At 26.0% G+C, this 72,089-nt stretch overlaps 2 protein-coding genes across 3 annotated transcripts in view; one reads left to right on the top strand and one right to left on the bottom strand.

Annotated features, from left to right (window-relative positions):
- Nucleotides 1–1,485, top strand: part of LOC119601336 (mitochondrial pyruvate carrier 1) — a 4,339-nt gene extending 2,854 nt beyond the window's left edge. For both annotated transcript variants that reach the window (XM_037952189.1, XM_037952188.1), the window contains exon 5: nt 1,132–1,485. In XM_037952189.1, the coding sequence (XP_037808117.1) occupies nt 1,132–1,304 (173 nt within the window). In that variant the 3' untranslated portion in view covers nt 1,305–1,485. The remainder of the gene's footprint in view (nt 1–1,131) is intronic.
- Nucleotides 1,486–20,897: 19,412 nt separating this feature from the next.
- LOC119601339 (heterogeneous nuclear ribonucleoprotein Q) lies at nt 20,898–62,049 on the bottom strand. Its single transcript, XM_037952191.1, has 12 exons — nt 62,026–62,049; nt 61,033–61,354; nt 60,692–60,933; nt 51,694–51,829; nt 47,897–48,030; nt 47,668–47,796; nt 47,450–47,590; nt 45,889–45,998; nt 44,902–45,005; nt 40,586–40,785; nt 34,669–34,900; nt 20,898–21,168 (listed from the first exon to the last, which is right to left on the bottom strand). Exons 1-12 carry the CDS (start codon nt 62,047–62,049, stop codon nt 20,990–20,992), a joined length of 1,953 nt encoding a protein of 650 aa, XP_037808119.1. The 3' UTR covers nt 20,898–20,989.
- Nucleotides 62,050–72,089: the final 10,040 nt, after the last annotated feature.

The following is a 72,089-nucleotide window of genomic DNA, read 5'->3' as shown; positions in this document are numbered from 1 at the left end:
TAAAAAAGTCGGAGAGCTAAATCTTCATAAATTGCAAAAAAACGACTCTTTGTTTCAACCATAGAATAGTGATCTATAACTTTCGAACAGAAAAAAGTTAACATGTAAAGAAAGTCAATATTAGAAAACGGTCAAAAAGTCGACAAATTAAAATTGAAAAGTCGAAATACCAACTTTTCTAAAATTAAAAACTGCCGAAAAGTCGACTTTTTATAAATTGCATAAAGTCAAAGTTCAACTGTAAAATTGTGTTTTATGACTTTCATAAATTGACTTTTTGTCAAAAAAAGTGGAGTGTTTTTTCAAAAAAGGACAGTTTCTTAGAAAAGAGAAAAGTCGACTTTTTTGTCCTAACATCTATGTATCTTTTAAGAATCATTTTGGCAAATAAAAGTGGAAAACATCGAAAAAATCGATATGAAAAATCGACTTTTTGTTAAAAAAAAAAAAGTCGAGTGTTTTGTTAAAAAAGGTCAAAGTCGGAAAGAAAAGTCGACTTTTTTGTCCTAACATATATTTTTTAAAAATCATTTTGGCAAATAAATGTTGAAAAAAGTCGAAAAAAGCTGGAATTCTGGTAAGATTGAAAATTTCGATATTAAAAAAAAGATCGGAAAGTCGACTTTTCATAAAGGACAAAAGTCGACTTGTTGGCTTTTCATAAAACGCAAAAAGATGAAAAATCAACATTTCAAAATTACAAAAAGTCGACTTTTTTTAAACTGAAAAAAGTCGACTTTTTGTAAACTGAAAAAAGTAGGATTTTTTAAATTGCAAAAAGTCGACATTTCAACTTTTTAAATTGCCTTTTGAATAATAGATTTTTTGTCTAAGTCTTCTATTTGTAAAGTCGAAAAAAGAAGTCCAATAATTAATTGATGACGCAAAAATCGATTTTTTATAGATTGCAAATAGTCGACTACATGACATTCTTAATTTAATTAAAAAAATACTTAAAGAAACCATAAAGTGTCGTAGAAAAATGTTTTATCATGCTCAATATTTGTCTAAAGCCTAAAAACTAACTCATCCATCCTCAAACCAGTCATTAGAATCGCCATTTATTTTAAGTTGTAATAAAAAAAATCATTCGAAATTTCTTAAAACTAATGTATTTATTCTCTCTTCCAGCTCTTACCCTATACTCCTTTGTGTTTATGCGTTTCGCCTGGAAGGTACAACCTAGAAATATGCTGCTATTCGCCTGCCATTTAACTAATTCAACAGCACAATCCATACAGGGTGTGCGTTTTATTAACTACAACTATTTATCCGATAATAAGGATAAAAAACAAGCTGCCTAAATTATAAAGAAAGACACAAATTTAAATATCTTAACAATATAAAACCCAACCGTAGCATAAATAAAGCAAAAAACCACAAGAACACAAAAAGGATGTTTTTTAAAAAAAATATATCCTTAAAAACTCTAGTTTAATTTTGTTGAACAAATTTAAACTCTATTGAAATCTCCCTTGAAAACAATACACGATTTTTAGATTAGTTGTTGTTCGTTTGTTTTATTATTTTTTTAACAAACAACAAAACACCTGTTAATAATATTTACAAAAAACATAAACAAATGTACAATATATTAAATGTAGTTAAATATACTAAATAAATATTAGTGCAAAACTAAAAAAAACTTAATTGGCCTAATTGTAGTCAAATTTAAAATAGTTATTTAGAAATATCATTAACTACACGCAATTGATTGGCAATCACTCATAAATTGTTAAAAAATAAAAACAATGACTTTTAAAATCTTTTGATTGTCTTCGATAAAAATACAAAACTAGTCTAATGGGTGCAACAAATTTTAGTTAAAAATTTACATTTTAAATCGTTGAGAAAAACTTGTACAATATGTATAAAGAAAATATGTACGCCAGTACTACTTTAAGTGCCATTTTTTCAGATAAGTTCGAAATAATTGAAAAATAAGAAGAAAATGTTTAAATAAAAGTATATCATTAAAAACATGTTGGTTTTAATTAGTATATTTAAGTAGTATTTAAAATATTTATGATAAACCGATCGTAAACATACTTGTGAATAGATTTAAAGTATTTTTGAAAGCTGACCCTACATGAAGTTTACATTTTATATGTAATATACCAAAAATATGGACCAAAAGCCAACAGTCTTTGTTGTTGTTGTAACAGCTAAAACTATATAATAATCTAGTTGGTGGCATAAAAAGTGTGCTACTTCGACTGGATGTGTCCGTAAATCCGTAGGACAAAGTCAACTGAGGGCCGTAGTGAACTGCTCTGTTAAGTTCTATTTTTCACACGGTACAGAACTTGGAAGTCTTAAAAGTATTCCAAATCAAATGGCTAAAAAATAGGTACCTATAGCTCTTGCTAGCACTTCATGAAGCGAAAGTGGACCATCCGTATGATGAGACCAGGTTACTTAGTTAGTTAGTTAGTTAGATAGTTAGTTAGTTAGTTAGTTAGTTAGTTAGTTAGTTAGTTAGTTAGTTAGTTAGTTAGTTAGTTAGTTAGTTAGTTAGTTAGTTAGTTAGTTAGTTAGTTAGTTAGTTAGTTAGTTAGTTAGTTAGTTAGTTAGTTAGTTAGTTAGTTAGTTAGTTAGTTAGTTAGTTAGTTAGTTAGTTAGTTAGTTAGTTAGTTAGTTAGTTAGTTAGTTAGTTAGTTAGTTAGTTAGTTAGTTAGTTAGTTAGTAAGAATTAAACTGCTATAATAGGTCTACCGTCAGTGTCCCATTTAGTCGTACTTTAAAACAGATGGCCTATTCTAGATCTAGCACATTTTTAAGATTGATAATTTCCAAGGATCGGCAAAAAAAATTGTGACATCGTCAATATTTACCACATACATTTTATAGAAAAAAGTAATCACTTACGTTTAGAAAAACATCAGGAATAATGTAATTTCAACTTCTGCCTTCCATTAGAAATTTTGGTTCCACAACAATTTCGATTAATTTGGTGGTTTAAGCTTTTATCTTTTATATACACACTAAATTTCACACAACCGACCGATATTCAGACGAATAAATCAAGTTATTATTAGAGTTCTGTATAGTTAAAACAGAAAGTCAACTTTTCTGTTTCTGTGAAAGTCGTTTTTGAGAATTTTATAAAAAGTGGACTTTTAGAATATTTATTAATGTCGATTTTTTTGTTCTTTCAATGTAGTCGACTTTATCAGTACAAAATAGTCGCTTCGACCTTTTGCATATTTGTATGACCATTTAATAATATCCTTTATTTTATAATTATGTCTTAATTTAACACTCCCTTACATATGCAATTGAAAAAACAGTATTTTTATTTACATCAGGAAATACAACAAACACACTTATTTTATTAACTAATGACCGAATCTAATGTCAAACGGAAATGTTTACATATTTTTAAACGTTTGGCAACACCATTCTGGTAGAAAAGGAAATTACTAAACTTATAAGCTAAAGTAGTTTAAATACATTTACAACGAAGGTTATAAATTTAAAGCTTTTTTATTTTGTACTCTTAAGCTTTTCCAAAAGTTTTAAACACTGGAAAGTTTTTTATGACACTTGTTGTTATTATTATTGTTCATTGAACGAATAATAGTTACTCAATAGCACGACAAACACGACTAAAAAGAAAACGCAAATTTTGTAACGAAGTCAATTGAGTTGATGTTGTTACTGTTGTTGTTAAGAAAAAAAGAACAAAAGATGCAGCAATAACAATTATAACGGGATGCTTTATTATTATTTGTTTAATTTTTGTAATATTATTAGTTTTTCTTTTAAATATGCAAGGATTGCCGTAGTTTTTTTATGTATTAAATAAATAAGTTTAATCCATATTTACATAATTTGCTGTTTGTTGTTGGATTGTTTACCGGCACTACATACATACATAGCTATGTACATTGTATATACATAGTATGTACATATTTACAATAGATGCACACAAAATTTAGTTTTGATAAATGGCGTTATTCTTATGTATTTGGCAAAATAATTGTAGAAAGAACTTCAGCTTTGTAATAATAACTTTTTATTACGCGATCGACACGTTTTAATTAAAATATTATTTTTGTTATTGCACTAATTAGGATATTATATTCGATTATACACAAATCATTTCTAATCAATAAATTATTTATTCACTTACTACGCCACCGACATGACACGTACTCAAGGAAAAACGAAACTGAACTAAAGTCAAAGGAGTTGATGAAATGCATAATGAGCAAAAATAGCAAAATGAATGGACAAGTGTTCACTAGTAGTGAGTGCATAAAGTTAACATAAAGCAACAAGTTGTTATTGGAAGCTGCTTATTGTTGTTGTTATTTTTTAAGTAATTGATGAGTGGGTATATAATGGAGAGGGGTACATTTTTTTGATAATGTTATTGTGATTCTGATAAGGGAATGTGGATGGGAATAACGGTACTTTTATGGCAATTAAGAAAATGAATAAGTTTTTACGCATACAGTATGAGATAAAATAATCCATGAATTTATAAATATTAAATATAAATAAGACGTGAAAATGTCGATATTTATCTGTATATGGAGGCTAGGGTCTAATGAATACCGATCATTACGAAACTTTGACGCAGTCATGAACAGAGTAACTAACTAACTAACTAACTAACTAACTACTAACTAACTAACTAACTAACTACTACTAACTAACTAACTAACTAACTAACTAACTACTAACACTAACTAACTAACTAACTAACTACAACTACTAACTAACTAACTAACTAACTACTAACTAACTAACTAACTACTAACTAACTAACTAACTAACTAACTACTAACTAACTAACTAACTAACTAACTAACTAACTAACTACTAACTACTAACTAACTAACTAACTAACTAACTAACTAACTAACTAACTACTAACTAACTAACTAACTAACTAACTACTAACTAACTAACTAACTAACTAACTAACTAACTAACTAACTACTAACTAACTAACTAACTAACTAACTAACTAACTAACTAACTAACTAACTAACTAACTAACTAACTAACTACTAACTAACTAACTAACTAACTAACTACCTAACTACCTAACTAACTAACTAACTAACTAACTAACTAACTAACTAACTAACTAACTAACTAACTAACTAACTAACTACCTAACTAACTAACTAACTAACTAACTAACTAACTAACTAACTAACTAACTAACTTCCACACTTCTTACAATTGCGCATCGATTATTACAAATAACAACAACCTGCCATTTCCAATAATACATACATGTTGTTGTTTTATGAAAATGGTATGCTCTCACTGATGAACATTAGTCCTGCCAGTTTTCTATTACTGCTTTTTAAGCACTTCATCAACTCCTTCGACTTTAGTTTAATTTCGTTTTTCCTTCAGTGCGTGTTGTGTTCGTTTGTGCGGTGAGTGAGTAAATAATTTAAGGGCAATTGTGATTTTTTTATAATCGAATATAATACATTACTTAGTGCAATAATATAAAAAAGGTATTCAATAAGTCGATCGCGCAAAATAGTGGTGTAATAATAAATAAGTTGTTATTAAAAAGATAAAGTTCTTTTTAAAAATATTTTGTCAATTAGTACATGAGAATAATAACATTAATGTTAATTAAATAAGTGTATTTCCATTGTAAATACACTCTTACATATGTAAGTATGCATGTATGTATATATAGCCGTTAAACAACAACTAAGACTATTATATATTCAATAAACAGCAATAACAAGTGTCATAATTAAAAAAAACTTTCCAGTGTTGAAAGCTTTTCAAAAAGGGAAACTTTAAAGTGTGTAAATAAATGAACATAAACTACTACTATTGCATATGTAAAGGAGTGTTAAATTAAGAAAAAAATATTTTATGAAACAAACGATATTATTAAATGGACAAATATGTCGATTTATTTTAAATATGTCTTTTCTTAAAAATATTGGTTGGTTGTGTAAAAAATGGTGTGTATGTAATAGAAAAAACTTAAACCTTAAACTTAATCGAAATAGCTGTGTTATCAATAAATCATCCATTAAGTAATGAATGGCGGAGGAGATGAAATTTCTTTATTCCTAATGTTTGTCGAAAGGTGAGTGATTAAATTTTATTTAAAATTTTAGTGGTAAATACTTATGATGATCCAAAAATTGTTGTCGATTGTTATAAGTGATGAATCTCAATAAATGTTGCATCAGCTCTAGAATATATCTAAAATATATCATCTTACATATGTATGTATGTTGTTAGGAAGTTAGTCGTTTCAACTACCTGCACAAAATAGAGTTCCATGGAATATAAGAATATTTGCTCAAATATTATTTAAGCAGTAACCTTACGGAGACACTAAATTTGTCTTTCGGAGGGCTCAATCAAGGTTGCTCATGTCAACCCAACTAAAACCGATATTTGTATTTTTATAACAAAATCATAACGATGTTTTGCGCTGTATAGAATGCTCGAAATGGGATCCTAGTTTATCTATAACGCCTCTATATAAAAACCTATTCCAACAGAACAGCGATGGTTAGAGATTAGATAGTTGAGTTAAGTTCATGCCACATGCGTGTTGTAGCGAATATGATTGCTATAAAAGGAAGGGAGCTGGAGGAAGTTAATCCAACGAATGCAAAACCGTTCAACGCCACTTGAAACGAACCAAACGAGTGTTATCATCCCATTCCGCATGAAATATTTTTTCCTATAAAAGTTGCTTATGTAGGATCCAACATTGATTGTTAAAGTAATTTTCTGAAGGGGGACTTATACGGAGGGTAGGGTCATTTATAAACCGATAGTAATAAAATTTTGTAGAACGATATGTCAAATTTCATGACTATACTTGTAATTTTAAGACAGTAATGAGCGTTAAAGTCATTGACTAGATCTAGATCTTAGAATTTAATAAGGACCTAGAATAGATATACTTTTGTAGGTCTATGACCAATATTTCGATGTGTTACAAACGGGATGACAAAATCAATATACCCCCATAGCAGATGTTAAATCTTTATTTTAAAGTCAACTTTCGGATAACATTAGCGTATTAGAAACAAGGATGTCTTGGCGATATTAAAAGGTTTTAAAAATTTAGGACTCGATATCTGGAAAACCTGATGTGAGGGAGAAATTTCGTGATTAGAGTTTAGCGCAGCAGAATTGTTTAGAAAAGTATACATTGGTATCTGGGTTAAAAATGTATTGCCCTGTGTTATTTAAGGACCTATTTCAAATCGATCGATATTGCTCATAGTTAATCTTCATATTGTTGAAGAATTTGACAAAATATGTAATAGGGATCTATTCAGATTCAGGGAGGTACTTACCTGCTATAATTTAAATCCATAAAAAATAACACAATTCTGTTTTTTTTCATCATATAAAAACTTTTTTTATTTTTTTATAATAATTTTTCAAAGATTTTTAACAATAAAAAAAATGTAGGGGCTTTTTGTTTTTGTTGTTGTTTTTTTGTTTTTGCAATTATTATATAAAAAAATGTGTATGTGAGTGTGTTCGAATTTCAAAATAAAATACAAAATTAATGATTTTTTTCTATTTTTTTGTTTGTTTTTTTCTCTTTTATAACATTTCATTCTTTTAAGATGCTGTTGTTGTTGATGATGTTAAAATAGTAGTTGGATGTTTGTTTGATGTTGTTGATTGATTGGTGTTGTTGCTGGTTGTTTGTTGTTGTTATTCTTTTAAATTTGATGTTGTTGTAGTAAGATTTTTAGGCGACGTTACTTTAAAGCGGTTTATTGAACAGTTTTGTTTTTTTTTATCGGTTCGTAACACATTTTTCTTTTCAGATTTTGTTAAAATCATTTTATTGTTTTCTTCTATACTATTGCAAAAGTTTAAACATTTTGTTAATTAAACAAAGAAAAAGTAAGTAAAACAGTTAAATAATAATTGCTTAATAAAAATTAAGTTTATAAAAATAAAATAAAAAAATTGTTTTTAAAGTAATAAAAATTATTTGTAAAAAAAAAAATTATATATAAAAAATTATATATATATTTTTTATGCTTAAAAAAGTCGTGTAGAAAAACAATAATAAAAAACAAGAAAAATTAAAAAAAAAACACATTTAAGTCATTAAAAAATTATTTATAATATGTATCTAAAAAAATAATAAAAATGTACTATTTTTTATTATTATTATTTTAAGGTTATAGTTTAGGAAATTTGTTTTTGAAAAAAAAAAGAAACTAGGGAAGTTTAGAAAGTTTTTGGAGGAAAAGGTTTTTAGCTAAAGATTTATGAAATATTCGGAAGAGTGGATGACAAATAGGTTCAGATTTGACCTGATTGAAAACACCTTCTTTACAAGGCAACGAGAGCAATAATAATAATTGACACCCCCAAATGTGTCAATCGAAGTCTTATTAAGGAATGAATATCACACTTTAGCTACTTAGTCCATTGAGTGGGATATAGAACCAAGAAAGAAAGGCCTTGTACATACTTCACAGCCATGGAATAACCAAATCCACGTTGTTCTAGAGATCTGGTGAAATAATACCAACCGGACCGGGTGATTTATAAGAGTCGAAACTCTTAATTGCTCTAGGGATGATATGATTGTCGGACGGAAAATGAACTTCCGCATATGCAAAGTATGGATAAGGAAAATGTGTATTTAGGAGAACTATAGTTGACACTATTGTGCATACTATGGCCTACACTATAGTTCAGACTATAGCCTACACTATAGTCCAGATTGTAGTCGACACTTTGAAAAAAAACTATAGTTATCAAACTCTTCTGACTTTCAAAGATTTCAATATACATACACATCTCGGTACAGATTTTGTTGATTTTAAATAGATGATTTCTCGAAAGCAAGACTAATATAATTATACCACGTTTGGATCTCGAAAATATCTAGGGCCTTCAGACAAATGATTTCAGTATACATACAAATCTTGAAGTTTTTACAATTTGGGGGAAAAGACGTATCTCTAGTCTACCGGGACTTTAAACTTTGACTCGCTAGCTGTGGTCCTCTGGCCAGAGTTTCAGACTTTATCTTGGTGCACGTGATGGTTGTGGTTAAACCCAAAATCGTGACAAGAGAATATTGATTTAAAGACTGATCAATATTGGTGCTGTTGCCGTAAAGATAACTGATACCCTCTTGAAAAAGGGTAATTTTGGGTCTAAGATTCCTTTTGATTGTGTCGAATGAAAGAGTTGTCTATTAGTTTGAAAGATGATCTGGTTCATGTATTATCCAACCTTCATGTTCAAAATCATTCAGAAATAGAGAGAAATTTGGAATTTAAAATAATATGCGTTGAAATTTAGATTTTTTTTTTTGTTTTTAATTCAGAAATGTTATTTCCCAACTTCTAAGATTTGTTTCCCCAGTTTCCTTCTTTTATATATAACTAAACAAATTTACATAATATTTTTTTTTAAATTATAAGATTAATAGAAATTTTTTATTAAAAAAAACCAAAATTAATTTGTATGAGTGTGTGTGTGTTTGTGTAGGTGTTTGTAAGGAAAAATTTGAAAAAAATTATTATTGTTAACAGGAAAAGAAATTATTATAAAAATAAACTATAATTTATTTAAATAAACAGTTAAAGGAATTAATTGGGAAAGAAAAAAATTGTTAAAACAAATTTCTCTTTTACTTAAAATTATAGCAAAATCGATAAAAAATATAAACAAAATTTGTATTACTTTTTTTTAGAAATTTTGTCAGTGATGATTTTTTTACTTTTATATGGGTTTTTGTTAATGCAAAATATTGTCCTTTTTCTCTTTTTTGTTTTTGTTTTACAGCAAAACTTATATTTTGAAATATACGCTTTCTTTTTTATTGGGGGGGAGTTTGAAGAAGAATTTTGTGTTTTAGTTATTGTGCCAAACAGTTTGTGTGAGCCAAATTATTATATAGAAAACCTGGAAAATATTAAAATTTTGTTAAAAAAATATAATTTGGAAAATTGTTTGAAAAAAAAATTAATTTTGAAAAAAACGTCCAAAATTGTTTGTTTTAGTTTTATTTTTTATTTTATTTTTTCAATCATTGTGTATATTTCAATTTTTTTTATTTACTTTATTTAATTTTAGGCCAATTACTATTAATAATATTAATTAATTAATTAATATAGTTTTATATATATATATATATAATCATAATAATATTATAGTACATTTACAATAAAAATTTTTTATTTAGTTTTGTAATTAATTAATAATTATACAATTTTTTTTTGTTTGTTTAAATATTATACTTTTACACATACGCAGTCTAAGAGATGAGTTTTTTTAATTAATTATTTTTTTGTTAAGTTTATTTTGTTTTTAATTTAGTTAAAAAGAAAATAATAATTATTTTAAATTTATTTTATTTAAATTAAAAACTTAAAAAATAATTACACTTTTCTTTCTGGTTGTTTTGCTTTTTTGTTAATAATAATAATAATTCAATATTCAAAATTTACATTTTTGTTGTTTTATTAATTTAATTTATTTTTTCTTTATTTAATTTAAAAATATAAAAAATATTAGGTTAAAATATTTTGCTAAATTTAAACTTAAACAAAAACAAAATATATATATATTAAAAAAAATTATTATTTAACATTAAAATATAAAAAAATTAAACTTAATTTATAAAATTTGCCAAACGTTTTCTTTTCCCAAAATAAAAATTGTATGTATAAAAATAATTCTAAAAAAAACTTGCTAATTTTATTATATAAATTGTTGCTGGTTATTTAAACTTATTTATTATTTTAAAAACATGTTATTTTACAAAAATTTACGAAAAAGAAAATTATCAAAAAATAAGAATTTTAACAATTTTATTTTTTTTAAGACTGCGTTTTTAAAAATTCCCTTTTCTTGTTGTTGTTTATTTTATTAATAAATTTAAAAAAGTAATAAACTTAAAATAAAAAACAATTACAATTAAAAAAAAAATATAATAAATTTAACAAATAATAAAAAAAACTTATAATAGCAAGCCAATTATTTAATTAATTAATAAAAAAAGATCAGTACAATTTGTTATTAAAATTACGTTAAAAAAATATAAACTTACAATAAAACGCACAAAACTCTATTAGCAATTACAATTAAATATTTATCATTTTTTTTTTAAAAAGTCACCAAAATTTTAGAAAAACTATTAAGTTTAACTTTAGAAAAAAAATAAAACATACGATTTTATAAAAAAGAAAACAAACAGACAGAGAATAAGTCGGGAAAATTGAAATACCGATCCCAGTTAGAATATATACCATAAGAATCCATTGCTAAACGGATGCCTCTAAACTGGTAGACAAAAATGGGTACTTTTTGTCCTATAATTATAAAATCGTATGTTGTAATGGTTTTACACTACAATTTTATAAAAACATTTGAATTTTTGTGAAAAAAATAATAGAGAAAAAACAAAAATAATAATAAAAAATTTCGAAAAAGAAATACAACAAAAAAATGTAACAAAAGAGAAAAAGAACAAATTTTTTTTTTTAAGAAATTTCAATTATTTTAACAATTTCAAATAAAAGCATAATTATAATAAAATTATTATTTAAATAAAAGAAAAAATTGTATTAAAAATATAACGGTTAAATAGAAAATGGCTTAATTTGCATTAAAGAAAAAGGGGGCGTGGCAAACTATTTTAAGAGTTACAAAGTTGTAGAGAGTAGTAGCAGTAGTAGAAGAAAAGAGTATAGTATGTTTGTGTGTGTGTGCGCCAGGCATGGAAAATTTTGTACTTTAGTACATTTTTTCAGGCATTTTCGCTACTTTTTCTAACTTATAAACATTTACCAAATAGTCAACATCGTAGAAAATATACCAGTTTGTGGTCTATTCTAGTCTATAGTATAGTCATCTAGTCTATTCTATAATCTACTCTATGCTGTATAGTCTAGCCTTGTCTATAGTCAAGTTTATAATCCGGTCTATAGTCAATAGTCTATTCTACACAGTAGTCAATAGATCATTTTATAGTCTATTCTAGTCTATAGTCTATTTTCTATTCTATAGTCTACTCTATAGTGTAGTCTATAGCCCAGACTATGTTCTAGTCTATTGTATAGTTTATATATAGCCTAATCTATATAATATATCCTATAGTCTACTCTACAGTCTAGTCAATAGTCTAGTCTATAATGTAGTTTATAATCTAGTCTATAGTCTAGTCTATAGGCTAGACTATAGTCTAGTCTATAGTCTATACTCTAGTCTATAGTCTAGTCCATAGTCTAGTCCATAGTCTAGTCTATAGTCTAGTCCATAGTCTAGTCTATAGTCTAGTCCATAGTCTAGTCCATAGTCTAGTCTATTGTTTAGTCCATAGTCTAGTCTATAGTCTAGTCCATAGTCTAGTCCATAGTCTAGTCTATAGTCTAGTCTATAGTCTAGTCTATAGTCTAGTCTATAGTCTAGTCTATAGTCTAGTCTATAGTCTAGTGTGTAGTCTAGTCTATAGTCTAGTCTATAGTCTAGTCTATAGTCTAGTCTATAGTCTAGTCTATAGTCTAGTCTTTAGTCTAGTCTATAGTCTAGTCTATAGTCTAGTCTATAGTCTAGTCTATAGTCTAGTCTATAGTCTAGTCTATAGTCTAGTCTATAGTCTAGTCTATAGTCTAGTCTATAGTCTAGTCTATAGTCTAGTCTATAGTCTAGTCTATAGTCTAGTCTATAGTCTAGTCTATAGTCTAGTCTATAGTCTAGTCTATAGTCTAGTCTATAGTCTAGTCTATAGTCTAGTCTATAGTCTAGTCTATAGTCTAGTCTATAGTCTAGTCTATAGTCTAGTCTATAGTCTAGTCTATAGTCTAGTCTATAGTCTAGTCTATAGTCTAGTCTATAGTCTAGTCTAGTCTATAGTCTAGTCTAGTCTATAGTCTAGTTCTATAGTATAGTCTATAGTATAGTCTATAGTCTAGTCTATAGTCTAGTCTATAGTCTAGTCTATAGTCTAGTCTATAGTCTAGTCTATAGTCTAGTCTATAGTCTAGTCTATAGTCTAGTCTATAGTCTAGTCTATAGTCTAGTCTATAGTCTAGTGCTAGTAGTCTAGTGTTAGTCTAGTCTATAGTCTAGTCTATAGTCTAGTCTATAGTCTAGTCTATAGTCTAGTCTATAGTCTAGTCTATAGTCTAGTCTATAGTCTAGTCTATAGTCTAGTCTATAGTCTAGTCTATAGTCTAGTCCTATAGTCTAGTACCTATAGTCTAGTCTATAGTCTAGTCTATAGTCTAGTCTATAGTCTAGTCTATAGTCTAGTCTATAGTCTAGTCTATAGTCTAGTCTATAGTCTAGTCTATAGTCTAGTCTATAGTCTAGTCTATAGTCTAGTCTATAGGTCTAGTCTATAGTCCCTAGTCTATAGTCTAGTCTAGTCTATAGTCTAGTCTATAGTCTAGTCTATAGTCTAGTCTATAGTCTAGTCTATAGTCTAGTCTATAGTCTAGTCTAGTCTATAGTCTAGTCTATAGTCTAGTTTATAGTCTAGTCTATAGTCTAGTCTATAGTCTAGTCTAAAGTCTAGTCTATAGTCTAGTCTATAGTCTAGTCTATAGAGTAGTCTATAGTCCAGTCTATAGTCTAGTCTATAGTCTAGTCTATAGTCTAGTCAATACTCTAGTTTATAGTCTAGTCTATAGTCTATACACTAGTCTATACTCTAGTCTAGTCTATAGTCTAGTATAAAGTCTAGGCTATAGTTACAGTTTAGTCTATAATCTAGTCTATTGTCTGTAGTCTATTCTATAGTCGAGTCTATAGTTTAGTCTATAGTTAAGTCTAGAGTTTAGTCTGTAGTCTAGCCTATAGTCTAGTCTGTAGTTTAGTCTATAGTCTAGTCTATATTGTAGTCTATAGCCTAGTCAGTAGTATAGTCTATAGTTTAGTCTACAGGCTAGTTTATAGTCTAGTCTATAATGTTGTTTATAATCTAGTCTATACCCTAGTCTGCAGTCTAATCTATATTCTAGCTTATATTCTAGTCTTTAGTCCAGTCTCTAGTGTAATATTTATTCTAGTCTTTAGTGTAGTCTTTAGTCTAGACTATAGTCTAGCGGAAGATGAGTTTAGTACTATAAAACCTGAAAAAGTACTCTTGTTATTATAAGTTAGTAATATTTCAATTTTCCATGCCTGGTGTGTGTGTTGTTGTTGTTTTAAGTGTTCTTTAAGATCAAGAGTTAAGACAGTTTACTAGAAAAAAAATGTTTTGGTTTTTTAAACTTTAGGGGATTAAATTTAATTTGTTTATGCTTGATTACATTCATTATGTTTTTGTTTCTTTTTTGCTTTTCAATTCTATGTTTCTTATTTTGTTAATTATTTTAATTATTATTTTTATAATTATTACTTTTTTTGTTATTTACTTTGTATGGTAATTTGTATGTATAAATGTGTGTAAAGGGGGAGAAGGTTTGTTTATAATATGATTTCTTATTTATATATAAAAATTATTATGTATATAATATATATATTTTTGAATTTTATTTTTTCAATTTTCAAAAAAAAACTTTTGAGTTTTTTGTGTTATTTTAATATTAATTTTCTATTTCATCTTAAAAACCAGTTTAATTTTGTAGTAATTTGTGTTTTGTTGTGGTTGTTGTTTAAAAAGAAAAATAATAATTAAAATGGAAAAAATAATAAAGCATTTGTTTTTTGTTTTGTTATTTTATTTAAATTTTTTAAATCGCTTTTTTGTGGTTTTGGTTGTAGGCATTTAATTCTCACTGTTAAGTTTCCATATTTTCTTTAGATTTTTTAGGTTTTTCTTAAATATTTCCATATAGAATTGTATTTATTTTCCTTTTTATTTTATATGTTTTTTTTTTTGTTTTGTTTAAAATGTGTAATTTTTGTTTGTTTTTTTAAAAACTTATGCTGTTTATGGTTTTTTAAAATTAATATTAAGGGTTTTTTTTTTTAATTTCTGTTATAATTTTTGTTTTTATTGTTAATATTGTTAAATTTTGTTAAATGGCTTTAAACAATGGTATTACGTTATTTTGTTTTTATTTTTTTTTAAACTTGTTGTTGTTTAAATAGGATACGTTTTTTTAAGGAGTTAAAAATTGTCTTATTTTATATAAGTTTTTTTGTTTTTGTTTTGCTGTGTTTAAATATATTTGTTTTCCTTATTGTTGTAATAATTAATAATATTATCAAATTGAGCTTAATAGATTTGCGTAGTTATTTCTTATACGTTTTGTTGTTTTTTTGGGGGTAAAATCTTAAAATTATATATCTGGGTTTTAAATCATTATTATTATTATTTTCTTTTACTTAGTTAAGGCTATAGATTAATTGGAAATTTCTTTTTTTTTTTGTAATTTTTTCATATTATTTTTATTTGTCTTATAAAGAGTTTTTTATTTAAAAAAAAATTAAATTATGTTTTGTTAAAAAAAAGAATAAACATTATTTTAGTATTATTAGTTTTTTTTTGTTTAAATATTTGTTTTCCTTATTGTGATGTGTATTTTAATTCGTTGCAAATGAGTACGGTTTTGTTTTTTGTTTTAATTATAAAAAGTATTTTCTTTAGTAAGTTTTTCTTTTCAATTACAAAATCCAACCAAAAATATTTAATTAAAAATTATATAGCACAATAATAAAACAAACAATTTTTATCTAAATATGTATTACAAAATATGTTAAAAAGGGTTTTCAAAATTATTTAAATAAACAAAATGTTTTTTTTTTTTTAATTTCTTAAAGGAAATTTTTTAGAAAGTGTTTTTCTTTTAAAAAATTTTTTTTAAATTCCAAACATTTTTGTTGCAAAACTCTAAAAACAATAACAAATTTCTTAAAACTGCTTCGAAAATTAATGTTTTGTTAGAATTTTAATAGGAAATATAAAAACTCATAATCAAAAAGTATTTTTCTTAAAAAACTATAGAAAATGTTAAAGAAAACTGAACATTTTTATATTAAATGAATATTTTTCAGGCTCGAGTTCGAGTCCCACAAATTTTTTTATTAAATTTCTTTTAAAATGTTAAATATTTTTGTTTAAAACTAGACAACACGAACAAATTTATTCAAAGTCTTCAAGTTAAAGTTAAATTTTTAGAAAATTCAAAATTAACAGTTCGAAAACAATTTTGATTTCTGAAATTATGAAAATCAGACTATGTTTAACACAAATTTCATTTTTATAAAACAAATTTTGAAATATATGATGAAAAGATTAGGTTCCGATAAAAATGTTAATAAGTCTTTATTGAATGGTTTCTAAAAAGAAAATTAAAAAAAAACTTTAGATTTTTGAAATTATTTAAAAAATTTTGCTTTCAATTGCTTTAGTTTGTATGAAGTTTCATTACATTTTCAATTACATTACTTTAACAATTACTTGTAATTTAAGATTTAACAATTACAATTACTAGTTATTAAAGTTTTAACTATAACAATTACTTGTAATTAAAATTTAAACAATTACAATTACTTGTTTTTTAACTATAACAATTACCTGTGATTAAAGTTTCAACAATTACAATTACTTGTAGTTGTAATTATTTATCAATGACAATTACTTGTAATTACAATTGATGAAGAAATAACTTTGAAAGAATTGCTATTACTTGTTATTAAAGTTTCAACAATTACAATTACTTGCAGCTGAAATTTTTTTATTAATTACTACTTATTGTAATTAATCAAAAGGTAATCATAGCATTTTTTACATTCATTAATATTACTTATTCTGAATGATAATATTGCAATTGAACTAGTATTCATTGCAATTACAAGTAACGGTAATTCATTATAATTCCATTACAATTATTGATAATTGTATTACTATTATTATGGACAATACTTCTTTTACAAATGAATTCAATAGCTAATACTTCAATAATAACAACATAAACTTGTAATTGATTAATGCTCAACTACACATTACAAGTAATTGATCATCAAATGAAATACTTAATGTAATCATAACCCATCCAAGGCTATTTAGGTTTCGAAATACAATATTAAGACTTAAACTTAAGCCTTTTGACAAGTGTTTATGGAAATGAATTTTGCAACAGATATTTTGTTCTTTAATGACTGACTAAAGAGTGGTTTATAATTTCTTTAAAAGTTTGTATTTCTAAACTGATTTGCAATAAGTAGTTTGATTTTTTGAATTGGAAATTTTAAGTTTTTCAATTACTTTAGTATACGAACTGCAAAAGACTTTGGTGATATTTTGCTTTTTAATAACTGCCTAAGTAAAGATTGTGTTACACTTTTGCCTTGTTTTCGGATTGTTAAAGGGACTTATGTTTCGAAATATTTTTTTTGGGTTTTAACATAAATATTGGAAATTTTTAAATGAATTACTTTACAATTCGATTAGTAGAAACATTTGCTGATTTTTTGCTCTTTAAGAACTGTCACTTTTGCCTTGTTTTTGGTAAAGGTTGTTAAAAGAACTTATTTTTTCGAAATATATGGGTTTTAAGTTAAATTTTGGAAATTTTTGTAATTTAAAATAAAAAAGTACTTTTATTTGTATAAAATTATTCTATTTTGTCATAAAATGTAGACTTTTCAGAAATATAAGAAATTTGTTTGAAAACAACTGCAAAAAGTTTTAAAAATACTTAAAATTTTATAAATTTTGAAAATAATATTATTGAATATTTTTGAATATTAAAGAAAACTGTTTTATTTTGCCATAAAAAGTAGAATTTTTTCAAAAAAATTTATTTTATCTTTGAAACGTTTAAAAAAAACTTAGAATTTTGTAAAAGAAAAGAATTTTTTTTTAAATTTTTAATTTATTTAATCTTGTGAAATTTGCTAGAAGTTTTAATTGAAATCTACGCAAAAGGTAACATTTTTAATTTTATAAAAAACTGAAATGTTTTTATTGTAAAAAATTTCAAAATTTTGTAAACGATTTTCAGAATTTTGTTAAAATTTTTAGCTTTATAAAAAAGTGTTTTTGTTATAAGTATTTCAAAATTTTGAAAAGTTAAAAAAAAATTGTTTTATCTTAAGGAAATTTTGTTAAAAATCTTTACATTAAACAAAACTGTTCTATTTTGTCAAAAATACAAAATTTTGAGAAATAAAATAAATTTGTTTGAAAAAATTCCAAAATTTTTTTAAAAATGAGAATTTTGGATTTCTTGTAAATAATTTTGTTAAAAATTTGGACTTTTTTACAAATTCAAGCTAAAATCATCAATCTTCATTTTCATATCCTGCAAAAAGAAATTTGCTATCGTGGTATTCCAATTCATTCACAATAGTTGATTTTGATCGAGACAGTTATTTCATTGGAATTCATTCAGAAATTTAGCAACTGGAAATCATTTTGACCTGAACTAACTTGTCCATTGTATGATAGAAAAAGAAATTTTCATTACCCGCGCCGAGAAATTTGCTATCGTGATATTACAATTCATTCACAATAGTTGATTTTGTCCGAAACAGCTGTTTCATTGGAATTCATACAGAAATTTAGCAACTGGAAATCATTTTGACCTGAACTAACTTGTCCATCGTATGATAGAAATAGGAAACATATTTCATGTGAAATTTTGATTGGTGATAGATTAAAAATGTACTGAATTGTTGTTGTAACTGGAAAAAATATTTTAGAAAATAATTTTTTAATAATTTGCTTTTAAAATTTTCTAAACTCATTATTTCCTTTTCCAATAAATTTAGTTTTTCTGAGTTTTTGTATAATTTTCCTATAAAACTTGACAATCTAACCAAAATTTTTTGTAAACTTTTCTAGAAAATGTAAATTAGTTAACAAAACTTTTTAAATAATATCTTTCTATAACAAACTTGTTTCTTTTATAATTGTATTTATATTAAGTTAACTTTTAATTTAAACAAATTATTAAAGCAAGACAAATATTTTCCAGCAGTTAAGAAAGTTTTTAATAAATTTATTGATTTTCAAAAAAAAAATGTCTAGACAATTTCAATTTATAATTACAATTACAGCAGAGTTTTGGGTTAAAACAAACATAAACTTGAAATTTCAAAAATAAAAGAGTTTAACAAAATTTAGATAATATTAAATAAAAAGGTTAGTAGGCTTAGGGGCTAATGATTACATATGAAATAATTGTAATTGAATTACAATTACTTATAATTGTAATTGAAGTTTGGCCAATTACTATAACTTGTAATTGTAATTGAAGTTTTGCTAATTGAACAGTTTTTAATTATTGATGATTTCATTTGAAATAATTGTAACTGAAGTTATACCAATTACAATTACTTATCATTGTAATTGTATTATGGTCAATTACAATAACTTGTAATTGTAATTTATGTTTTGCCAATTAACTGAACAGTTTGCAATTACTAATGATTACATATGAAATAATTGTAATTGAAGTTATAACAGTTACAATTACTTTGTAATTGAATTTTGGTCAATTACAATAACTTGTAATTGTACTGGAAGTTTTGCCAATCAATTGAAGAGTTTGCAATTACAATTACATGTTATTGTGATTGAAGAATTTCTAATTACAATTACTTGTAATTAAGACTTTTTCTCTTATAAATGAGTTATTTAACTCATTACAATTACAAGTAACAGTTATAGGAAAAACTTTATTTACAGGTAATTGTAATTGAATTATAATTGTAATTAGTTAATTGTAATTAGTTACTGGTCAATTACACATTACAAGTAATTGTAATTGGCCAATTAATGAATTACTTTATGTAATCATTAACTCCCCAGCCTGAAGGTTAGTTATTTGTATTAAAATAAAAAATTATTTTCAAAACTATGTTTTACAATAAAATATTATTTAAAGAATTTTGATAATTGAAATTAATAATTAATAAAAGTTAAATAACAAAATAATTTTTAATTTAAACACAAATTTAATTTTCTTAAATATATTTTTCTTGGGACAATAAAAACATTAAACAAAATTTGAAATTCAAAACTTTAGAAAACAATTTTTTTTAATTAATTTCACTCTTTTTTTTAAATATTTTTATAAAAAAAACTTTTGTTAAAATTAGCATGTGTAATTATATAATAATTAGACATGCCTGTACTTCAATACAATTAATGTATATTGTTTTTAATAATTATTTTAGTTGTTGCTTAAGTTTTAGTTTTTTTAATTTCAATCATACAAAAAGTCTACTATTAATTATTTTTTTTATAAAATTTACTTTATAATCAATTGTTTTTTTTTTAATTTTAATTCAATTTCAATTGAATTCAGTCATTATTTTTTGTATTTTCAAAATTTCCTTTAATTTTTTTAAATTTAATTATAATTTTTTTTATTTTTGAAATATTTTGTTTTTTTGTTTAAGCTTTGCTTACAAATTTTTTCTTTTAAATATTTTATAAAGTTTTAGTGTTTTTTTATAATAAAACAAACATTTGTTAATATGAAATGAAATTATAAATAATTTTTCTGAACTCTTTTGCAACTTAGAAGAAAAATTATATAAATTTTGTTGTATTTTCTAGTCAAAATTGTTTATTGTTTTATTTATTTTTTTATAACTAGTTTTAATAAAAAAGAACGTGCATTTTTTTTTGTAATTTTTTTTTTTTTTATATATTTTGTTTAGAAAAAAATTAAGCGGTTTTTCGTACTTCTTTTACTATTTTGTTTTTGAATTAAGAGTTTAATTAAGAACTACACTTTTTTGTTTTGTTAATTAAGAATAAAATTGTAAATTTTTTTGTTAATATTTTTCTTGTTTTAAATTTTTTTGTTAAGGGACGCCTGTTAAATATTGTTTTCTACTACATTTTTTTTTGTTTGTTTTATTATTTTTGTTTAATAATTTTGTCCATAAGTATTGCTTGTTTTATTATTATTATTATTTTTAATTTAATTTTGTTTTTCTTTACTTCTTCTATAAAATGAGTTTATTGTGTGTGTGTTTTTTAGCTTTAATTATAATAATTTTTGTTTTGAATTTGAATTTTGTTATAAAATAAAAAAAATTGTTAATTTTTTTTTTTTTTGAAAATTTAGTTTTTTTAACTCCAAGTTGAAAACGTATCCGTATACCATTGTTCACCATTAGTGCCTAATGGTTGTTGTGGTAGTGGTAAACTGCCCCAACTGCCGCCATTTCCTATTAAACCGCCTGGGTAACGTCGCTTAATATCTGCTGGATTTTGGTGACCTCCATCAAATTTACGTTTACCGACTACTACTTCAGGGTTGTCACCATCAGGTGTTGTAAAGGTGTAATGTGTTTGTTTTGGTTTTTGGAAAGAAGCATTAAACAAAAAAAAAAAGAGAGCATTTTTTTGTTTATATTTTTTTTACAAAGAGAAAAAAAGGAGAGAAAGAAAGAGATAAAATATAATTTTATTGTTATTTATAATTTATTTTAGTTATTAATAGTTTATTGAAACAAATTTTGTTGTTGTTTAGTTTTTAATATAGTATATATTTTTCTTTTATAATTAATATTTTATTTAAAAAAAATTATATAAAAGATAAAAAAAATTAATAAAACCAAACAAAATCTTTAAAAGTTATGTATGTAAATAAAAATGTAAAATTTTTCTATAACGAAATTTTTATATAAAAGAAATAAGTTTTATAAAGTTTTAAAATCATAATTAAAGATCTTCAACTATTGACTAGAAGCTTTGAACTATAGCAAGTTATACTGTTACTTATAATTTTTCAGTTAATATTTTTAAATAAAAAAAAAATGTTTTTAAATTTTTTGAAGAATTTTTTTTTTATTAAAAACTAATTTTCTTTTTTAATTTGAAAAAAATATATAAAAAATTTCCGGATATACGATACGCATTTCATATGACAGGTCTTTCCGAAAGGCATCCGAAATATGTTCAAAATTCTGTAAATTATATGTACATATCATCGTTATTTGAGAACCGATCCTGCTGACTTCCAATATCAAACTACTCGAAAGAAAGAATTATTGACGATAAAGAAAATTATTTTGAACAAACATGCGGACAGACAGACAGAAGATTTACAGACAGATTTAAATTATAACAAAAATAGTACTTTTTAGGTTTTAAAGTACTAAACTAATTTTCCGCTAGATAATAGAATAGACTATAGACTAGACTAGACTAAAGTCTAGACTATAGACTAGACTATAGACTAGACTATAGACTAGACTATAGACTAGACTATAGACTAGACTATAGACTAGACTATAGACTAGACTATAGACTAGACTATAGACTAGACTATAGACTAGACTATAGACTAGACTATAGACTAGACTATAGACTAGACTATAGACTAGACTATAGACTAGACTATAGACTAGACTATAGACTAGACTATAGACTAGGCTATAGACTAGACTATAGACTAGACTATAGACTAGGCTATAGACTAGACTATAGACTAGACTATAGACTAGACTATATGCTAGACTATAGACTAGACTATATACTAGACTATATACTAGACTATATACTAGACTATATACTAGACTAGACTATATACTAGACTATAGACTAGACTATATACTAGACTATATACTAGACTGTATACTAGACTATAGACTAGACTATAGTGTAGACTATAGACTAGACTGTAAACTAGACTATAGACTAGACTAGCCTATAGACTAGACTAGTCTATAGACTAGAATATACAGTAGACTATAGACTAGCCTATAGACTAGAATATACAGTAGACTATAGACTAGCCTATAGACTAGACTAGTCTATAGACTAGAATATACACTAGATTATAGACTAGACTGCTTTATAGGTTCAGAAAATTTTGTTGTAAAAATTACAAACGGAATTACAAACTGATAAATACTCTTCTCATGAAAACTTAACTTTTCTCCGAGTTGATCAATTGAAACACGTTGAGATAGCATATCTGATCATCATTTGTCAATTTCAATGACGATCAGACATGTTTTTGAACAAACATACAGACAGAAATCGCTACGTCGACTTCTCTAGCTTTATAGTGTCGGAAAATCAGAAATTACAAACGAAATGGGACAAGTCTTAAATGATCAAAGAATTACAATGATAATCTGATCTTAGATAATTGGGGTCTTCTCTGTGTTGATCAACGAAAACACGTTGAAATGGCACATCTAATCATTGGCTATATTTCTAGATGTAAAGCAATGACGATCAAACATGACATCCATCGATCTCAGAACTAATTTATGAACTAGTTTAAGAACTAGACAATGAAATAATCCACGAGCTTTTTACAGGGGTTTCAAAATTTTTAATTTTACACTGAGATTTCTTCTGTGTCGATCATCTGAAGCACGATCAGATGGCATATCTGTTTATCAGTAGCTTTGAAAAGTGTTTCTAGATGTAGAGCAACGACGATCAGACTAAGTATTAGTCAATAGACTAGTCTAGGGACTAGTATGCTGAGTAGAAAAGTATATTGACTAGTCAATGGACTAGTAAATGTACTAGACTTTGGACTAGTCTGTGAATTAGTTTATTGACTGGTTTATTTACTAGTCTATTGACTGTATATTGACTTGTCTTTTGACTAGTCTATGACCATTTTATACCCTACACCAGTAGTCTTCATATGGGCCCTAAGGTCAAATGAAGCCCCTAAAAAGCGGCAGTATTATTTAGACATTTATAAAACTAAGTTATACTGATGTCAAAACGGAGTCTCTTTGACTTTACTGGACCGTTCGCGTACAGTGAACTATCACGTTAACCAATCAAGTTGTACTGATTTTTGTGATAGTATCTCTACATTTTTAACATAATTATGAACTTCAAAGGGAGGTAGGTTATATGGGAATTAGGTGAAATAATATACCGGTTTCAACCATTTTCAATAGGTTTCGTCTTTGTGTCAAGAGAACCGTATATATGCCAAAATTCATCATATTATCTTAAAGCAGATGAATGGACGGATAGACGGACATAATTTAACCAACTCAGAAAGTGTTTCCAGAAAATCAGGAGACTTGAAGGTAGTATATCATGCTTAACTTTAAAGCATGATATCATTACAAAATTATCACAAGTTTTACCGCAAGCTCTTACAATCTAGGAGTATAATCATATGAAATATTTTGGGGTCATTTCAAATATGGAAAGAGCTGAGCTTTTCTATATTCAAAATTCTATTGAATATTAGTTAAACAATTGCCCTAATAGGACTACTAAAAGAATCGTTCATTTCAAAACCTATTATTTAACATTCTTAAAAGCTTCTAGCCAATATATGTTATAAACTTAAATTCGAAATAATTTTACACATTTTTAAATATTTTATACAAAAACAACAATTATTACTTACCAATTGTTGAAATAATAAAGGCTTTTAATAAATTTTTTGAATAATTTTATTTAAAAACATGATGCAACAAATTAACATTAAAAAGCCGCACTATACCTTTAAATCCCTTTAAAAAAAACTTTGATAAAAATAAAACTTTTACAAAAAAATTTAAAAAACTTAAAAATTTCGTTATAGAAAAACTTTAATAAAAATTAAAATAAATGAACTTTTTCACACAAGACTCAATTTTATTTTCTTGAAATTTCTTTTATACAAAATTTTGTAAACAAAAATGATTTAAAAATTAATTTAAAAAAACAAACTTAAAATAACAAAAAAAAAAATTTAATTTTTTTTAAGGTTTTTGGAAATTGGAAAAATAATTTTTGTACGAAGAATATTAACAAAAAAAAATTATATTAAAAGGGAGACGTGGTTAAAACGCGTACTAATAATTGACAATTAAACAGTAATAAAAACAAACTTAATTTTATAATATTATAATAATAAAAAATAGTAATAATAATATTACATAAAATAATATGAAAAATTAAAACAAAAAATATGGGATGTGAGAGGAAATGAAAAGAAAATTTCTATAACTAAAAAAACAAGGACATAAAACAAAAAATTTATTTAACAAATTTCATAAATTATTTAATGTGGAAAACGATATATGAAGAAAAATATGTATTTTGAACTGAACTGAACAGATGGGAATTGAATTTATCGAATGAAAAAAATTCTGGTTTCTTGATTCTGATTAAAGTTTGGTTATAAATTTTGCTTGATTGGGTATCTTTTAATGATTCTTTAGATTACGTTCATTGGGTTTATGCGTGGACTCCAATCGACGCTAGATTTTTTCGATAAATTAATACAAAAAATTAACATAAAAGTTAAAAAAATATTGGAAACTAAGATAGTAATAAAATCTCAATATATAAATATGTGCTATAAATTTTTAGAAATCGGGTGATAGCAGCTTCTTTTTAATCATGAAAGTTTAACCCGGAGCTATAAAACACTATATAAATATAAGTCTGAACCGAATCGACCGATTCCCTAAATGTATAAACAAGTTCGGTTATACCGAAAGGTGGACTATATATGCATCAATCCTTTCGTTATTTAACCAAATTTATTATAAAACCTCGATATTTATACGACCATCAGTATACGAAATAATTCCGCTTGATTTTCTGTAAGAGGAATTATATTAGGTTGATTGGATAGTGTCATTTTTTATGAACCCCATGTACTTTAAAGTAATTTTCTGAGTAGAACCTTATGTGGACGTCAGGTCAAATGTGGTCCGTACTAAGGACTATTTCTAGATACATAAAACAGACCTGTGGAAAATGTTATCAAGATTTCGGTATAATCAACATATTTATGACATGCTTCTATATCTAAATGGAGATACATATATTACAGATTCCGTGCAGATCCAATAGCATCGATTGAAAACTCAAAACCCATGACGTAATTAACATAATAAACTCGATAATTTCCAGAATGTATTTGAAAATTTTGATCAAAGGATCGACATTTGTATGAAGACCCTGAAACAAAAATATACACTACCGACTACCTAATTACAATAGTAGTTATAAATATGGCGACAGTAGGGGTTAACATATTTACCGACAGAAGGCAATAAGGGAGATATCAGGTGATAAGGTTAAATATAAGACCGTATTGGATTGAAAGAAAGCTTTAACGGAAACTTTAGCACCCAACGCCTCTTGAAATAGAACCTCGTCCTGCTCTCCTTAGGTTCATCCTAAGTGTCCTCAAAATGAGCAAGTCTGAAGCCATTATCATGGTACGTATTTTGAGTCGTTGCACAGGATTATGTCCACTAACAAAAACAAAAATTGAATGTTCGGATTCGAAATCAGATCCAAATATTTTGTAGTCATATTATTTCGGATATAACATCCCTCACGAACATTTTACAAGACAGGCCCGATAGTGGCCTAGGTGTATTTCTTCGTATTCAATGTAGTATACATCCTCTTACCAACCCTTACACAGGTTGTTTACTGATTAGAGTTTTTGAACTATGGACTCGTATATGGAGTAAATGATGGATTATTCAATGAACTAGTCTGTGAACTAATCTATTGCCTTATATGTATATGAGCCAATCTATGGAGCGGCGAATGGTCTAGTCTATGGACTTAACTATAAAATAATATATGGACTAATTTATGGACTAGTTGGTTCACTGATCTGTAAAATAGTCTATAGAATAATACATAGACTAGTACAGGTATAATCTATCAACAAGTCAATTGACCGATCTATATAATAATCAGTGGATTAATTTCTGAACTAGCCTATGGGCTTATCTATATAATAGTCTACGGGTTAATTTTTTTGAACCCGACTATTGTATGAAATGTCCATGGATTAGTCTATTGAATATGAAGTAACCTATTGTCATATCTATTGACCAGGGCTAATCAATAAACTAATCTATAGACTAGTCTATGGACTAGCATATGAACTAATCTATGAATTATTATATGGACCAGACTGTGGACTTATCTATGGACATGTCTATTGACAAGTTTTATAACTAATCTATGGAATAATCAATAAACTAATCTATGGGGTAGCATATGGACTAAACTATGAATTCTTATATGGACCAGACTGTGAACTAATCTATACAATAGTCTATGAACTAGTGTATGAACTAGTTAAATTACTATATATGGACTAATATATAATATATATATGGACTAATATATAATCAAGTCTATGTACCAATATATTAGTATGTGGAATAGATTAATAAATAGTTTAATGAAAAAGTTTAATATATAAAAATGTTCTTAATATTTCATCGGGGAAACTGCGATACTTTTCTATGATAAAATGTACTCAAAGAACAATATTACGGAATCCCTTATATAGAGTTTTAATTGTTAACGTCTAACCAACTGGTTGACACTAATTCGTCTTTTGTAACGGATGTACTCTTTGTAAATGAGGGTGAAGATAATCGTCACTGTAGTGTCCCCTATATAAGCGGAGAGTGGACACTTAAAAAACAAATTTAAGCTTTTTGTCTCTCTTAGTAAGTTATGGGGTTACGATTGAGCTCATGTTAAAATAGCTAGTCACCTAGGCAGTCGGTGGCTGGGGGTAGGGACTGTACAACCGAACTGCTGGGCATATTGTTTTTGTATAACAAAATTATACATTTCTGTTAAATTTTTAGCACATATTTATAAATTAATTTTTTGCTTTTGAAAATTTCAATAAAAAAACTAAATTAAATAAAATTGTATATAATCACTACCAAACAATTTATTGAATTTAAAAAATTAAAAAAAATGTAATTCAACTGCAAGGCAAATCAGTGTGTAGGGTGTAAAAAATATAATATTTAATAAACAAAAGAAAATTGTATAAAAAAACACAATATTATTTTTTCTTCTCATATTGAAATTTAAAAAAATATATATACGATATAGAACACATAGAATAAATATTTATGAAATATATAAAGATTTCGGTAGCTATGTATGTATGTAAACAAATATACATAAATATATAATTTATGTTAAAAAAAATGAATCGATTAGTATTTAAACAAAAATAATTATAATAATAAAAATAAAAGACAGTAAAAACAATTTGAGATTATTTCAAAAAACCCCTATTATTTAAAAAAAAACTTTCAGCAAAAAAGCATTTGAAAAAAACAAACAGTTAAAATTAAGAAAAAAGTGTGGTAAAGTTAAAATAAATTTTAATTTTTATATTAGCAAAAAAAATGATAAAAAATAGAATTTAATTTAAAAAATTTTAAATTTTTTAAAAATTTTGGGATTTTTATTATAATATTGTTTTTGCTGTTAATGAGTTTATGACATGAAAATTTAAATTTAATATTAAAGGATTTAAATTAATTATAAAAAGGTAATTTTTTTAGATTTTCTAGATTTCAAATGTGTTATTTTGTTAATATTAAAAAAAATTCAATTTAATAAGAATTAAACTAAAATAATTTAGATTTGTTTTATATTTAAAAGTATTTTTTGTTAATAAAATACAATTAGTTTAAACCTTTTAAATTCTGCATATAATTCAAATTTCTTTCTTTTTTAAGGTTATGTAAAACAAATTTAAGGTTAGTTTTTGTTTTTGACAGGTTAGGTTAAGACAATTTAAAGAGGTTTTACTAATTGTATTTGTTAAAAAAATGGACTTAAGTTATTTGTAATTGTAAGCCAAAATAAATATGTATAAGTGGTATTATATTAATAATAAGGTCAAAAACAAATTAAGGCCAAATCATTGTTATTTTTTTATAATTTTCAAGTTTATAGGGTCAAAACAAAATTTCAACTATTGTTGCTTTATCATAGTATTATTTTGTAATTATGTTTTTTTTTTGTTATCTTAAAAAAATTATATATACAAAACGTCTTTTCAAAGGTTGTGTTGGAAGAAAACCTATACAACAAATTTTCGAAAAAAAAACAACAAAATTATGTTGTTTAAACAAAAAGTTTTGTTTTGGTTTTTTGTAAGGATTTCTTTATTTATTATTAAATTGATAACTAACACAGGAAAGGGCTTTTAGGGATTTCAATAAAACAAAAAAATTGATAAATAAAACACAATTAAAATACATAGTTTTTTGTTTAATAAAAAAAAATAATATTTTAATTAGAAAAAAAATTATAAACAAATTTTATTATCGTTTAAATACTAATCGATTCTTTTTTTTATAAAATTATTTTATAATAAAAAAAGTGTTTTCTAATTAAAAAACACACACACTTATCATACACACACTCAACATAACAAGACTATCCATATGACAAGAAGAGAAAGTGAAAGATAGTTTTACGAAAGAGAGAGAGAGAGTATGAAAAAATAATTGTAGTTTTTCTTAGATCTTTTCATAAAAAAAATACATTTTTCTTTTGTTTTTGTAAAATAAATATAAATTATTGTTTTATACATAAAAAACACTTTTACTGCTTCATATTTACTTAAAATAATTAAAAAAAAATCACAACAAAAACATGCTTTTTTGCTTTAATTAAATTTTATATTTTTTAAAATTAATTAGAAATAAATTACAACCACAAAACACAAAGTAAGTTTTTCAGACATGGAAAATTCAAATTTTGAAAAAGTACTAACTACCAAACTAATTTTCCGCTAAAATAGACTAGAGTATAAACTACACTATAGACTATAAACCAGACTATAGACTCTAAACTAGACTGTAGACAAGACTATAAATTAGACTATAGGCTAGACTATAGACTACACTATAGACTAGACTATAGAATAGACTATAGAATAGACTATAGAACAGACTATAGATTAGACTGTAGATTAGACTATAGATTATACTATTGATTAGACTATATACTAGTCTATAGATTAGACTATAGACTAGACTATAGACTAGACTATAGACTATAGACTAGACTATAGACTAGACTATAGACTAGACTATAGACTAGACTATAGACTAGACTATAGACTAGACCATAGACTAGACTATAGACTAGACTATAGACTAGATTATGGACTAGATTATAGACTAGGCTATAGACTAGACTATAGACTAGACTATAGACTAGACTATAGACTAGACTATAGACTAGACTATATACTAGTCTATAGATTAGACTATAGACTAGACAATAGACTAGACTATAGACTAGACTATAGACTAGATTATGGACTAGATTATAGACTAGACTATAGACTAGACTATAGACTAGACTATAGACTAGACTATAGACTAGACTATAGACTAGACTATAGACTAGACTATAGACTAGACTATAGACTAGACTATAGACTAGACTATAGACTAGACTATAGACTAGACTATAGAATAGACTATAGATTAGACTGTTGACAAGACTATAGATTATGCTATAGATTAGAATATATTCTAGACTGTAAACTAGACTATAGACTAGCCAATAGACTAGTCACTAGACCAGACAAAAGACTACACTATGGACTAGGCAAGACTAGACAATAGACTAGACAGTAGACTAGACTAAAGACTAGACTATAGACTAGACAGTAGACTAGACTATAGAATGCTCTATAAACTAGACTATAGAGTAGACTATATATTAGACTATAGACTAGATTACAGACTATACCGTAGACTATAGACTGGACTATAGACTAGACTATAGATTAGACTGTTGACAATGCTATAGATTAGGCTATACATTCGAATATATTCTAGACTGTAAACTAGACTATAGACTAGACAATGGACTAGTCACTAGACAAGACTAAAGACTACACTATGTGCTAGGCTATAGACTAGACAATAGACTAGACTTGACTGTAGACTAGACTAAAGTTTAGACTGTAGACTAGTCTATAGACTAGACTATAGACTTCTCTATAAACTAGACTATAGAATAGACTATATGCTAGACTATAGACTAGATTACAGACTAGAATACTAGGCTATAGACTAGTCTATTAACTAGACTACCGCGGTATTTTTCGATATTAAAAAGTACTAAGTATTGAATTTTCCATGCCTGATGTTTTTTGTTTTTAAAATTAACAGAGAGAAAGAGAGAAAAACATCAACAACCACAACACCTAATATATTTATATTAATAAATATTTAAAAAGCAAAAAAAAAAATAAGTTATTTTATTTTTTTAACATTTTTCAAAAAAATTTACTTTATTTTTATTTATTTCATTTTAAGACAAGTACAAAAAAAGTTGGAAAAAGAAAACTTAAAATTATTTAAAAATGAAAATAAAATTAAGTAAATTATATGACATTAATTGTCATTAAAATTAAAAAAAGAAAATTTTATTAAAAAGAAAAAAATTTCAAATGAAAAGTTTAATTTTATTACAAATTACTTTTTTTATTTATTTTAAAATTAGTTTTTTTTAATTAAAACAAAAAACAAACATTTGATTTTCTTTTTTTTCATTAACTAAATAAACAATAATTCAACTTAGGCAATTTTTAACAGTGTAATAAGTTCTTCTTCAGTAAGTTAAAGGTTATTGAAATTAATCAATTAATTAATTTTAATAGTTTTACACAGGGTTGGAAGGTGTTTGTTTATAATTAAAGAAAAAAATAAACAATGTTTAAAAACAAAAAAACATCTCTTTTTTAGCAGTAAAAGTATGTTTTAAAAATTATAATTAATTTTAATTAATTAAGAGTAGTAGTAATTAAAATAGGTTATAAAGTAAGTTTAAAGAATAGTTTTAGGTATAGAGTTAAAAAAAAGAATTACATTTATTTAATTGACAATTCAAGGAGTGTGTAAATTCTAATAAACACATTGAAAGGAATATTATCTTAATTAAAAATTTTTACAATTATATGTAAAAAAAATCAAATATTATATTAAATATGAAATGAAATCATGAATTTCTTTTGTCATCTTTAAAAAGAAGTCATATTATTCTAATTTAAAACAAGTCTGAATTAAGAATTTTTAAAATCTGTGATGATGTGAAGACTTTGATTAGATATCAAAAGTTTGCAATTTATCTGATAAGAATTTTTGTTAAAAATCGTTTATGTTATCATTTCACAGTGAACTAAATGTAAATTTATAAAACTAAATGATAAATTTTATGTGTTAATAAAACTAAAGTTGAATGAATTGAGAGAAATAACTGAAATTAGTTTTACGTTATCAGTTTACAGTGAATTGACGAATGTTTTTTTGTATATCATTTACCAATATATTAGTTGTATTTGTGACAGCAAAACAATGTTTCTTTTATTATGATTCTTTAAAACTTAATTTAAGAAAACTTTTCGAATTGATTTAATCCTACAGTGAACTGAAAACTCGTATTATGTTATCATTTTACAGTGAATTTATTGTAGGTTATTACTAATAATAAATTTAGTATGAAATAGATTAAACTAAAGAATTTGAAAAGTATGTTAAAGGGAATTTTCTAAATCATTTTGAATTGCAGAGAACTGACAAAACGTTTGTATGTTATCATTTAACAGTGAATAAATTGTATTTTATTAATATAAAGATAGATTTAGTAATAAAACAGATTAAACTTATGAATTTGAAAAGTAAATTAAAGGGAATTTTCTAAATCATTTTATGTTGCAGAGAACTAACAAATCGTTTTATGTTATCATTTTGACCTGAATGAATTTTATGTTACATTGATAGATTTTGTAATGAAACAGATTAAACTTATGAATTTGAAAAGTAAATTAAAGGGGATTTTCTAAATAATTTTAAGTTGCAGGGAATCGTATTATGTTATCATTTAACAGTGAATGAATTGTATTTTATTATTTCAAAAATAGATTTAGTAATGAAACAGATTAAAGTTATGAATTTGAAAAGTAAACTAAAGGCAATTTTCTAAATAATTTTCAGTTGCAGAGAACTAACAAATCATTTTATGAGTTGAGAAATATAAAACTTATGAATTTGAAAAGTAAATAAAAGGGGATTTTTTAAATCAGTTTAAGCTGCTGAGAACTGACAAATTTGTGTTATAATTTTTGTGCTATCATTTAACAGTGAATGAATGGTATGTTATTAGTACAATGAAATATTTAGTAATCAAACAGATTTTAAGAGTAAATAAAAGGGAATTTTCTAAATCATTTTATGTTGCCGAGAGTCGTATTATGTTATCATTTAACAGTGATTGAATTGTATGTTATTAATACAATGATAGATTTAGTAATGAATTTGAAAAGTAAATTAAAGGAAATTTCCTAAATCATTTTAAGTTGCAGAGAACTTACAAATCGTTTTTATGTTATCATTTAACAGTGAATTGATTTATTAAAACAATGATACTAGTTTTAGTATTGAAATAAATTACTTATGATTTTTTTTAATATATTGAACAGAATTTTCGAAATAATTTTAAAAATTGATCAAATCTTTTAATGTTATCATTTTGCAGTGAATTAATTGTTACAATATTTTCAAAATAATTTTAAGATATCATTTTACAGAGAATCATTTTATAGTGAGTTGATTTGATCGTATAAATGTAAAAACTAAATGAAATTAAGAATTTTGTAATCCAAAATATAAAGATTTTACAATGGAAAGTGTCACCTATTAGATTACCAAATCTGACGCACTCATTTTACAGTGAATGAAATGTATTATGCCTAAAATAATATGTAAACATATAGAGTTATTGTTTTTTCTTTAATACTAATAAATTGAATTCCCAATTTGCAATTTTTTCTTAAAGAATTTCAATTATTTGGAAAAATGTTTTATTTCATGTAAGAAATATTATAAAATTAGATTTCATTTTTATAAGAAATCTCCAAAATTGAAAAACTTTCTAGGAATTCTGTTAAATAAAATATATTAACATGTTATAGTATTCATCTAATGAATGGTAAATAACATGCGCGTTTATGGAGTACGAAAAAAATTAAAAATTTCATTCACAAAATTATATTTTTAAAATTCTGAATTTAAAATGGAGCTTAAATCTGCCAAAAGGTGCACTATTTTAGATAACACTAGAACAAATTGCAGTGAACTTTAAATTCAAATGATTTAAAAAGTTTTTAAGCAATTTAGAAAAGTTTTTAAACTATTTAGAAATCAATGAACTCTTAATCACAGATATTTTAATGAAAAATAGTAAAAAATAGACTTTTAAAGGAAACAAAAAGATTCATGATTTCGTTATAAAAATAATCCTAAAAAAAAACTTTGAAATTTGTGTTTGCAAAGATGATTTATTACACAAATATTTCGAAATGATTACAAAATAACTTAAAAAATCTATAAAATCATAAAAAGTAAAATTTCTTGAATTTTTTGTTTGTTTTTCAAGATTACATTCCTTTCAATGTATGACCTTAAGAGAAGAGAGTAGAACTAGTACTAGTAAGTAGTAGTAGTAAATTGTTGTGTATGTATGTAGGCATGTATTTATTATGTTTATTGTTTTTATTATTATTAAGAGTTAAAATTTAAGATACAAATGAAAATTCATAACTAATTAATACACAAAATAATAAAAAAGAAACATAAAAATAATTAAAAAAAATGTTTTTTTGTTTTAAATCTAAAAAGTAGAGCTTAATAAAAACAAATTTTTTTTTAATAATCATAATAATAAAGTTAAAAATAGAGTAAAATAATGATAATAAACAACATAAAAGTATTTAAATAAAAAGTGTTTGTGTATTTTGTTTTAACATTTTGAAGAGGAGGGAGGAATTTGTTTGGTTTCTTGTACAAATTGTTGTTTTTTTTTTATTAATTTGTAAAACAAAATAAGGTTTTATTATTATTATTTTTTTTTTATTAAGAGAGAGACAAGTAGAGACAAGGTTGGTATTTGTTTTTTTTTTGTAATTTTTTTTTTTTTGTTTGTTTTTTGTTTTTAAAGTTTTTTCTCACCTGGTAAATTTTGTAGCGGTTTGGCGTGCTGAGTGCCACGAGCGCTGGGACGAATTTGTCCCACCCCACGGACCCCCCCGGTTGCTTGCAGAGCCCCCTGAACGGTGGCCCCCCGTTGAGCCGCCACCGCCGCCGCCACCACCGCCGCTTGAGGGGCCCCCTGACGATTGATGTTGCCACGGAGCCCAACGGTTCGGCCACGCGCTGTGATTCCACGCCCACGGCCAACCCCCTTCATAATTGTTAATAAAACAAAAATCAGCGTACACATACACCCAACACACATATTTATCCATAAATCGGTATGATAATCATTGTCATCAACGATTGACATTATCACACACATACATATATACAAAATTATTTTATATTAAAAATAATATTTGCAACATGTAGCAAGCATCAAGTTTGCAACATCATCATAATTATCATCACCATTTAAAGGTTAAAATTAACACCATTAAATTTAAGTAGAGGGCAGAAGTCATCATTATCATCATCATCATTACCATTATCATCATTAGGTTACCATTTCGTTATTGTTATATAAATCCATTGTTTAACATTAACATTGTTTTTGGGTCCGTAGTTGATTGAGTGAGTGGTGGTGGTGGTTGTTCCATTTAAATCCATTTTGACCATATTTAATATTCGTATTATTTAAAATATATATATGGATCGCCAAGTATTTTTCAGATAATTTTGTTGTTTTTGATTTTTAAATTTATAAAACGTTACAAATATTTTTTCAATTGTTTGGAGTTTTTGTTTTAAAATTTAGTTTAAATGAAAAAAAGTATTCAATATAAATAAATTTTGTAGGGGTAGGAGGGTTTAAAAAAAAATTCATATTTGGGTGAGAGAGAAAAGAGAGAGTTTTGTTGCAGTTTGGAAAATAATATTTTTATATTATTATTTTTCAAAAAAAAATATGGGGAGCACAGGAATTATATCAATCATAATTTTGTTGTTTTTTTGTTTTTGGTAAAGATTTTTTTCATATAGAGACCATAAATAGTAGAACAGATTTTCAGGGTTTTATTTGGTATTTGTAAATTAATTAAAAATATTGGTAATTGTTGGTAAATAATTATTCAATTAAATTTGATTGTTTGGGGAAAATAAATAAATTTGTTTACATGGTAGTTTGTTTTTGTTTTGACGAACATATATATAATTTTTTTAAGACGATTTTTCATTTTATATATTTGTTTATATATATATATATATATTTGAGTTTCGAGTATCAACATAAAAAAAAAGAAAAAAGAAAAAGAAAAAAACAAAATCGAAAATGAACGCGTTAGATTTTTTCAGTGTTTAAAATGAAATTATTATTTTTTTGTTTAAATTGTTAACGTTGTAAATAATAATTATAATAATAGAGAGAGAGAAAAAACAAAATAATAAGAAAACAAAATTATATAAAAAAATAACAATAAATTGGTTGCTTTTTTTTCTTCTCCTAATATAAATTTTGGAAAATCGATTATTTTTTTGAGAAATAAATAAAAAATTTATAAAAAAGCTTAAAATAAAACTTAAATGTTTAATTCATAAACTATTAAAGGCATTTTTTTATACATTATTATTATAATTTATAAATATAATTTAGAAAATTTTGCGATTGACACATTTTGTTTGAATTTGGTTAATATTTAAATAAAAATTTAAATATTTATAATTAAAAAAATAATAATATTTTCTCTAAACAGTAAAAGCATATACAAAGCATTAAGAAGAAGGAGAAGTAGTTATAGTATGAATAGCAAATAAATTGTTTTAATAACAAGAAATTTTTATAAAATTGTCCAATGTTTTGTTTTTTAAACTAAGTTTTAAAAAAGTAAATTATATCCTGTTTCTTGTTTGAATTTCAAAATTTTCGAAACAATTTTCTTTAGCTTAAAGTAAAATGTATAAAGTTTTATATAAAATATTCCAGTAAGTTCGCAATTTTCGAATTTTAATTTCGAATTTTTGATGAAAATTTAGATTCTAACAGAAATTGAGTTAAACAAATTTCAAAATTTCGTTGTTCGTACATGTTTTTAAAAATAAAACAGTATAAAATTTATAGAAAAATTATTTTTTGTTTATATTTTTAATAAAATAATTGAATTCTAATGTTTCTGATAAAGTTCGAAAATTTCGAATATAATTTCGGAATTCGAATTTCTTAGTAAAATAGAAAATTTTAATGAATATTGAATAAAAATTTTTCTATAATTTAAGATTTCGAAGTCTCGAAGTTTTTATTTTTAATAAAATAATCAAATTTTAAAGTTTTTGATTAAGTTCGAAAATTTTGAATATAATTTCGAAATTCAAATTTCGTAGTAAAATATTAAATTTCAATCAAAATTGAATCAAAACACTTACAAAATCAATATTTTTTTTTTTTGATTTAAAAATTTTAAGTTCATATTTTTAATAAAATAATCAAATTCTAAACTTTCGATTAAGTTCGAAAATTTCGAAATTCGAATTTTGTAGTAAAATATCTAATTTCAAATCAAAACAGTTACAAAATCAAAATTCTTCTTTAATTTAAGATTTCGAAGTTCATACTTTTAATAAAATAATCGAATTCTAAAGTTTTTGATTAAGTTCGAATATAATTTCGAAATTCGAATATTGTAGTAAAATATTAAATTTCCATGAATATTAAATAAAAAACTTACAAAATCAAAATTCTTCTTAAATTTATTAAAAATTTTCGAAGTTCGAAAATGTTATTTTAAGTTTAAACAAGTTTAAAATTTTAGTGAAAACTCACAAATGAATGAAATTTAAAATTTTCGATCAAACTTTGTACTTAAACAGTAGTTTTCAAAACACATTTCGATGTTCGAAAATTTTGAACATAATTTCGAAATTTGTAGTAAAATATTAGTTTTCATCAAATATAGAATCAAAAAGTTAAAAAAAAATAAAAATTCTTTTAATTTTATAAAGATTCCGAAATTCGATATTCGAAAATGCTATTAAATTTCGAAAATTTTGTAACAAATCAAATTCTGTTCATATTTTTAATGAAATAAATTAATTTTCGATAAGTACGAAAATTTCGAACATAATTTCGAACATTATTTCGAAATTGGATTTTTTTTATAAATTATTAGTTTTTTACCACTATTGAATAAAATAGATAAAGAAATCTTAATTCTATTCAATTTATTAAAGATTTCTATGTTCGAAAATGTTATTAAACATAAAAAATAAAAATTTTTGTAATAAAAGTTCGAATATTTCGAAATTGGAATTTTTTTTAGTAAAATATTAGTTTTCAATAAATATCGAAACAACAAGCTGAAAAATCTTAATGCTATTTCACATTTCGATGTTCGAAAATGCAAAAATTCTTTTTTTTTTAGAAATTATTCAATATTTCAATGTTTGAAAATGTTGTTATGCTCGAAAAAGTTCAAAATTTTAATGAAAATACAATTTTTTATCATATTATCAATAAAATAAATAAAATTTGAATAAGTTCGAAAATTTCGAACGTAATTTCGAAATTCTAACTTATTTTCGAAATTCTATTTTTTTTTAGCAAAATATTAGTTTACAATGAATATCCAAACAAAAAGGTGAAAAATCTTAATTTTATTTCACATTTTCATGTTCGAAAATGTTGTTAGGCACCAAAAATACTTTTTTTCTAGAAATTATTCAATATTTCAATGTTCGAAAATGATAAACAAAAAAAAAATTAAAATTTTTGTGAAAATACGGTTTTTGTTCACATTATTAATAAAATAAATAAAATTTTATGTTTTTGATTAAGTTCGAAAATTTCGAATGTAATTTCGAAATTCGAACATAATTTCGAAATTCGATTTTTTTTATTAAAATATTAGTTTTCAATGAATATGTAATCAAAAATGTGAAAAATCTTAATTTTTCCTACAAATTTCGATGTTCGAAAAACAGCTCAAAACAGTTTAAAATTTTAATGAAAATATAATTTGTTTATCATATTATTAACAAAACATATAAAATTTTAAATTTTTGATTAAGTTCGGAATTCGAACATAATTTCGAAATTCGAATTTTGTACTAAAATATTAGTTTTTAATGAATATTTAAAATCAATAAGGTGAAACCATTTAATTTTATCACATATTTCGATGTTTGAAAATATCGAAATTTTGAATCAAAAAGTTAAGATTCGTAATATTATTACAAGATTGTTTAAAAATTATAATATTTTTTACAAAATTCGAACAAGTTTAATAGCATTTTCAAACTTCGAAAAATCTTTATAAATTGTAATTGTAATGAATATCAATGAACACATAGTTTTAGGTTTTCTATTTCAAACTTATTGCTAAACTTTTCCTTTTCATACTATAACTTCTCCTCTCTTTTAAAGAATTATTAAAAAAATAATTCAATTTAAGCGTAAAGTAATTAAGAAAACTTAAAGCAAATTAAAACTATTTATTTACTATATGAATTGTATAAATAGCAAAGCATACCTTAAGGCATAATTGAAACTGTTAATGAAATATGAAAAACAACATTTGCTTAACAGTTTAAGAAACGCTTTTGGTAATATTTGCCAAAATCCAGGGATTAAAATAAAATATACAATTCTAAAGGATTGGACTAAGCAGAATTCGAATCTGTACTCAGAATTTCTCTATGACATGTGGTTTTCAAGAAATGTTAGATATTTTAGGAAATTGAAAAAAACTAATTTTAGACTCTATTTAGGACGTTTATAAATTTGTATCGTGTAATGTTATATCATGTGAAAGCTTTATCTATTGACTATATAATAAATATTGAATCATTCAAATTTTGAGTTTAGATTCGAAATTAGCACAGCTTAACCATCTAGAAAGGTATAATCTGACTAAGACTTTTTGAAAAGACACATTTGAAACGATTCAAAATATTATCTTAATAACAAATAGTTGTATAGAAGAAAAACTTTATCCCTTGTTATGCCTTCCGAATACATTTGCAATTCTATAACAATTCATAATTTAATAAAAATCCTTATTAAAAACAAAACTAATAATTAAAATAAAATTAAATTAATAGCACTTTGGTATTCAGCTCAAATACGTTTTAAAAGATTTATAAATGAAAACTTAAAATAAAACATAAATATTTAACAAAGAAAACTAAAATTAAAATAAAACAAAAAAAACTTAAAAGCAAATAAAATAAAAATAATTAAAAAAAATAACAAAGCAGCGGTTAAATGAAAAAAAGCCATAAATAAATGTGCGCAAAAAATAAAAAATAAAGCATAATAATTAAAATAAAAACAGCAAAATGAAATAGGAACTATGGTAAGTGTTAGAGACCATGTATTGTAATAAAAAAAAAGGAAAATTAGCTGACTGACGGCATGACTGACTGACTGACTGACGGTATAAAATGGTTATAAAAATGTAAATGTAAATGCTTTGTCAATTTTTTTTAATTCACAAAAATAAATTATTTATTAAACAAACAAAAGTTAGCAACAAACAAATCTTTTTCTTTTATAAAATTTTGAAATTAAGACCAAAAAATTTTTGTTTTAATTTTATAAATTGTTTATGTAGAATAAACAGAATCCTGTTTAGATAGAATGAAGTAGTAGAATGTGGTGTAGTAGACAAACGTTTGTTGTTAATAATTTTCATAAAGTGTTTTATGATGTTTAATATGTGGTTCTGGTAGTTTTGGTGGTTGTAGTTATAATCCATAAACTTTAATTTGTGGTTTAAGATATAAAAAAAATAAAATAAATTTGGAAAAAAATTAATTAATTTAATTTTAATAAAAATTTATATAAAAATTTAAAAAAAATGAAGTTTTGGAAAAAAATTATTACAAAACTCAACTAATAAACTAAACGTAATAGTAATAATATAACAAAGAAAAAAGAACTAAAGAAAAATTAAAAACCCACCACATTATTACGCGTTGTTCTGGGTAAACCACCTGCAGCAGCTCCACTAGCGCCTATAGGTGGCGGTAGTGGTGCCACAGCACCGGGTGGATAATCAAAGAAATATTCTCCTTCATAGGTACGATAAAAATCTTCATAATACGTATCATTGTAGCCAGCACCGCGATAATCCGAATAACCATAAAAGTCATAATCATAATCTATAAAAATATATATTTAAGGTAGAGGGAAGAAAATTGGAGTTTTTTGGTTTTTTTTTTTTTTTTTGTTGGCAAACGTATCGTAAAAAATAAATTTTAAGTGCAAAATAATATAGGCCAAAGAAAAAAAAAATGGGGGAAAAACAAAAAAATAATAACAAATTAATAAGATTTGGTTTGTTAAATAAAATAAAATTAATATTAATTAAAAAAAATATATAAAAAATGTGATAAAAATAGGTAGAAGTCAAATTGCATTTCGGCCTTTCTTATCTATTGTCTAGTCTATTGACTGCTCTAGTGAATAATAGTCGTTTGATTAGTTTGTTTATTCAATGAACTAGTCTATTAAGTAGTCTATGGAAACCAGTCTATTGGATATTCTATAGTTTAGTCAATGGAATATTCTATTGAATAGACTACTGTCTAGTGTATTAACGAGTCTCTAGACTAGTCTATGAACTAGTCCATTGGCTATTATATGTAGGAGTCTGTTAACTAGTTTATAAACTCATCTATGGACTTGTCTTTTGACTCGACTATTGACTAGTCTGTGTACTATTCCACTGATTAGTCTAGTCTATCTACTAGTCTATGGACTAGTTTATAAACTAGTCTACGGATTAGATTATTAACCAATCTAATGAATATTCTATCACTAGCCAGTGTATTGTGTACTGACTAAGTCTTCTGACTAGTCTTTATACTGGACCATGAACTAATCTATTGACTAGTTTTGAGGGCTAGTTTATGCATTAGTTATTAACCAGTCTAATGAATAGTCTATCACTAGCCAATGGACTAATCTATTGACTCGTCTACTGACTAGTTTTTATACTGAACTACGAACTAATTTATAGACTAGGTTTCGGACTAGTCTATGCATTAGTCTATTGACTAGTCTGTGGAGTAGTTTATAAACTAATCTTTTGTTTAGTCCAGTCTATTGAATAGTCTATCTTTAGCCAATGGACTAATGTATTGACTGGTCTACTGACTAGTCGCCAGACAAGTCTATGTACTAATCTATTGACTAGTTTATGCATTAGTCTATTGACTAGCCTGTTGAGTAGTTCATAAATAGATCTTTTGATTAGTATATGGACAGGTCTGCTGACAGGACAGGTCTGAAACTATTCTACGGACTAGGTTATTAACCAGTCTACTGAATAGTCTATCACTAGCCAATGGACTAATCAATTGACTCGACTACTGACTAGTCTCTAGATTGGACTACGAACTAATCTATAGACTAGTTTTCGAACTGGAGTAGTTTATAAACTAATATTTTGTGTAGTCTATGGACTTGTCTTCAGACTCGCCTATTGAACAGTCTATGGAATAGTCTATGAATAGCCAATGGACTAATCTATTGACCTGTCTACTGACTAGTAGCTAGACTAGTCTATGAACTAATTCATTGACTAGTTTTGAGAGTAGTCTATAGAGTAGTCCATTCAGTAGTATATAAACTAAACTTTTGGATAGTCTATGGTCTGCCGACTCTATTGACTATTGACTAGTATCTGCACTATTCTAATGATTAGTCCTTTGTTTAGATATGGTCTGCAGACTCTATTGACTAGTTTCTGCCCTAATCTATTGATTAGTCTAGTCAATCTACTAGTCTGTTAACTGGGCTATGAAGTAGTCTCTGAATTAGTCTATTCATAAACTATGTTATTGAAAAGTCTAACACTGGCCAATGGACCAATCTATTGACTCGTCGACTGCCTAGTCTATGAACTAATCCATTGACTAGTTTTGGTCTATATTTGGACTAGTCTATAGAGTAGTACATTCAATGTGGATTAGTTTATAAGCTAATTTTTCTATTTCTATGGTCTATTGATTAGTCTCTAGTCCTTATTCTAATGATTAGTTCATGGACTAGCTAATCTCGCTAATTTTTGATCAAAAAAGTACTAAAATGTCCTCGGAGAATTGAATATTTATTTGAAATTGTACACTTTTAGCTTTTGGTACTTTTTCGAAAATAGTACTTTTTGAATTTTAGCTGCCAGATGGTGTTTTAAAACCTTAGGTTGAGATATCTCGAAATTTTGATGTGATGTAGAAATTCGGATACCAGAGTCGGATCTAGGTTTAAATGTTTAAATTTATTTCATGGGAAAAACTATGACAAGTTATGATTTATAAGTTTGTCGTCAAATGAACTCGAAATTTTGCCTTAAATTTCAGATGAAGCTATCGGCATTAAAATCAAGGTATAATAGAGTTAATGCCTTAATTTGAAAGTCAATAGATGGGACCTTTGGCCGTTATAACAAATTTCATAAATAAGATTGACTTCGCGCTAGTATATATGAAAAAATAGGGGGTTTTTAAACTTAAGATATCTCGATAAACTGATGAGACATCAGATTCCGATACAGCATAGCTTAATCTGTAGTCTCTGTTGTTGAGGTTAAATGTTTTGAATTTTTGTGTTATGTTCGTTTCAAAAACTGTCAAGTTTTTCTAGTAAAAATTTTCAAAATATTTTTATCACATTTTTTTTTTGGTTTTACTAAAAACTACTTTTTTGGGGTTTTTAAAATAAAAATTAAACTAATTAAATTAAAAAGAAAAAAACAAATTGATACGTTTTGCTACTTAGTATTTTTCTTTACTTTTTAAAAGGATATTACCAAAGGGTTTAAAGGATTTCAAATATTGTCTGGGTTTAAATCATAGAGAAAAAAAACTAACAGAACACGATTTGACCTTATAACGATTTCAAAATTTCATTTCTTTAAACTACAGCCAATCTAACAAAGAAAATAATTGTGAATTTTTTTTATTCCATTTATAAAAATCAAAAATTTAAAAAAATAATAATTTTTCAATAAAGAAAAATTAACAGAAAATAAAAGCCTAAAATTTTAAAATATAGTTTTAAGTGTAAAAAAAGTGTGCTTTTTAGTAGTAAGTAATTTGTTAAGGAATTACTTTTTTACACAAAAAATTTTAATGACAATTTACTTACCGGCAAAACATCAATAAGTATACAGGGTGTTTAACATTTGCTACACAGAGAACAAACAACAACACAAAATTGCAACATTTAATTACAAAAAAATTATAGTATTTTTTTTTTTTGATTTTTTGAAATTTAAAGTTCAACATTTATATAGATTTTTTTAAAAAAAGACTAGTATGGTTTTTTAATGCTCTAGTTTATAAATCTGTTTGTTTTGGTTAAATTTTATAGTTAAATTACAAAATAACAAACATTTATATATGTTTAAAGAAAATTTGAATAAATGGAATAAAAAAAAAACACAAAAATTTCTCATTTGTTTAAACATTTTGGTGAAAATTTTGTAAGTTATTTATGAATGAAATAAGTTAAGGAAATAAAGCATGCAAAAGAAAATGTTAAAAATTTGAAAAAATGAATAAGGACTAAAAGTTAAGTTTAAAGTAGATTACAAGACATTAAATAAAAAATGTTAAATGAAATGAAATTTTAAAAAAATATATAAAAAGGTGCATTTAGTTGGAAATAGTTACAATTAAAACACTGAATATGAATTATAATAAAATATACAGTTTAGAAATGAAGCAGACAACAATTTATTTTTGGAGGGTTAAAGTGTTAAAATTAAACATAAACTAAAAAAATTAAAAAAAAAAACGAAAATTTTGTTAAGTAAAAAAAGCAGGGTTTGTTTAACTAAAATATTTAAATTAACTATTAATAATATAAATAACTAAAAATCTATATATAAAACCTAATTTTTATAAAATTTAAAAAAGAGCCCTGAAACATAACTAATAAAATACGCACAACCTTTTTAATTGTTTTTTTTTTTTTTGAGTTTTTGATTTGTTATAAATAGATTTTGTTTTATAATAATTTGTTTATATGTCAACTGCAAAAAAATTAAAAAATTCTCTTTCTTTTTTGTTTCATTTGTTATAAAAAAACATAAAACACTATAGTTTTGTTTTATATATATAAAACCAAATTAAATTTAAAAAAAGTTATAAATGAAAATTAAAAATTTAAAAGTAAAATAAACTAATTAAATGTTTTTTTTTTAAGACTTATTTATAATAAAATTTAAAACAAAATTATTTAATTAAATAGAAAATGAAATTTAGACTTACCATAATCACGTGGCATTGGTGTACGTAGAGGAATTCTGGGAGCACCTGGTATACGCATGGGTGTACCTAATGGTATCATGCCGGGATGTGTTGGCGATAGATTTCTGTATGGAGACAATGGTTCAAAGCTTTTGTTTTTAAATCAACAATAACAATAACAACAACATGTAGTAGAAAAATTAAAAGTTGGAGTTTTTTTATTTTTTGGAAATTGTTATTTGTTGGGGACCCAGCAATATATTTTTTTATATATATTTATATGTTTATAGTAGTGGTGGAGTAGTAGTAGTAGTTGGTGGTGGTGGTAGTAGATTTATAGTAGTAGTAGTGGTATTAAATTAAACAGTAGTAGTGGTAGTAGTTTGTGTATAAATGTAACCGGGGGCAAACGTAAAAAGTTTTAAAACAAAGTTTTTTTTAGTTTATTTTAAATGGACATAAAAAGAAAAAGTATAAAAAAATTATTAATTAAAATTATGTTTAAAAAAAATGTGCTATTGTTTACAACTTAACGTTTATAAGCTATGTTTCATAAAATTTATAAAAAAAAAATATCTAGTAACTTTTTATTATAATTGAGCAATTCACTATTAGTGTTGTAACGTTGTATCTTTGTATGTCGTGTTATTTTGTTTTAAAAACCAACCTACCACACATATAACGATACGACTTTACAATGCTGATTATGAATTGGACCAAAATAACTTATAAACGTTTGTTAATATAGAAAAAATAATGTAAAATACATATTTAGTGCCGAATCTTTATTATCTTTTAGTTTTCGAAATTTAAAAAAAAGCCTGTTAAAATATTTTTTAAGGTTAGTAAATTTTTAAATTCCTTTTACGTTTTGCCAATAATTAAATAAATATTGTTAAGGAAGAAGGTTAAAGTAATCAATTTTTGTTTTGGTTTATAAGAATTTTTCTTTTTACAATTTTGTTTTAAATTCACTATTAATTAGTAAAAGAAATAAGACACACTTACCCTACTAGACCACCAGGACGTCCTTGCATCATTTGCATCATTCTGCGTTCACGAGCACGTAAAATTTCCTCCTTTTTCTTTTTATCTGAAGGTGGCTTTGCTAAGGAGACCTAAAATATAAAAACAAAAACATTAATACATTAAAATATTCTTAAAAAAAATAAAAATATCAAAATTTAACATTTTCGCGAATATTCCAAGTTTTTTAAACTTTTTGATCTGAGCTATGCTAAATTCAGCTGTGTTTAATCCGAATCTGATAGCAGAATATATGCATCACATATGATTTTGGAGATGTGTATGTAGCTTTTTCGCGAATATTCCAGAAGTTGTTATTGCCAACAAAATTTGAAAAAAAATTTTTGACTTTTTAGTTCAGTTTAAAATATCTCAAAATTCTTCGCAGCTCAATTCTTTCGCGATTAAATACATTTTAAATTTTTGTATATTTTTGTTAATATCGGAAATAGCATTGAATTTTGGTACTACTTTTGCTACTAATTTAAAAAAAGGAATTTTTTTTTTGAAAAAATTACTCGAATAATTAAGATTTTACTGTTTTAACAATTAAACTAAAAACCTGTTTTTAATAAAATAAATGATTTGTTTCTATAAACAACTTTTAAAAACTAATTAAATAAATGTTAAATAAACAAGGAATCATCCATTCAACTTTGTTTTTTTATTTAATTTTAATGTCAATGTTCATAATAAATAAAAAAAATATAACGGAACTAGTTACTCAACAACAAATAATATGAAACCTGATCCTAAAAGACAGACTTTATGACGTTTGTTTGTTTTCTTTTAAAATTAAAACTGGAAATCAATAAAGAAATATGTTCAAGTGAAAGTTAAATAAAATTATTCTCTATGAAATTGAACTAGAATGAAGTAGAACTGAACTAGAACTGAACTAGAACTGAACTAGAACTGAACTAGAACTGAACTAGAACTGAACTAGAACTGAACTAGAACTGAACTAGAACTGAACTAGAACTGGACTAGAACTGAACTAAAACTGAACTAGAACTGATCTAGAACGGAAGTAGAACACACCTAGAACTGACCTAAAACTGAACTAAAACTGAACTAGAACTGAACTAGAGAATTAAAACTGAACTAGAATTAGAACTCAACTAGAACTAAACTAGAACTGATCTAGAACTGAACTAGAATGGAACTAGAACGGAACTAGAACTGAACTAGAACTGAACTAGAACTGAACTAGAACTGAACTAGAACTGAACTAGAACTGAACTAGAACTGAACTAGAACTGAACTAGAACTGAACTAGAACTGAACTAGAACTGAACTAGAACTGAACTAGAACTGAACTAGAACTGAACTAGAACTGAACTAGAACTGAACTAAAACTGAACTAGAACTGAACTAGAACTGAACTAGAACTGAACTAGAACTGAACTGGAACTGAACTAGAACTGAACTAGAACTGAACTAGAACTGAACTAGAACTGAACTTAAGTGAAAGTTAAATAAAATAATTCTGCAAGAATTTAGATTTTCTGTCTTTTTCGTTAGTTTTCTTATTCATACTTACTTCAATATTAGAAGCACCAACTTCTTTGCCATTCAAGGCCCTCATTGCAACAACAGCACTATCACGATCTTCAAAATGCACGAAAGCATAGTCTTTTATTTTCTTAACACGTTCAACTTTGCCATATTGCTCAAATTGTTCCTGAAATTAAAAAAACAAATTGAATTAATAAAATCACTTGAATTTTTTTTCCCAAATTCTATGACCACTCAACCCACCTTTAATTTTTCTTCTGTTACATCCTGTGTTAAATTTCTTACATAAAGAACTTTAACCTTAGACATGGTTTGTTCATCTGGCTCCTCTTGTGGATCAGCCCAGTCGACAATAATATCACATCCCCAAACCTGAAAATGCTCCTTTAATATTAATATTATTCTTATATTCAAACTAAAAATGCCATATGAGTGTAATAACGTTCGTTATATGAAATTAAAGAACACTTACCTTTGTTCTACCAGTGCCAAGTCTTCTTTTAGCCAATGAAGCGGCTTTATGTGATTCGTATTCGAGAAAACAAAAACCACGATTTTTCTTTTTGTCATCTGGTGAACTATAGATTATCACTTCAATAAGGCCAGCTATATAAAAGCGTTTAAATTAAGGAAAATAAAAAATTGGAAAAGAAATTTAATAAAATAATGTTGAAATACTTTAATTTAAATTTTTATAGTTAGAAATTAAAAAAAAATACAACAAAAAAGTTAAAGAAATTTTGGGTTTTAAAATAATTTTGTAATAACAGAAATTTATATATTATTTTAACAACCTTTTAACAAACTAAGTTTTTGTTATAAAAATATAATAAATTTCTGTTGTAATTGTTTTTAAAATTTTTGTTTTTTATTAAAGTTTTCTTATTTTTCTTAAATATTTAATATTTTTGTTTTTATTACCAATGCCAAAAACGCTTAATTATTCTGATTTACTTTTTTAGGGAAACTTTTTATAATTATAGATTTTTGTTTTGTTTTTGTTATATAGAAAGCAACTTAAAATTTATTTTTATTTTTTTAATATTAATAAAAATAATTGTTATATGTAGGGTTTTTGCTTTTTACAGTTTATTTTTTGGTTTTGTTTTTTTTTTTTTAATATAATTTAACACCAAAAACAAAAAAAATATTTAACATTTATTTAACAAAAATATAAAAAATAAAACAAAAATCATAATAATAAAACATTTAGTTAAAGACATAGAGAGAGATAGTTACATAGAAAGTAAAAAAAAAACACTTATTTTTTTATTTGACAGCTTTTTTTTGGTGTAAAAAATGCTTAAAATTATAATAACAAAAAGTTATAATGTATTTATATAATAAACATTTAGTTACATAAAGAAACTTCCTTAAAGAAAACTTTGTACTTGTTTGATATTTATAAGTTTATTTTTTAATTCACCTGCTTGTTAAAAATAGGGGAAGGAATTTATGTGATTTTTGTTGTTGTTTTATTATTTATTAATATTGGAATAAAACACAGTCTCCAGTCATTACCATTTATTTATCATTGTAATAGAGTTTTCTTTCTTTTTTCTTGATAATTGAAAAACTTTAGTTTAATTTCTATGAAGAAGAACAGGAGAGGAATTTAAACAATAATTGTTTTGATATAAATTGTCATGAAATCTCTGGATTAGATCTGAAGTAAAACTTGTAGAACAGAACTTAAACTCGACTAGAACTGAAATAGAACTGAACTAGAATTGAACAAGAACTGAACTAGAACTAAAATTTAACAAGAACTGAACTAGAACCCAACTAGAAATGAAATAGAACTGAACTAGAACTGAACTAGAACTGAACTATAACTGAACTAGAACTGAAATAGAACTGAACTAGAACTGAACTAGAACTGAACTAGAACTGAACTTGAACTGAACTAGAACTGAACTAGAACTGAACTAGAACTGAACTAGAACTGAACTAGAACTGAACTAGAACTGAACTAGAACTGAACTAGAACTGAACTAGAACTGAACTAGAACTGAACTAGAACTGAACTGGAACTGAACTAGAACTGAACTAGAACTGAACTAGAACTGAACTGGAACTGAACTAGAACTGAACTAGAACTGAACTAGAACTGAACTAGAACTGAACTAGAACTGAACTAGAACTGAAATTAGAACTGAACTAGAACTGAACTAGAACTGAACTAGAACTGAACTAGAACTGAACTAGAACTGAACTAGAACTGAACTAGAACTGAACTAGAACTGAACTAGAACTGAACTAGAACTGAACTAGAACTGAACTAGAACTGAACTAGAACTGAACTAGAACTGAACTAGAACTGAACTAGAACTGAACTAGAACTGAACTAGAACTGAACTAGAACTGAACTAGAACTGAACTAGAACTGAACTAGAACTGAACTAGAACTGAACTAGAACTGAACTAGAACTGAACTAGAACTGAACTAGAACTGAACTAGAACTGAACTAGAACTGAACTAGAACTGAACTAGAACTGAACTAGAACTGAACTAGAACTGAACTAGAACTGAACTAGAACTGAACTAGAACTGAACTAGAACTGAACTAGAACTGAACTAGAACTGAACTAGAACTGAACTAGAACTAGAACTGAACTAGAACTGAACTGAACTAGAACTGAACTAGAACTGAACTAGAACTGAACTAGAACTGAACTAGAACTGAACTAGAACTGAACTAGAACTGAACTAGAACTGAACTAGAACTGAACTAGAACTGAACTAGAACTGAACTAGAACTGAACTAGAACTGAACTAGAACTGAACTAGAACTGAACTAGAACTGAACTAGAACTGAACTAGAACTGAACTAGAACTGAACTAGAACTGAACTAGAACTGAACTAGAACTGAACCAGAACTGAACTAGAACTGAACTAGAACTGAACTAGAACTGAACTAGAACTGAACTAGAACTGAACTAGAACTGAACTAAAACTGAACTAGAACTGAACTAGAAACTGAACTAAAACTGAACTAGAACTGAACAAGAACTAAACTAAAGCTAAACTAGAAGTTGCAAAAGTTTTAGAAGATTTTCACATCGAGAACTAATTTTTAATAAAGCAATCCTCAGATTTCATGACAACTTAAACAGTTTGTGATTTTTCGTATTTTTTGTGGACTAATGAAATATTTAATTTTCATTCTTATTATTTTTTTTTTTTTGTCAGGTGAAGATTATATTTAAAATAGTTAGAAGAGAGAATATAACAAATAGAAAGAGAGACAATTATTTAAAATATTATAATTTAAAGGGTACAGAGGTTTGGTTTTTTAGCAAAATTTCTTACCGTTTTTTAAATAATTTTTTTAAAGAATTTTTATTATTTTTTAATTTAGCTGTAGCTGGACAATTGTTATGTTAAAAAAATCACCAGAATAATTAATGTAATGTTTTTTGTAAAAAATACTTAAATTTCATTTATAGCGAATTTGGCATGGTTTTGTTTTTTTTTTTTGGAAAAATGTTATTTTTTTAGTTTAAAAGTTTTTAGAAAAATATATATAAACAAAAAAAGGAACAAAATAAATAAAGAAAAAAATTGTTAAGCTACAGTTGTTATGTTTTTTTTCTTCTTAGTTTAATTATTTTTTCAAAAAACTTTTTTTGTTGTATTTTTTTTTTCTTTTTAATAATAATTTTTTGGTAAATAAGGGGAGGAAAAAATTTTTAAGTTTTACACAAAAAAAATAATAAATTCCAATCACAAAATTTCATCTGCAAATGAGTAAAAAGAGTGAGAGAGTTTTAAGCGATTTTTTTCTTTAAACAAATTTGTTTGTTTTTCGATTATTTTATAAGGGAGGGGATAACTTTGTAATTTTATTTTTAGTTTTAAGTTATTAAAAGAAATAAATATAATTTTCACCTGTAGATGAATTTTTGTAGTTAGAATTTTTTTTGTTTTTTTTTACTAAGCGAAAATTGCAAAAATTAACAAAAATCCAATTTGTTTGTTAAAAAATCAATTAAGAATAAATTTGCTGTAAAAGTATATTCTGCAACTTACGCTTTTGTTGTAATATTTATTAAACAAACCAATTATATTGTTTATTTTGTAATACCAATTGTTTACTAGTTACCAATTACTTAGTGGTGTTAAGGGATTTATATTTTTTTTAATTTTCTTTATATTTATTAAGGGGAGGAGTTTTTTTTCATGTTTTTTTTTTTGAATCCTGTTCTTTTGAAATTTATTGTTTTTTTGTTTAATTATGTTGTTTTTGTGTTTGATCACCACTTACGTGCATGTTTAGCAAATTCCTCAATTAATTCATCATGATCTCTATTCTTAGGTATATTGCCGACAAAAAGCCGGTGATTATTAAATGATATCGTTACACCAATCTTTTTGCCTTTCCGAATTTCATAATCATTCAGCTGGAAATTGTTAAAAAATTGTAGCAAATACACATACACACAGAAAAAAAAGAACAGAATGTGATTTTTTTTTGTTGCTATTGGGGTTTTTGGAAAAATTATATTAGACTTTGTTTTTGTTTAAATAATTTAATAAATAGTTTTAGCTTTTTTCACGTGCCAAATAATAGTTAATATTATTAATACTAATAATAGTAATGATAATTCAGAATAAGTATAAATATGAAAATAAATAATAATAAAAATTTTACTAATATTATGAATTTGTTTCTTTTTTATGATATTTGTTTTTTTTTTAAGAGAAAGTAATTAAAGTATTAAAAATATTCAAAATGGTGTTGTTAATTAATTATTAGTAGAATAATAATAATAAACGAAAAATTTTAGTTTTAAAATTATAAAATTTTTGTAATATGATTTTTTTGGTTTCCAAGTAATATAGAAGTAGTAAGTGGAGAGTTAGAGATAGATAAAGTAAATTATATGAATTTCTACTTAATTTGTTTTATTTTTTTGTAAATTTAAATTAAAATTTATAAAAATAAAATAAAAGGCATATCATGAGTAACATAAGAATTGTTTTATTTTAATTTTTTAAGTATGTTTTAGATTTAACAAATTCCTACTGAATTTTTTTAGTAATTTTAATATTAAATTGCTCATAATGTTTATAAGAAAGTAATAGTAAAAAAATTTTGAAATCTTAAAAAAAGATGAAAAGTTTGTTAAATTTTTGAAAGAATTGGTAATGGTTATTAACGAATATTCTAATAATTTGTATGTGTATCTATTGTATGGATCTTAAGAGTCATTTATTAAGCGATCGTTTAAGATCTTAACAACTTTTTGAGTACTTTTTGAGTCAGTAAATAGACCAATCAATAGATTGGTCAATACAATAATCAATATACTTGTCCATAGACTATTTAATGGGCTAGTAAACAGATTAGACCATTGATTTGTCGATAGACTATTTCATAGAGAAATCGACTAGTCACATACAACTCCATAGACTTACCTATAGAGCTGTCGATAGACTAGTCCGTAGTTTTGTTTAAAAATTATTCCATAGACTAGTTGATAGACTAAGAACTATTCAATAGATTAGTCCATAGATCAGTCGATGAATTAGTCCAAAGACAAAATAGTTCACGAACTAGATTAGTTCATAGACTTGTAGATCGAATATTCTATAGACTAAACAAAGATTAGTCAATAGATTAGTCCATACACTAGTTCATAAACTAGTTGATATATTAGTTCATAGACTAACTGCCTGTTTCACAATATCGAAACAACATTTTCTTTCTTATAAATATATTGGAAACAAAAACAAAATTTTAAATTTATTTGTTGTTTTCAATATATTTGTAAGAAAGAAAATGTTCTTTCGCATTTAGAGAAACCGGCAGTAATAGACTAGTCGATAGATTGGTACATGGACTAGTTTATAGATTAGATCATAGACTTTACGATGGACTTCTTCATATACCAGAGAAAAGATTTGTCTATAGAATAGTCCATAGATAAGTCGATAGATTAGTCCATAGACTTGTCCATATACTGCATAGTGCATAGACTTGTTGATAGATTAGTCCATGGACTAGTCCATTGGCTACACAATGTTCAAAGAAGATTCGATGTTCTAGTCCATAGGTGAGTCGATAGTTTAGTCCATAGATCAGACCATACTCAAGTCCATAGACTACTGTATGGAACAGTACAGTGAATAGAGAATGATTGAAATACTTTCATAACAGAAAATATGCATTAGATCCCGGTATTTTATGAAAAAATTTAGAGTTCAAAACTTTAGAATTTTAAGAAAATCGAAAAGAGTGAAGCAGATCGTATTGTAAAATTTTGCAACTGACTGCTCTCGTTAGAAGTTATAACCGAATTATAAAGATCCATAAAATGTATGATTCCTCAAATAAATAAGACCAGAATTTCGGAATTATCAGCTAAATCGTAAATAATGCAATTAAAACGCACAGGATCGCGTCATTTGCAAAAAGATCTATTGAGATCATTATCCACGTTGAGAATTTCATCGATTGGATAGTGATCTTATCAGATCAGATCTCCACTTTTTATCAAAATTTTCATAGTTCAAATCTTTTAAACGACGAGTCTCGTTTATACTGAATTGTAAAAAAACGGTAATTAAGATGCACAGGATCGCATTGTTTACCGAGAATATTCTTTTATAATAAGCAACTATATCGTAAAATAGTTTGCAAATTAAGTCTCACAATCTGCCATCGTTTGCAAATAAAAGTTTTGAGATCATTATCGAAATTTAGAACATCGCATCAGATAGTGAGTGATCTATACATAAGATCCCGACTATTTATGAAAAATTTTAAAATTCTAAACATTCGAATTATTCGCAGAACGAAGAGAATATAATTCGAAACAAATAGTATTTTAATAAAAGCTGCAATTAAGGCGCATAGGATCGTGACATTACTCGAGAAATATAATAAGATCAGACAGTTTCTCTAAACGACATGTTAAGAATTTTCTTTTGAAATAAAGTACTGCATCGTAAAATAACAATTTTGGGATCATTATCGAAGAAATTGAGAATATCGCATCAGATAGTGAGTGATCTTCAAATCATTAACGAAATTAAGAATATCCCATCAGATAGTGAGTGATCTTATGCAAAAGATCCTGACTTTTTATAAATAATTTCAAAGTTCTAAACATTTGAATTTTTAACACAACGAAGAGAGTCTAGTTCGAAACAATAGTTCTTGATGTTTGCAGAGAAGTATATAGAGATCACGCAGATTCTCTAAAAGACATGTTAAGAATTCGTAAAATAGTTTGCTATTAAGACACACAGGATCGCGTCGTTTGCAAATAAAAGTGCTCATTATAGATATTATGAATATCGTTCCAGATAGTTTCCTTAAATTATAGTTTTTAAAACCTTAATCATTTATGAAGGTTTAAGCAGGGCTTTCTTTTACAAAGTATTTCGGAATATTATAAAGTGTTAAACTGAAACTAAAGCTTTCAGAAAGTTGTTTTATAACCAACACCAATTCTGTTTCAAATTATATTTAAAACGATAACTTTTTCTTAATTTCCAACTTTACATTCTAACCATTACTTCCTTCTAAAACATTTATGATAAAAAGATGATTTTATTCTATACCGAAAACAAAACTTAATTTCCTTTAAACTAAATTATTATTTTGATATTTTATTAAATATTTAATGCAAAAAGTTATTAAAGATATTTGTTTGTTATTTATTAAATAAAGATTATTTTGTTTTCCTGGTTATTTTTGTTAACAACAATCTTTAAATAACGCACAAGTTAATGACTGGAGATTTATTAAAATTTGAAAAAAATAAACATGAAAGTTTAAGTTCTTTTTTTTTTTGTTTAAATGGAATAAATATTGAAAGCTATATATAGTTGTAAGTTAAGGTGATAAGTTTTATAATAGAAAAGCTAAATGATATATAAAGAAAAATAAATTTAAAATGAAAATGTATGTACAAAGACAATTAAATAAAGAAAAATTTCAACTTTTGTTTTTATTTTCAAAAAAAGTGTTTGTAGCCCTATAGTTGGTAAAAAATATATATATAAATATTTTAAAAAAAGGAAACCAATTATTCTGTTAAAAACAACAACAGAAGTAAAAAAACGCATTTGAAAAGATAGTCTCAAAAATGTATGGATTATGGTGCTTTAAACGTGTATGTTTGACACTGGTGTTAAAATGGCAATTGAGAGGATGGATGGTGGTAATTAAAATAAAACCAAAAAGTATTTGAATTAAAAAAAAATAATGGGTGAATAGTAATGGTTTTGCTGGTTATAACAGAAATAAAAAAATTAAATAAAATAAATTTATTTACATAAAAACAAAACTTATAAACTCGAAAAATGTACAAATTGCAAAAAGATTGTGTTGTTGGTTTTGGGAATGTAGTTGCAGCAGTAGGTCGGTCCCTTAACGCCATAACTAATAACCTAATAAACATTTACGCAGATGTTAACCTAAAAAACAGCCGTTTTTCTTTGATACATTAAACAACTTTAAAACAGCCAATTGTTTTAAAAGCCAATTAGTTTATAGTTTAAGGTAAATTCTTATTTAAGCCAATTGGATTTTTGTTGTTTTTTAAAGCCAATTTTAAAGCACATTTTTTCTTGCTTATCCCCTTTTCATTTTGTTAAATAGTTTTATATAAAGTTATGGGTTTACAACCATTATTAAAACTATTTAATAAATTTAAAAAAAATAATAAAATTTAAACAATAGGTGTGTGTGTGTTAAGAATTTTGTTTCATAATTTACCTGTTAATTTACCAAATTCCTCTAAAATCTCCTCTTTGCCTTTCGATTTGGGTATATTGCCTACAAATAGGCGCAGGTTCGGTACACTTATATTTATTTTCAGACACTTGCCAGGTTTTATTTCATGATTATCGAGCTGTAGAAGTAGTGAGTGGGGAAATTTGTATTTTTTTGTTTGTTTTCAATTAAAAGGGATTTGTATAATGGGTTTAAGTAATAAAAAATAATAATATACAAAAAATTATAAAATAATAATTGAAAAAAACCAATTGTATAAAATAATAATAATTTGTTTTTCTTTAAATAAAATAATAAAAAATGAACGATGAGTTTTTTATGTTTTTTTAAGGATTAGAGATGTAGCATTAAATAATAACAATAGGAGAGGATAATGAATACTTTTAAATTGAAACAAATATTAAACAAAAAACAACTACTTTTATAATAAAATTTTTAGTTATTTAATAAATAATTAAGGTAAAATAAAACAAATTATAACAGGTTTTAAGACAAATGGTTTACAGAGTTATTAAAGTCAGAGTTAGCAAGTAAAGAGAGTATTATGGATAGATTGCTTAAGTGTTAAGGGGGAGGATTTTCAACAGAGTTAATGAACATCAGAAGTGTGTTTGTTCAAAAACAACAAATTTTGAATAGTAAATAAGGTATTATGAACCTCTGGAGTAACAAAGTTTATGGAAAAGTTATTTCTTCGAAATAGCATATACATAAGAAACTATAGTTATGAGTCGTCGTCTGGTTTTGAGAACCTATATTTCTAAAATGTAAGTTTTACACAAATGGTCCGTCTGCAATGTGTAAACAAAAGTAGATAGTGTCAATTTGGATGTCATGATCTGATACCTTCATGCTAGTATTGTGAAGTGATTTTTAGAGTAAAAACGGTATTAATCTGAAGTAGAATTTGCTCTCTGATGAGGATCTGGGTATTACTGTTATATCTTTTCACAGACAGATAACAGAAGGGGCTCTTCTACCGATGAGGCTAGAAGAAAATCAGATATCGTAGGAAGGAAATGCTAAGGGCTCCTTCACAAGCCGAACGAAGCAGAAGAAGGCACTGGACGCGACATGGAAATATCCTATTTTCCTGAATAAATTTTCAAAATTTAAATTTGCACAAATGGTTCGTGTGCAACGTAAAAACAAAAGTTTGTAGAGTCAATTTGGATGTGATGATGGGATAAATGAAGTCAGACAGCACTTGTGAGGAGGACCCTCATGTCAGTATTGTTGAACATGAAGGACGGCTACTAAATGGCCTAAATTTGGATGATCTTCTGAAAGTATGCATAAAACCTGAATTACTCTGAAGTAAGTTTTGCTCTCCGACGAGTAGCAGGATATTACTGTTACATCTTCTCACAGACAGATAGCAGAAGGTGCTCTTCTACCGATAAGGCTAGAAGACAATCAAGGGGGACACTTAAGAGTTGACTGGCCAAATCTTATTCGGCAGATATCCCAGGAGGAAACACCAAGGGCTCCTTCATAAGCCAAACGAAGGAAGAAATTGCATGAGACGGAACATTGAAATCTCTTATCTTCCTGAATAAGATGAAAAAACTGTTTATGTCAAGGAATAGGCAACACCCACAAAGTGTAGCTAGAGAAAACCAAGTGTTACACTTGAATGACAAGACTGTCCACAAATTATTCGGCAGTTAGCCGAGGAGAAGATATCAATAGCTTCTTCAAGAGATACTAATAATGCCTGCGAAACGCTGCAGAAGATGGTCCGAATGGAACGTTGAAATCTCTATGTTCTCTGCGTAAAATGACAAAGAAATAGATACCTTCTCCGGAGGCACCGACAAATAGTCGCTAGAGAAAACCAAGGACACTTGAAAGAAGACTGTCCATAACTTGTTCGGCAGTTAGACGTGGGTTCCTTCACGATATGTACTTATAACACCGGCCGAACGAAGGAGGAGAAGACACAGGAAGGAATATTGAAATAACTTGTCCTTCTGAATAAGTTGACAAAAGTGATCAAGGATTAGGCATCTTCGGCTCCGTCAGTACTGTTATAAATATGTCCAACAAACCACCTTACACTCAAAAGTAATGAGGCAACGATTACATCCACCAGTCCTTCAGAATAGATTACGGAAATTGTTTCTCCACTTGCCAAGGCGTACATACATGTCCTCGAAACCAACTGTGTAGGTCAAAATGGCGACAGCGAGCCGGCCAAAGCACGGGTAGTGAAAAAGACTGTTAAACTTCCAGCTGACTAGAGGGTTAATGATCTCCCCCAGTATATAGTCCGAGTATTTAATGGTCTTCACCACACAGAACATAACCGCACTTTAAGGCCCACATCTGTCGAAAGCTAAACAACATTGAAGGGTAAGAAGATGATGCGCGATTTGTTCTTTAATCCAGACTAAAGGCCTGCACAAGACAACCATAAGACAACAATTTGTTAATAAAATGTCCTGTGCTTACAATGGCGCACGCGATATTTATTTAACAAATTGTTGTCTTGTACAGGCCTTTAATTAAGACCTTAATTGTAACTGTCATGTCGATTGTAAATGATTTTTCAGAAAACAGTCCAGTTATTGAGTTTCGAAGTCGTATTCTCTTCTAAATATTTTAGAAATTTAATCCTTAATATTTTGAATAGTTATAAATAAATAAACAAAATAACGAAGGGTACTCAAAATCAAGAAAATAACTTAAAATATAAAAATTTAAATAAATAAACCAACTAAAATATAGGTTAGTGTTTATAAAACGATTACAAAATTTACCCATAAGAAAAATTTTGATTTTTTTTTTAATAAAAAAAAACAGAACATTTCTTACAAAATGTCTTTAAAGCCAAATAGCTGCAATTCCAAAATTGTTGTTTACATATTAATTTATAAAGGAAAAGAAAAATAAACCGGAAAATGTAAAAAGTATTAGTAAAAAAAGAGGAGGAAGTGTTATCATAGTAAGAAAATGGTTTTTAATTATGAAGTTGATTATTCAAGAGGCATGCTCGCAATTTGTAGAAAATAAAACCAGACAATGGATGAAGATGAAAAATAAAATTAAAAACAAGGAATAATAAATCTTTGTTTTAATTTCATTTTTATTTTGTTTGTAAATAGTAAAAGAAATAAACTAAACTAAAAACATGATACTAAGAGTAAAAAAAGGGGAAAACGCTAAAACTAAAAAAATATATGGAAAAATGATGGCAAAGTAATTATGAGTTTGAACAACGTTGATTGTTTTAAAATTCAAAGAAGTTACAAGTTTTCATTTAACGCTTAATTTTTTATGTTGGATGTGTTTTTTTGCAAAGAGGAGAAAGAGAGTAAATATTTAAATATCCTTGGTAGATTTTTCTAGAATAAATATAAAAATAAATTTAGAATTTTGTTAAAATAAAAAACCAAAAGACACTTTTTTGTTTTACTTTTTGTTTTTGGATAATAAATGACCTAAAACGGCTGCCAAACACGTAGTAATGAATTACAGAGTTCTTTTTTGTTGCAAGATTTCTTTTTAGATTTTCGACGTTGTTTTTCAAGGAAGATATAAAATACTTAGGAAAATTGTAAAAGTAATAAATAAATTTACTTACAAACTAATTTTAAAGTTATAAAACAATACAGTAACAAACTACACTTAAAAACTAACAAGAAGTTTTTAATTTTTTTCGTTTAAAACTAAAAAACAGAAAATTTATAAAGGGAAGAAAGGAATAAAATAAAATGCAAGTATTTAAGTAGTAAAAGGGGTTGGTTTTGGGGTAGACTTTTTATTTTTTTAACTTTTGGAAGGCCAGGTATTGTTTTTTTTTTTTTTTTCAAGAGACTTCTTTTCAAACCGCAAAATTTAGTTTAAACCAAAACTTTTTTTAACCTGATAGTTTTTTAAACAGGGATTTTTTCCTTGTAAAAAAAAGCTTTACAATTTCGTTAAATAGTATAATTTGCTACTTTGCAAAAAAAAAAAACTTTTTAAAACTGTTTCTATTTTTTTAAATCCTTTAGGAAAAAAACCAAACTCATGCAAAAAGGCAAAGTCAAGTAATGTACTAAAAATTATATAGTTAAAAACTAAAAAGGTTACAGCAAATATATTACTTTAAATACAGCTTAAGTGATAAAAAAAGTTTGTATAATAAGAACAAACATTAACTAAAAAAAAGTTTAGCAAACAAGCTAGGAAACTAATAATAAAAAAAACTTAAAAAGAGGCAAAAGTCCTTTAACAGTTAAAACGCTATCATTAACCATACAGTTTTATATATTTAACATAATAAAATAGTAAAAGAAAAAACCAATCGTTCGCCTATTTGATAAAAGCCTAAAAAAAAATATTTACTTATTTTTGTTTGTTTTGTTTAAAAAGCCAAAATATTTAAATTTTCATATAGTAACCTAAAATATCAATTAGTTTTTGTTTTAATTTTTTGTACATTATTCATAATATCACAAATTAAAATATAAAATAAAGCAGAAATAAGACAGAGAAAGATTTTGAAAAAAATATATAAAATTAAAAATACCTGTTTGACGGCATTAGAGGCGGCTTCTCTTGTGGTAAAAGTAACAAATGCATAACCACGATTTGTACCAGTCATGGGATCCATCATCAATCGTAAATCCCAAATGGTGCCACAATTTTCAAACAGGGGTATTAGTTCATCCTCAAACATATCTTTGGGTATTTTCCCACAAAATACCTCGCAACCATTACCCGGTACCGGACCATCCCAATTAGGAGGTGGTCCACCATATTTGCGCTGGCCTGTTAAAAAAAATTAATAAAAACATAGGAATCAGTTTTTCAATTCAGAAATCAAGACAAACAAGTTTCAATGCAAAATATATATATGTATATAATTACCCGTGGTCACATCTAAAGTGTAACCGGTACGTTCTAGTATTTTTTTGATTTTTTCCTCATCTGGTCCTTTAACTTGCACTGTGGTTGCTGGTGTTGGTACACCTTGTTGACTGGCTCGACTTTTTTGCCGATAGGTTTTCATAACCCCACATAAATACGCAGATTTATTCGATACATGTTCCAAATTTGATTCCAGGAACTGACTTAATACATTCAAGGCACCATCGACCGGAAACTCTTTAAGCGCATCCAGTGCGCGTTCATCTAATTCTACGTGGGCGAGTTTTCCTGTTTTATATATATCATCTAGTTTACCGGCAACCTGTTCAGGGGAAGAGGAAATTACAAAAACAAATTAGTATTAATTTTGGTTTAAATAAATATAAATAATAGAAAAGAATGGGACACAAACTAGACATAGACTAGGCATAGACCAGATATAAACTAGACATAGACTAGACATAGACTAGACATAGACTAGACATAGACTAGACATAGACTAGACATAGACTAGACATAGACTAGACATAGACTAGACATAGACTAGACATAGACTAGACATAGACTAGACATAGACTAGACATAGACTAGACATAGACTAGACATAGACTAGACATAGACTAGACATAGACTAGACATAGACTAGACATAGACTAGACATAGACTAGACATAGACTAGACATAGACTAGACATAGACTAGACATAGACTAGACATAGACTAGACATAGACTAGACTAGACATAGACTAGACATAGACTAGACATAGACTAGACATAGACTAGACATAGACTAGACATAGACTAGACATAGACTAGACATAGACTAGACATAGACTAGATTTTCTTTTCTTTCTGTTAAAACTTCACTTTCACTTTTGTTTCTAAAACAACATTAACTCACTTTTTATCTAAGCCATATTCCAAAAGTTTTGGATAATCTTCTGTTCTTTCACCATCGCCGCGATCTTCTGATTTTTGATTGATGTCATCTACCAGTTCGCCATTGCCTTCCGCCATTTCTGCAAAAGATAAAAAAATTATAAAATATTTAATTAATTACTAAAAAAACAAATTTATACAAAATAAAACTAATGATCAATTAAACTTATTTAAAACAAACAAAGAAAATGTAGAACCGCAGCACAAGGGTGACTGAACTTTACGTTAAAAAAGCTAAAAGTAAAATACATTTAAAAAAACTTTACGCAAAAATTGCTTATTTCGCTTTGCAAAAAAATTTTGCGAAAAAAACCAAACACATCTTTCACACGCCTTCTCTACGCACTTTTACACATCAATATTATTCAGCAATAAAACAATTTTTTTTTTGTGTTTACCTTGAAAAGTTCAATGAACGCACAATTTTAACAAAAACCTATTACAGCAACATTTTTGCAAATTGTGCGTAATCATAACAAACATTTTCAAATATACAAAGTCTCAACGACTAATATTTGCCCTATTTCTTTGTGTTAAACTAAATTTAGCCAAAGTTTATAAATAAAATGTCTCTTACAATACGATGTAGTAAACATACAATATTTGAGTTTATATTTTCTATGGTGGAAGATTTTAACAAAATGTCTAGCAGTTTTTTTTTTTGAAGAGTTTAATGAACTCTATTGCTCCCATTCATGATACAAACATTTGTATGTACATTCATATTTTAGATGTTGTTGTCGTTGCTTATACATGATCAAACAACTATAAAAGCCAAACAATAGTCATGTGTGAAAAGAGTGTAAAGTGCGTGAGTGCGTATACTTGTTATCTCTATGCCAGGGATGGTAAATTTATTTCTTATATTGTACATATTAAGTAATGTTAACATATTAAAAACTTTTGCTAAGTAGTTCAAAGACAAGTTTATGACAAGGCAGTGTCAATAGACTATCTTATAAGCAAGTACTGAGACTAGTCAGTTGTATAGTCCATAGACCATCCAAAAAATTAGTTCATAGACTAATAGAATAGTCAATAAACAAGTCCAGAGACTTGTAATTACACTAATCATTAGACTAGTCAATATATTAATCAATAATCTAGTGATTAGTCTTGTCAATAGATCAGTTCATACACCTGTATAGACCAGTCCATATAGACCAGTTCTTAGACTATAGACCAGTCCATAGACTAATAAATAGAATAGTCAATTATTTGAATAGCCCATGGGCTAGTCCAAAGAATAATGAAAACTAGTCCATAGAATTGTCCAGTCCATTGACCAGTACTAGTCCAGTCCATAGACTAGTCCAAAGAACAGTTAATAGATTTGTACACACACCAATTCATAGACTAGTCAATAGACCCAGACAATCAATTGACTCTAATCGATAGTATAGTCAATAAACAAGTTTTGGTTTAAAGATTAGTCAATAGACTGGCCTATATACGAGTATATAGACGAGTCCATAGTCTAGTCTATGGACGAGTCCATAGTCTGGTCCATAGACTAGTTCACAGATTAGTCCATAGACTTGTCTACAACCTTGTCAATAGAACTATCCATAGATTAGTCAATCTACAAGTACATACACCTGTTAATTGTCTGGTCTACAGGATCTATAGACTAGTTCATAGATTAGTTAATAGACTAGTCCATAGACTAGTGAATGGACTAGTAGATAAACTAGTCTATAGACTATCCATAGACTAGTCAATATACAAGTACATATACTAGTTAATTGTCTGGTCTATAGGATAGTTCAGCCAAGAGTCTAGTCCATAGACTAGTCCAGACACTAATCAATAGACTAGTCTATAGACCATTTCATAATCTAGTCAATAGACCATAGAATAGTCAATTGACAAGTACTAATTGAAAATTTCAATGTTCCATGCCTGCTCTATGCGTAACATTACTTTGCACACATCAAATATTTACGCTCTTGCTTATAGAGAGTATTAATAAAAAATTGAAACAAAGAGAGTATATTTCATATTTTGGTTTTATAGTTTTAAAATTAGGCCAGCAATTTATAAAATAAAATGTGGTATAAAAAATTTATTTTAATAATAAAAGTTGATAAACAAATGTTTACTTTAATAATAATTTTTTATTTTATTAATAATTATGCGTGTTTTATTACGTATACGTTTGGGTGTGTGTATGGCAATGATGAGTGTGAGAGAACGTATAATTAATGTCAAACATTGATGATGTCTCTATTACTAAGTGGTGACGTTATCAAACAGATGGATCATTTATTTGAAAACTGTCTTATATCGATAAGTAAAAGTTTCTAGAATAAACCTGTTTGAAATGTTAAAATAAGGAACTTCAGATAAAACAACATGTACTTTGAAAACTTTCATGTTAAGAATTTTTAAAATAATTCACTTAAAAAACATCAGTGGTTTAGTTCCATTTCTTACAAAACGAGTGTTTATTTGCAAGTATGTTAAGTCTACATTTTGAAAAAAAACTAAAATTTTAATACAAAACAATGTAATTTCAATTAACATATTAGGTTTTTTCTCCTGTTAATCTTAAAGTTAGTGAAGTTAGTAAATTAATTACCATAAACTTATTTTTTGTCAAACATAAAATTATTGTACAACAATAACATATCTAAACGACTAATACTTTCTATTTCATAATTTAAGAAAAAAAATTTGTTGCTAATATTAATAAATAAAATTTTGCAAATAAAAAATACACACAAAAAACTAACAAAAAATAGGTCACTATAACAAGAAAATAAACGAAATTATGTCAATCATATGGTGGCTGATGTTGTTGTTGGTTAGTGGTGGTTTGTTGTTTGGTGGGAATTTTTGTTTTTTTTTTTTTTTTTTTTTTGTATAACAAAAAACACTAACAATATGTTAATAAATATTTAAAAATAGTTTTACACTCTCTAAAACATTAACTCAAAATCCCACACGTTCTCTCTTTTGCAAATTGTTAGTGTTTTTTTTTATGTAGTCATCATCAAAAATGTTGAATTTGTCATTCTGTTTGTAACACTTGGAAATTATCTCTAGTCAAGACTACAGACTGTTATATAGTCAAGACTATAGACTGATCTATAGTCTAGACTGTAGACTGATTTATAGTCAAGATTATAGAGTGATCTTTAGTCAAAATTATAGAGTGATCTATAGTCAAGACAAGTATTATACAGTCAAGACTGTATAGTGATCTCTAGTCAAGATCATAGAGTGATCTATAGTCAGGACCATAGACTGATCTATAGTCAAGACTATAAAGTTATCTATCTATAGCCAAGACTATAGAGTGATCTAAAGTCAATACCATAGAGTGATCTATAGTCAAGACTATAGAGTGAGCTGTAGTCAAGACTATAGAGTGAGCTATAGTCAATACTTTTGCGTGATCTATAGTCAAGACTATAAAGTGATCTATTGTGAAGACTATAGAGTGATCTAAAGTCAAGACCATAGAGTGATCTATAGTCAAAACTATGGAGTAATCTATAGTCTTGACTATTTTATTCTATAGTCTTCAAGGATCACTCAATAGTCTATAATCAAGACTATAGAGTGAGCTATAGTCAATACTTTTGCGTGATCCATAGTCAAGACTATAGAGTGAGCTATAGTCAATACTTTTGCGAGATCCAGAATGATCTATAGTCAAGACTATAGAGTGATCTATAGTCAAAACTATAGAGTGATCTATAGTCAAGACTATTGAGTGATCTTTGGAAATTATAGAATGATCAATAGTCAAAACTATTGCGTGACCTATAGTTAAGCGTATATAGTGATCTAAAGTCAAGACTATAGAGTTATCTATAATCAAGACTATTGAATGATCTATGATCAAGATTATAGTGTGATCTATAGTCCAGACTGCAGATTGATCTATAATCAGCACTGTAAAGTGATCTATAGTCAAGACTATAGAGTGATCTATAGTCAAGATTATAGAGTGATCTATACACTTTAAATTGACGTTGCTTTAATGGTGGGTACATAAGATTCGGCATAGCCGAATATAACTCTATTTTTATGCTCGTATTTTTCTGTTAAATTTTATTTGACGTGCTCTTTTGTTTTATTCCGTTCATTCTTGTTTGTGAAATACAAAAACTTTTACCTCTATTTCTTATTACTTGTCAAATTTGTATTTCTTTTAGTATTTATTTTTAAAATAAATTAAAAAATAATAAAATAAAATAAACTAGATTGCGTAATTTTGTAGAAACAACAATAAAAAACTAAATTTACATATAGATTTGCAAAAAAAGAAAAGATTAAACAAAAAAATATATAATCTATTATTAATGAATGCTACAAATGTTTATACTTGTTTGATGTATTCTCTGTATTGTTCCTACTCCTCACCCACCTCAACTTATTTTTTCACACTCTCTTCTTATATTCTTTGTTATTGTTGTTGTTTGCTTATATATATATTATATTTTTGTTGTTTTTTAATTTTTATTTGTTTGACATTGAAATTTTTTTGTGGGCTTGGGTGTAGTATTTTAAAAAGAAATTATAGAACTTTTTTTGTGTTTTGTTGTTGTTCATATTATTCATTAAAAGTAAACATTTTTTGTTAGAAAAAAATGTTTGCAAAAAAAAAAAAAAAAAATATCGCAGTGTGTGAAATGCTATAAAAGTTAATTTTAATAAAATTATGTTCTTTTATTTCTATTTTTTAATTAATTTAAAAATTTTTTATTTGTTGGAAAAGTTAATATTTATTATAATTTCTGTAAAATAAACTAAAATCTAAGGAAGAAGGTGTGAGAGAAGGTGCTTTAATATATTTAATATACATATAACCTTCCAAAACTTTTAAGAAAGATTTCAATACTTTAACTAAAAACTACTTTTTAATAACTTCTAATTTTTTTGCAATTGTTAAGCTTATAAATATTACGTATACTTAATGTATTTAACACGCATACGTAATGCATAACCTTTGTTTAAGATGCTAAAGGCGCTAGATCTTATTATACAAATTTTATTGGATATGGAGCAAAACAATCTAAAATATTTAGTTTTCAATATCCTATTTAGAAGTTTAAAATCATTTGTTTAAGAAAATTAACTATAATTTATAAGGTTAAGGTGCAAAAGTAGCTAACTCTAAGTATACGAATTTTATAGAAATAGTTGCAAAACCTTCTAGAAAATAAGATTTATGAATATTTTTGAAGACCGTAAAGACATCTATAGTCAAGAATATAGAATAATCCGTAGTCAAGATCTATAATCCAGACTAAAGAGTGATCTATAGTCAAGACTATAAAGTGATCTATAGGCAAAACTATAGAGTGATCTATCGTCAAGACTATAAAGTGATCTATAATCAAGACTATAAAGTGATCTATAGTCAAGACTATTGTGTGATCTATACTATAGATCACACTATAGTATTGACTTTAGACAAAACTACAATGTGGTCTATAACCTAGACAATAAGACTGATCTATAATTAATGTTAAAGAGTGATCTATAGGCAAGACTATAAACAGATTTATAGTCAAGACTATAAAGTTATCTATAGACAAAACTATAGAGTAATCTATAGTCAAGACTATGAAGTGATCTATAGTCAAGACTATAGAGAGATCTATACTATAGATCACACCATAGTATTGACTTTAGATTATATAGTCAAGACTATAAAGTGATCTAAAGGCAAAACTACAATATGATCTATAATGTAGACAATATGAGTGATCTATAGGCAAGACTATAAACAGATATGTAGTCAAGACTATAAAGTGATCTATAGGCAAAACTACAATGTGATCTATAATCTAGATAATATTAGTGATCTATAGTTAATATTAAAAAGTGATATATAGTTAAGACTATAAACAGATCTATAGTTAAGGCTATAAAGTGATCTGTAGGAAAACTATAGTGTTATCTATAGTCATAACTATAAAGTGATCAATAGTCAAGACCATAGAGTGATCTATAGTCAAGAATATAGAGTGATCTATATGGAAGACTATAATGTTATCTACAGAGTGATCTATAGTCAAGACTATGGAGTGATCTGCTATGCTGGTCTATAGTAATGACTATAGAGTGATCTGTAGTCAAGACCATAGATGTTTCTATAATCAAGGGAATAGATGATTATATAATTAACACTATATACAGTTCTGTAATCAAGACTATAGACGGTTCTATACTTAAAACTATAGACTGATCTATAGTGAAAACTATATACCAATCTACAGTCAATAGTCTATAGACTTGGCTAAAATCTATACAATAGACTGTATTATAGCCAAAACTGTAGACTGTTCTATGGTCAAGTAAATCTCTCAAAAATAAAACTTCCTTAAAATCAAAAATTCCTCAACATTGTTACTATTCAAAACATATAACAACAAACTATATATTTTCTATTAATACCATGTCAAACAAACAACAAAAGAAACATGTTAAATTTAAAAAACATCAAATTAAATTTGTTAATTTAAAAACTTTAAACTATTTTTTATTTTTTGGCAACCAAAAAAATTTGTTTAAAAAAATACGTGACACAATGAAACATTACAATAAACGAAAAAGAGGCAGTATCAGCAAAAAGGCAGCAGGGGAGGTGAGTTTTTTGCATATAGAATAAAAACTAATTTATGCATACTTCCGTTTAAATAGTTTTGCTGGAAAGCAACCAAAAAAAAGCTATATGTATAGTATAAATGTATATCAAACAGCAACAACAAACTTTATTTAATAGTAACAACGAAATTTATGGCAACTGCAACATGATGCAGTAGTGTTTATATGTAGACTGTTGGCGTTGAACTACAAATGTACGAAAATATACAAAAAATAAAAACGATATGATACGGTTGAAGGCAAAAGAAATAGAATATTTGTATAACAAATATTTACTATAGAGTTTATGCCAAAAAAAAAGAACTAAAAATTTACACATACTCGACTAATGCAAACAACTAAACATAAACACTTTTCTAGTTTTTCTAAAAAAATAAACATTTTAGTATAAATTGGAATTCGTTTTAAAACAGTTATGTCAAAGAATGTAATTATTGATAAATCGACATAGAAAAAAGTTTAAAAAATATCTAGTTGGTCGCGGTAGTTTAGTTAAAGGTGTGCCAATTCTATCAGTCTAATGTTCATGGCTTCGTTTTCTAGTATAAACTTAAAGTTTTCATATCTTTACATACTGTGTTAAAATTTATTTAAATTTTTTTAGTTTGAATTGCGGTAAATAACAACAATAGTTACGACAATGTCTAAGTTACATACCATAAATAATAAACAACTATGTCTAGAAAAAACAACAACGCAGCAAAAACTACAGCAGTAGCTATAGTAGCGTAAAACTACTAGATAGCAGTAACTAGTTGTAGTTACTGTAACATCGCCAATAATAAACCCACTGCAGTTTATTGTAAAAAAAAATCGTCATAAATGTTTTGTTTTCTTTTTTGTTGAATGAAATGAAAACAACATTTTATTATAAAATAAAAATAAACAAAATTGTTGTTATTGTTTTTGTTTAAACTTTATTGGTATATTTTTGTTCAACACGCAAATGTAGAGCTGGTCGGACAAAGAAAAAGTAACAACAATTTTTTGCCTATTCCATTAGCATTTTAATTTTCAAGGGGGTAATAGTTTCTATATATTAAGGTTCACATGGGTTAAAGACTTTGCCTTAGCTGTCAATATTAAAATTAGACTTTTGCTGCAATGCATTTTAATTGTTTCAACACGATATCAAATATTAAAGAAGAAAATTTTACAAAAACTAATTAAATATTTAGAACTGGAAAGAGTGCAGATAGAACCATCTCTGATTTTTAAATAGTAAGCACCCTTAGAACCCGTAATGTCAGATGTATTTCTTACACTCTTTCCCTGAAGCACTGTTGATTCCACTTCTTTTTAAAAGTTTTCTAGGAACTAGCACTGATCTATAGTCAAGACTATAGAAATATCAATAGTCAAAACTCTAGAAAGATCTGTAGTCAAGACTATAGACAGTTCTATAGTCAATACTATAGGCAGATCTATAGTCAATACAACAGAAAGATCTATAGTCAATATTATTGACGAATCTATAGTTAAGACTATAGACAGATCTATAGATAAGACTATATACAGATTTATAGTCAAGACTATAGACAGATCTATAGTCAAGACTATAGACAGATCTATAGCATGTTCAATTTCGAGAAGCTTAAAAAAAAAAACTTCGAAATGTTTTCTACACTTCCGCATATTCTGGCTTCACGCGTAGAGTTGGCACGATACACGATTTAAATTAAAGTTCAAACTAGAAATTTTATTATTTCAACCACATTTGCTGGTGTTGGTTTGGGGGTTTCAAAATATAAAACTACCTCAATAAATTTGTTGTTATTCCAATTGCATGCAAGTATGTGCAAAATAGTTATAATTATTCGTAATAGTTTATAGCTCTGTAGTGGTTATAACAATTTTTTAAATACACATACAACACAATACATGTACAAGTATTTTTTTTAATTTTTTTTTTCATAGCACAAAAGACAAACAAACCAACAAGTTTAAAATACTGTTTAAAACCTACCCCTACACATATTTATTACGCGGAAAGAACCCCCTCTTTGTTTTGTCGATTTTTTTTCCTATATATACATAGCTACATATTGCACTATGCAGATAATGCGTGCAAAAGACAGACTATAGAGAGAAGGTGTCTGACTGTCTGTCTGCTTGTTTTTTATTTTTAATAATAATTTTTCAAGTATCACTATGGTGTTGTTTGTGCAATATTTTGTTATATTTATTGTGTCAGTATGTGGTTTGGGGTGATGACCACAGACAACAGACAAAATGTTTGCGAAATTTCAAACAAACAACAATGAACATGTTGAGGGTGAAAACTTGTATGTTGTTGTTGTTTTTTTGTTGTTGTTATTTTTATAGTCATAAGGGTGCAATTTACATAACCTAACAAACTCACAGCTATGATTTAAAGGAATTTCACTAAAAATATGTATATTTATATGGAAATAAAATTTAATATGAAATATTTTTAGTTACAAAGAATAAATTATTTATTTATGTGGTCACAAGGGAAAGGCATGGTTTTGGCTATTTTTAGTTTTTTTTTTTCTAGCTATAAATTACTATACACAAGAGGCTTTTAGTAAAAAGTTTGTTTTAACTATTTTAAATTAAATTTAAAAGATTTTGAAACATTTTTTACAATAATTTTATTTTATATTTATTTATGTTTAATCCTACATCGACTAGTTCTAGAAAGGTTTACAACCTTTCAAGAACTAAACATTCATGTTTAGGACAAAATGAGGTCTTTAGCTGTTATATTTCCTCAGATACACCAATTTAAGATTTTCTTTATATGGGAGGTGCCACGACCACTGTAGCTAGGCTGACCATTTTATTCCCATATATTCATATGGATGTCAAAGTTGTCCATACAAAATTTGACTTTAGAACTTTAGCTCTTGCAATTTCTGAGATATGCGACTTTTAATACTTATTTTGCAGGTGGGCGTGGCACGTCGCCCACTTTAAATTTTCAAGTAAAAAGTAGCCTATAGTTCCCTCCAGACTTACAGGAAGACACTGTGATTTCAGAACAATCGGTCCAGCCGTTCAGCTGTCTATAAGGTCCAAACATACAAACTCATATTCATTTTTGTTATATATAGATGATCGATAATTTCACTTTTTTATAGAAAATTTTCAAAAATCAATAAAAATCTGTAATAGAAAACTTATATTATTTTCTCTTTTTAATGAAAATTGCTCGATATTTTTGCCTTTTTAAAGAAAATTTACAATTATTTTTGTTTTTAATAAAAAACTATGTAAATTTTCTCATTTTTTTTTTAAAAACTGTTCAAAATGTTAATTTTCTTTAAAAAAAACTTTCTAAATTTTCTGGTTTCAATAGAAAATTTTAAAAATTTTCTCTTTTTTCTTAAAAATGTTTGATATATTCTTAAAAACGATATATATTTTATCAAATTTAAAAAAAAAATTAACAAACATTTCTCTTTTTGAAAGAAAATTTTTGAAATTTTCTTTTTTATAAAAACTGCTCAAAATGTTCTCTTTTTTAAAGA

This window comes from Lucilia sericata, unplaced genomic scaffold, assembly GCF_015586225.1.
Source record: "Lucilia sericata isolate MDLA Ls3-8-SP2 unplaced genomic scaffold, ASM1558622v1 Contig000158F_arrow, whole genome shotgun sequence".
NCBI classification, from domain to species: Eukaryota; Metazoa; Arthropoda; class Insecta; order Diptera; family Calliphoridae; genus Lucilia; species Lucilia sericata.
Note: the sequence above shows the minus strand (reverse complement) of the source record. Positions and strands in the feature narration are given on the sequence as shown.

Coding starts and splice junctions, on each gene's coding strand:
- LOC119601339 (XM_037952191.1), bottom strand. CDS start 62,049: ATGGCGGAAGGCAATGGCGAACTG. Junction 61,355..62,025: donor CGGAAGGCAATGGCGAACTG/GTAGATGACATC, acceptor TCCCCTGAACAG/GTTGCCGGTAAACTAGATGA. Junction 47,797..47,896: donor TTGGCACTGGTAGAACAAAG/GTAAGTGTTCTT, acceptor GAGCATTTTCAG/GTTTGGGGATGTGATATTAT.